Source organism: Eptatretus burgeri, chromosome 10, assembly GCF_056783735.1.
Source record: "Eptatretus burgeri isolate ZD-2024b chromosome 10, Ebu_testis_v1, whole genome shotgun sequence".
NCBI classification, from domain to species: domain Eukaryota; kingdom Metazoa; phylum Chordata; class Myxini; order Myxiniformes; family Myxinidae; genus Eptatretus; species Eptatretus burgeri.
The window spans coordinates 101885177-101957265 of NC_140970.1; the positions used below are offsets into that span (position 1 = coordinate 101885177).

The 72089-nt window shown below is 44.5% G+C and overlaps 2 protein-coding genes across 10 annotated transcripts; both read right to left on the reverse strand.

Moving 5' to 3' along the window:
- Positions 1-4418: 4418 nt before the first annotated feature.
- TRMU (tRNA mitochondrial 2-thiouridylase) lies at positions 4419-42026 on the reverse strand. 4 transcript variants are annotated; one of them, XR_015062732.1, is made up of 11 exons: positions 41802-42026; positions 39617-39782; positions 38977-39203; positions 30638-30825; positions 22867-22920; positions 20379-20445; positions 20107-20207; positions 19192-19336; positions 13152-13341; positions 5674-5756; positions 4419-5102 (listed from the first exon to the last, which is right to left on the reverse strand). XR_015062732.1 is itself a non-coding variant. In XM_085899699.1 (10 exons), the coding sequence occupies exons 1-10, from the start codon at positions 41875-41877 to the stop codon at positions 4995-4997; spliced, it is 1215 nt and encodes a 404-aa protein (XP_085755825.1). In that variant the 5' UTR covers positions 41878-42022; the 3' UTR covers positions 4419-4994. The 4 variants fall into 4 exon arrangements, 3 of the variants coding, with proteins under 3 accessions (XP_085755825.1, XP_085755828.1, XP_085755826.1); XM_085899699.1 differs by lacking the exon at positions 13152-13341 and having other exon boundaries at positions 41802-42022; XM_085899702.1 differs by lacking the exons at positions 13152-13341; positions 19192-19336 and having other exon boundaries at positions 41802-42025.
- Positions 42027-56635: 14609 nt separating this feature from the next.
- LOC147019315 (ras-related protein Rab-7a) lies at positions 56636-70967 on the reverse strand. 6 transcript variants are annotated; one of them, XM_085899703.1, is made up of 6 exons: positions 70751-70967; positions 68425-68479; positions 60930-61056; positions 59656-59874; positions 57686-57814; positions 56636-57495 (listed from the first exon to the last, which is right to left on the reverse strand). In XM_085899703.1, exons 2-6 carry the CDS (start codon positions 68475-68477, stop codon positions 57406-57408), a joined length of 618 nt encoding a protein of 205 aa, XP_085755829.1. In that variant the 5' UTR covers positions 68478-68479; positions 70751-70967; the 3' UTR covers positions 56636-57405. The 6 variants fall into 6 exon arrangements, with proteins under 6 accessions (XP_085755829.1, XP_085755830.1, XP_085755833.1 ...); XM_085899704.1 differs by having other exon boundaries at positions 70667-70942; XM_085899707.1 differs by lacking the exon at positions 70751-70967 and adding an exon at positions 70674-70696.
- Between the last annotated feature and the right edge of the window lie 1122 nt (positions 70968-72089).

Sequence of the window (72089 nt, forward strand, 5' to 3'; positions counted from 1 at the left end):
CGGCCAAACCATGTGACCTATCACTTCGAAATTAACAAACTTGCATCGCATACATGTCACGAATATAGTTCTGAAATCTCGCCTTCATTGGACCAGCGCTTCTGGAGAAGAAGATGTTTGAAGGTTTTAGGGTTTTTTCAAGATGGCCGCCAAACCATGTGACGTATCAACAACAAATTAACAAACTTGAAAGAGGACCTCAGGGGGAATGTGCGTGTAAAGTTTCGCCTCAATCTGCATAGCCGTTCTGGAGAAGAAGATTTTTAAAAAAAAACACTAAAAAACAAGATGGCGGCCGAATTACGTCATCGATGACGTCAAGAAAAACATTTTCGTCAGTGATTTTTGGCGTAGATGATGCTCAGAATTTTTCAGATTTTTCCCATATGGCGTTCTACTTGACGAATTTTCACCGGTATATCGCTTCACCTATGACGTCACGAAAAATCACACGTGTTCCCCATAGGGAGCTTAGTAAAATGTATCAAACGAAAATTTTTTCCATTGCACGGTTTCCGAGATACAGATGTCCAAAGTTTATCGCTTTTTCGAAGATGGGGAACGTACCACGTGACCAATGACGTCATAATTATAACGTGATTGTGCTATCAAAAAGATACATACTATGGTGAAAATTTCCTGTCGATCGGACTTAGTGTTCCAGAGAAAATGATTTTTAAAGCGAAAAAGGGTGCAAAATGCCGGCGGAAGAATAATAATAATAATGCGTAATAATAAACAGAAGAAAAACAATAGGGTACCCTGTACTCACAGGGTACCCTAATAACTAGAACTGCCACTTTATAACTGCTGGCAGTGATGACCGGGTACCCAGTCCGTCCGCCTTTGATACAACATGGGACTTTCTGCAGATGACAGTCGCAAAGTTTGGCATTGAAAGGATAAGCGGTGCCAGAGAAAACATTATTTAATAGTGATACAAACACAGGCCTGCTTCGAGACGGCACGGAACAGATGAGTTACGAACCGGGCAGCACAAAGCATTCAATTTCGTTATTACTGGCTTCCAGATTCAAATAATTAAATAATTCTGGCTCCCAAACCGCGTGACCGATCAGGTTGAAATTTTAAACTTTTATTTCGCATGTCACCTGAATTATAAATCTGAAGTTTCGCATATATAGAGGCAGCGGTTCCAGAGTAAACATTAATTAATATTTATCCTTCAATCCAAGATGGCGGCCAAACCATGTGACTTGTGATGTCATAATTTGCACCACGTGTGCAAACACGATGGTGGATGATAACTGCAAATTTTCGCTTCTCCAGGTTAAGCAGTTCCAGAGAAAACATTATTTAATATTTTTCTTAAAACCAACATGGCTGCCAAACCCTGGGCCCGATCGCGTTGAAATTTCAAACCCTCATTCCGCATGAGCGTTCCACCATAAACTTGATGTTTCACATTTATTGATGCAGTAGTTCCAGAGTAAACATTAATTAATATTTTTCCTTCAATCCAATATGGCTGCCAAACGTTGCATCGTACCTCAAAAGGGGGTGGGAACTTTTTATTCGTCATGGAGAGGCGGTCATAGTGGTGGAGTTTCGCCTGGATCTGTTCAGCCGTTTCAGAGAAAAAGACGTTTGAAGATATTGTTTTTCAATCCAAGATGGCTGACGAACCATGTGACCTATGACATCAGAAATGTATATTCTGCTTCCAACTGGGTATTGGAACACGTACGTGAAGTTTCGTGTTAATCGGTAAAGGTGCGTTTTTCAATCCAAGATGGCCGCCAAACCATGTGACGTGTGACATCATAATTTTTACCAAGCGTGCATACTGCCTGCTAGATGATAATTACAAATTTTCGATTCGTTTGGTTAAGCGGTTCCAGAGAAAACATTATTTAATATTTTTCTGAAATCCAAGATGGCGGCCAAACCATGTGACTTATCAATTCGAAATTAACAAACTTATATCGCCTTCCTGTCCCGAATATAGTTCTGAAATCTCCCCTTCATTGGGCCAACGCTTCTGGAGAAGAAGATGTTTGAAGGTTTTCGGGTTTTTCAAGATGGCCGCCAAACCATGTGACCGATCAAAAACAAATTAACAAACTTGAGAAAGGACCTCATGGGGAATATATCTGTGAAGTTTCGTCTTCATCTGTCTTGCCCTTCTGGAGAAGAAGATTTTTAAAATTTATTCATTTTCAATCCAAGATGGCTGCCGAACCTTGTGACCGAGGATATCATGAATTTAAATTCTGCTTTCCATCGTCGACCCGAACAAGTGTGTGAAGTTTTGTGTAAATCGGATAAAGTCTATTTTTCTATCCAAGATGGCCGCCAAACCATGTGACTTCTGAGGTAAAATTTTTTACCATGTATGCAGACTTGAGCGAGGAAGGCACTTGCAAATTTTCGCTTCGATGGCTTATGAAATACCAGAGAAAACTTTATTTAATATTTTTCTTAAATCCAACATGGCGGCCAAACCATGTGACCTATCACTTTGAAATTAACAAACTTGCATCGCATACATGTCACGAATATAGTTCTGAAATCTCGCCTTCATTGGACCAGCGCTTCTGGAGAAGAAGATGTTTGAAGGTTTTAGGGTTTTTTCAAGATGGCCGCCAAACCATGTGACGTATCAACAACAAATTAACAAACTTGAAAGAGGACCTCAGGGGGAATGTGCGTGTAAAGTTTCGCCTTAATCTGCATAGCCGTTCTGGAGAAGAAGATTTTAAAAAAAAACACTAAAAAACAAGATGGCGGCCGAATTACGTCATCGATGACGTCAAAAAAACATTTTCGTCAGTGATTTTTGGCGTAGATGATGCTCAGAATTTTTCAGATTTTTCCCATATGGCGTTCTACTTGACGAATTTTCACCGGTATATCGCTTCACCTATGACGTCACGAAAAATCACACGTGTTCCCCATAGGGAGCTTAGTAAAATGTATCAAACGAAAATTTTTTCCATTGCACGGTTTCCGAGATACAGATGTCCAAAGTTTATCGCTTTTTTCAAGATGGCGACCATACCACGTGACCAATGACGTCATAATTATAACGTGATTGTGCTATCAAAAAAGATACATACTATGGTGAAAATTTCCTGTCGATCGGACTTAGTGTTCCAGAGAAAATGATTTTTAAAGCGAAAAAGGGTGCAAAATGCCGGCGGAAGAATAATAATAATAATGCGTAATAATAAACAGAAGAAAAACAATAGGGTACCCTGTACTCACAGGGTACCCTAATAATGCGTAATAATAAACAGAAGAAAAACAATAGGGTACCCTGTACTCACAGGGTACCCTAATAAACAGAAGAAAAACAATAGGTTATCCAGTCCATTTGACTGGATACCCTAATAATGAAAATGTTTTTGTCCAAATCAAATTTTTATTCACCCTGCACTGCATGGGCACTTGGCAATTAACATTGTTGTGGAAATGATTCCTAGTGGGTTAAAAATGCTGAATATAGCATTGGTATTTCCTTAAAGTGAATGTCTAGCATAAGCGTAAAATAATTAATTATGGTGTTAGATATGTGTTCATTATGTAATAGTTAGATGACGTATACCCATCCCTATGTCTGTTTTTAAAATCATCAACCCTTTTTGACCCCATTTTTACCGTTTTCCTCTCTCCAATCTGTCATTTTCGCATTCGCTAGTCCACCAGGCGCAAGTCCAGGAGGCAAAGTAAACGAGCGTCATGATCACCACAATTTGCCTCCGAGAAAGGGAGGGTTGCTGCGCCCACCGAGGTCAAGGCAGAGTCGCTCTGCCCAACAGGACAATCGGCGCCAAATTGTGAGTGAGTGGGGAGGAGTGCCTGACATCAAGGCGTGAGGTGGGGGCCAAAGACGATAAAGGTGCACAAAATGGGGACGGAGGTGGGGGTGTTGAGGAGATGCTCGGGATGACTAATGAGGAAGGCTACTTGTAAACTGCTCGTACTGTGAAAGTCACGCTCCTCCAGGGCATCACAGCACGTTTATCAGAGGGCCCTTCCACAGCCACGGATGGGTCCGGTTCCCAGATGCCGTTCGCCTCCTCTCCACCAGCTCTGCCTGGTTTCGCATCGAGGCATCGACTCTCATCTGTCTTGTCCACCTCTATCTGTTGTTGATCTCACATGAAATAACTGAGACCTTAAGATACACTATTTAGGAATCTCGGTCATTCATTGGTACCATGGGTGTGTATTCGATAATGGGTTAAGGGGTTTTTCTTAATTTCTTTTTGTATTTTTCCCCGTGACCATGATCATTTCCTCATTAAATATCTCAAAATGATCATGATCTCAAAATACCTGGTTTCGTGGGTGAATTGTGGATGTGGTGGCTGCTTCATTTGGTGGTTTTTGGAGGACTTGTTATGGGAATAATTCGTTGTGGTCTCCACACAGTGAAGACAGAGTCGCGTGACTTCGGTTGCTCGGCATAATTCGATCGAGTCACATGACGCCTATCTGCATGACTGGACTGCTTTTGGGCTCCCAATCTGTACGGTGACGCGGCATTCAGATGCAGATCCGACGGGTTGAGGGGAGAGGGCGTCTTTCTTTAAACGGGCGACCATCGTGACACACCAGATTCAAACCAGGTAACTGCGACGAGTCTGATGGCTGCAACAATATAGTACCATTTTCAACTCTGTGCGGCCAATGGTTTGGGAGGAGATGCAAAGCTGATACATAAACATTGTATATTATTATATAAATAATATAATCATACAAAATGATTGAAAAATTCGTTTACTTTGGCAAAATGGATAACAATATTGTAATATATTACTTCATACAAAAAGTGATGGACGTGTTTTTTCACCTATGAACAACATTACCAGCATTTATCAGTTCAATCATATTGACAGCTGTTATGTAGAGTGCACCTGGTGATCGGAATAGAATCAAGAGATCTGGAGTACAGATGTGCAAGAGTTGACGACAGTCGCCAGTCGATGTTAACTGCACAAGTGTGTTGTTGAATGTGCAGCCTAATCCTATATTTGTTCCGTTTGTTGTGTTTGCCGTGATTCAAAAAGGGATGGACCAAGTTGTGATATTAGGCCACTACCCAAGCATTCTTCTCCTTTGTAAAAAACAGCGAACTGTAAAGAAGAAAAGGAAAAAGAAAGAGAGTAAACATGGTTCAGGTTAGTTGTTTCCATTGCAGGCCTTCCAATCCATTCACTCAGTCATATTAAGCCATGTGATATTATGTGATAAGAATTTATCTAAGATTAAGTAAATAAAGTTTTATATATATAAATGTCTGTGATTATGTAAATATATACTGATGTAAATAAAGTTCCATATTCAAATTTCTTGTGTTTTTTTTGTTTTGTTTTGTGGGAGGAAATAAATGTGTGCTAATTGCAATGGTAATTGACAATTGATAATTGTAATTGAAATTTTTTGCGAGCATAACTGTATTTAATTGTAATTGAAAATTTATAATTGTAATGTAATTGTAATTGAAAATTTTGTACTGGGGCGTAATTGTAATTTAATTGTAATTGATACCTCGTAATTGAAAATTGTAATTGACCCCAACCCTGCACAATGTACTATCCACAAAATGTTTGACAAAAAAGGAAATTTAGAAAAAAAACACTTTTTTTCCTGAAGTACTAAAAAAAGTAAGACAATAATCATGTGACCATCAATTTCATGTCTCACCTGTCCAGGTGTTATTGCACGAGCTGGTTTTGTGGCCCTCACCCAAACTGCATCATCAGCCAACAGTTTGAGGGTACAGGGAGCTATACGCATTGTTGAAGAAGGGACAAAAGGGAAGGAGTAAAAAGGGTCATGATGAGGGTCATTGTGAGGATGACAAAGTACTGTGTAACAAGTAATATATCCTCAACACCCATTCATAACAATTATGTGTACAATCATAGAGAAGTACAGGAAAGGTGACATATCTGTATATGGATGATTTAAAGCTCTTCCCACCAAACGACAAATTAATGGCAGAACAAGGAAACACATGTAAATATTGACCGAAGAACAATGATACAGGAGCTAGAAAACAAAGCATCACACAAATACCTTGGGGTAGAAGAGGGCCACCAAATATGCCACAAAGAAATGTGCAAAACAATTACCAAGGAACATACCTCTCCCCAAGAAACAAAATCAAAGACACAAACCAACTCGCAGTACCAGAGTTCTAACACAACTGCGGAATAGTAAACTGCCAACAATCGGAAATCAACAAGCTCGATACCAAAACAAGGAAACTCCTCAATATACACCAGTGTTTCACAAAAACCAATGCATCCCGAGCATGTACATGTCGAGATGAGAAGGAAAGAGGTAGTAGCATGGTGTTGCTCAACCAACCGCACAGAACGTCAACTGTAGGATGGGCCGAGTACGTAGAAAGCTCAACAGATTACAGAATCCAATTTGTACAAAAATACAAGGAAAACAAGCCAGAAAAGGTATTTGTAACGCATCATGCAAAAAAACTTACCAAAGAACAGGTTTGAATAGAACATGCTGCTCATAAACCAAAACAGCCACAAGATAACACCAACAAGAAGGATCGATCAGAGATTGTACACCCTCGACCAAACTTGTTTTCTGTAATTTTATACTACCTATTTTATAGATATACTCACATTCTAATCGTACATACTGTTACGGCTGTGGAAATTCGCAATACACCATAAAGGGTCCTTAGATCAGTGATGACGATAAGTATGTGTGTAGTTAGATTTCCCCACCGTTGTTTAGAGGGAATTTCCGTGTTCACCGGGCTGCGATCCTTTGAGATAGCCGTTTTTCTTTTCTCTATCATTATTTTGGACCAATCATACCCCAACAACCAAATCGCCACCACCAACAACGCCCCCAAACAACTACACCGAAACACCACCACAACTCCACCCCGCAAACATCGTTTCACCGCCATTCTCAAACGACGCCCGCCAACAACCAAACCCCCACCACCTCCGCCTTTCTACCACACGCCGGGCCATGGGTTGTGAATGCGTTCCTTTCACCTCAAAAATCGGATCAGGAATGCTTCACGCCCCCTTTTCATCCATCCAATGACTGAGCATCGGGTAGTATAGCCCCGCCTCCGAACCCGCTGTGATCCAGAAATTTACATATACGCCCCTCCCCCGGGCTATATAAGCGTGAGCTCGCGGAAGAAGAAAGGTGCGCAGTACATCGGCAGAGAACCAAGTGGGAGCAGTGGAGTGGCAGCGGTGGAGTGTCGGCGGAAGAAGTCACGTCTGCAGTGTCGGCAGGGCAGTCAAGTCGGGAGACGGAGCTCGAAGCCGACGGGAAAGGCAGACGGGGAGCACCAGAGAGAGCTTGCCGACCACGCCAGGGGCACGAAGCCAGGCGCAGCTACGCTGACATTGCGGCTTGCCCGCCATCGCGCCACGAGGGTGCGGGTAGGATCCTTCGGTCTCGTGGACCTGGCCGCTCATCCAGGTTCCACGCGCATTAGACCCACGGGCCCAGTCTGACTCCCTTGTCTATGAGGGGGTCTTTCCTTTGCTTTTGTGTGAATGCGTGTTGTGGCGCCATGTCTTGTGAAGTAGAAACTGTTTAAGTGCATGTAAATAAACCTTGCTTTATTCGGTTGTAACTATTGCTTTTAAATTGCATTCTTACTGCATGGCTGTGAATACGTGCTTGCCTTGTCTGAGTGTGGAATAAATGTGCTTGTCGAACTGTTCCCCGTTTCGTTGCGTCCTTTCCTTTGTTTGAAAGTTCCATCTTGCATCACGGAAGGAATTGGTAGAAGGTGTGTAAGCACCCGGTAAATAATCACGTCCGTCGGGGCCGGCGATAACACCGCTCGGTTATCACTGAAGCACGGAACAGACCGCTTAAGCGGTTCGTGTCCTAGGCCGGCCAGCGGCGAGGTACGATCGCCGGGTTATCTACCCGCGCAGGTACTTAGGTAGGTCGAGTTTGGCGAACAACCCTATCCTGCGTGGGTGGCCGATTGGCATGATTGTGGTGGGGTCGAAAGACCCGCCCATGACTAGCTCCTGATAGTTCCAAGGAGGGTCACCACTGAATTGTCTGTTTCGGTGGGCGACGCGGTCGCGATTCGAGTTACGTGGCTGATCGTACGCCGGGCGGACCGAAATTCGTAACAATACTTGGTAGACGTATTCGCATTCTAATTGTACACAATTTGTGGACGTACTCACATTCTAATTGTACATACTTTATAGATATACTCACATTGTAATTGTACATACTTTATAGATATATTCACATTGTAATTGTACATACTTTATTGATATACTCACATTCTACTTGTACATACTTTATAGATATATTCACATTGTAATTGCACATACTTTATAGATATATTCACATTGTAATTGTACATACTTTATAGATATATTCACATTGTAATTGTACATACTTTATAGATATATTCACATTCTAATTGTACACACTTTATAGATATACTCACATTGTAATTGTACACACGTTATAGATATACTCACATTCTAATTGTACATACTTTATAGATATATTCACATTCTAATTGTACATACTTTATAGATATACTCACATTCTACTTGTACATACTTTATAGATATATTCACATTGTAATTGTACATACTTTATAGATATACTCACATTGTAATTGTACATACTTTATAGATATATTCACATTGTAATTGTACATACTTTATAGATATACTCACATTCTACTTGTACATACTTTATAGATATATTCACATTGTAATTGTACATACTTTATAGATATATTCACATTGTAATTGTACATACTTTATAGATATATTCACATTCTAATTGTACATACTTTATAGATATATTCACATTCTAATTGTACACACTTTATAGATATACTCACATTGTAATTGTACATACGTTATAGATATACTCACATTCTAATTGTACATACTTTATAGATATATTCACATTCTAATTGTACACACTTTTTAGACGTACTCACATTCTAATTGTACATACTTTATAGATATATTCACATTCTAATTGTACACACTTTTTAGACGTACTCACATTCTAATTGTACATACTTTATAGACGTACTCACATTCTAATTGTACATACTTTATAGACGTACTCACATTCTAATTGTACATACTTTATAGACGTACTCACATTCTAATTGTACATATTTTATTGAGGTACTCGGTTGAAAAAAAAGAGAATCTATACAACTGGCTACCACAAGGTGGTGTTTGTGGCCCATGTTAGCACATTATGTGCAGACAAACAAACAAACAAGACAAACAAACCCAACTGAAACACCCTCTCCTTTAGTGAGGGTAATGATGGCAAAGAAGACAAAGAAGAAGTCCAAAACCAAATATAATTTGTATCAACAAATATACACCAACAATTGGGAGACAACAAAAGAGCAGGCAGATTAAAAAAGAGCTGGACAGATTGGAGCGGCTAAGAAGAGGTTAGCTAATTGGGATGGAGAACAAGTCATTATAAATACCCAAGACCAAGTACCCTACACCAATGGCTTTAAAAATATGGCGGGACTGAGTCAATCAGACAAGTGTAGGTTCTGCAAGGTAGAAACAAGGCATGAGCCACCTCCTTTTGGGATATAAAAATCTCATGTCAGAACAGCTGCATACACAAGGGCACAACAATGTACATCACGTGATCCACCGGCACATTTTCAAAAACATTAATATTCCAGTTTCAGTAAAATAAGTGAAGCACAAACCAAGAGTGATCGTTGAAAACAAGGACACGGTGCTCACGTACAACCTGACCAATGTATAAAACAAAGCTTTGAGACCGGACATAGTACTCAGGTACAAAAAGGAAAGGATAACATTGCTAATCCAGGTGTCAGTACCCAGCGAATTTGGTCTAAATAACGTGGAAATTAGAAAAGTGACCGAGTACCAGGATCTGAAAAATGAAGTCATAGCGATTGGAAGCTTAAGAGCACCGCCATGATGCCAGAAATAGTTTGACCAATGGGAGTAATAGAGAAGAACCTCAATGGCATCTTAAAACTATAGCGGGGAAAATTACGACCAACAAACTACAATTGGAGACTGTCCGGAGTTCAGTGACGATCCTGAAAAGAACCCTCGGAACACAGCTATGAGAACAAGAAGACTTCACAACTTGGTCCATGAAGTGTGATCCTTTGCTGAAATGAAGGAAGGCCCCCCCCCTCCAAAAAAAACCATTGGGTTTCCAGTAACAATGAATTGGATAGTTAGATAGGGATTTTTTTTTTTGGACGCGTTTAAATGGAAGCAGTACAGTATTTCAGATTCTACAACTTTCCAACCACTATGTGTATGTTGAGAGTTGAAAAGATATAGAATCATGAATTTTAACATGTCCATCGTGAAATACCAAATTAGGGTAAAACGGTATTGTATACACAAGTCAGAGGATTAAATGACACCAATTTAGTATCTCTGTAAGGTTTCCTTTAAACTGGTCTCAGTTTAAAGGAAAGTTTCCTTTAAACTGGTCTCAGTGAAGCTGGTCTCAGCAGTGATAAAGACAGCATATCATGAACATGGCTCAACAGGACATATGAAGGAATTGAAGAATACCAATCTCTCATTCATCATCCCTGAAAATATTGTACATTCAGATATTGGACCCTTTCCAGTTGACAAAAATGCTTTGGGGGCATCCATGAAGAATATACCCTTCAAAATAAGAAACGATAACCTGTTGTGGGGGCGGGTGTCGGCGGCGAGCGCGACCGCTAGGTGGAGCAGTAGAGTCGGCTCCACCGAACACCCGGAATTTAGATTGTGCTCCTCGGAGAACTCCGAAAGGCACGGGTCCCTTACAGGACCGTGAATCGCCAATAATTCGGCCGTGTGGAATAGGGTTAAATTGCCAACTTCAATATACCAAAGTGTCCACACGGCAAAGCTACCGGGGAATTCACACCCTCGGCAGGTCTCGAGCGGAACGAGCCGTTGTCATGCTCGAACCATGCGTAACCCGAGCGGATGGTTACCAAGACCCGTCGGTCCAAATGCACAATTTACCGTTTCCCAATTTCCCAACACGCACCATGCTAAGCCAATGAAAGAAACACAGAAACGAGCTGGAACAATTAACAGGGGATTTATTTATAATGGGGGGAAGGGAACACACAAAGAGCAGAGTTATCACGACTAAGCAAGGCAAATAATGTACAACAAAAAGCACTTAACAATTCTACTTAGGCAAGACAGGCCGGCACACAGACACACACACCCAAAAGAAATGGACCTCAATGGTCTTTATTCGGCCCTTCAGCTCGAGATGGAAGGAGAGCTGAGGGTCAAGGTCTGGTTGGTACCTCTCTGCCTCGTGCGGTCTTCACCGACCCGCGCTTGTGGAGTTCGGATTCCGTGGAAGGAAACGGGATTCTCAGCTTGCTCGCTCCCACACAACCCGCCTCGGTGGGACTCGAACCCACGCCTCCAGAATCCAAGGAGCGACTTGGCCAGCCGTGAACGCCGATCGGCAACCCGAGCACCATGAACACGAACACCAACCAGGACGAACGCCAACTCCGACCGGCACGATCATCGACCAGGAGCCAGGAACTCAACCAGCAGGAACCAACCAACTTCTCTCTCTGGCGAGCAGCTCGCGACCTTTCTTATCCCTCCTCCTCGTGGGGGTGGAGAGTCTGTTCTGAGGGGTAACTCGCCTCCTGATTGGACGGTTGCATCGCGCGATTCGCTGGCCGTCCCTCATCGGACAGGCCCATGGTAGGTGGGGCAACTCCCACCCTTCTGGGCAGAGTCCCGATCAGAGGCGTTCGTGGCTTCCCCTACCTCCTCACCTCCGGCCACGTGCGTAATGGCGATGGTGTTGAGTCGGAAACAGGGCGGGTGAGACGCCCACTCCTTGCCGATTGGCCAAAGAGGGACGCCATGCCAATCTTAGACTCCGCCCACGCGCACGCTTGTGAAGAATGCCATGAGCAGTGTTGTTGTGTGAAAGTGAAGATGTAAAAATTCTATCTATAAAATAACCCACAGCACACGTACACTTAATTCCCATTAGACACAGGGGATGGATTCTAACTAGAAACACATACTTACAGATATAACTGATCTATGGGGACTCTGGCTGTTGTGTGCAGTGAGCTTCCAGATTCACAACAAACACACCCCCACCCTCACTAATGCACTTTTAATAGGGGTTCCATAGCTAGACTGTGGTAAGTGTAATATGGTTCGTGTGTTTCGAGTAAGTTACAATGCCATGTAAAAGGGGCCTGTCAGAGTAGGTTGTTTTGTTACACATGATGCTGAGGAGGCAGCATAAGCAATATAAAGGCAGGATAGAGTAATATCGTATGTGTCAACACCTCTTCTTTGTGGGCCGGGCCAGTTGAGGACTTCCCGTCACGACAAGCGTGTCCTACGTGTGCATAATCAATCACGACCTCTCTGGCCAGTGTGTGCCAGCCGTGGTGGCACAGTGTGCTGTGGTGCCAGAAGTGGCAATAGATTAATTTTTTTGCGTGTGCAAAGAAGAGCTTTGAGGAGGAAGAAGGGCCTGGAGAGAGTTGGAGAGACATGTAATGTGACAAGAGACGACAGTGTCCCCCCATTCCCTCTTTGTGTCTTTTGATTCGCTTGGTTTGTTCTGAACTGCTTGTCTCGTGCACCTCTTTCCCCCATATTCAACACAAAATAAACCCTTTAAAAGGTAAGAAAACGTGTTCAAGCCTTCTGTGTCCCGTGCATGTGCCGTCAGTTTCTGCTGATTTGGATGATCCTTTTGGAATGGTAACCGTAAGTAAAAAAATAAATGAACGCAGTGCAGTAAGAGACCGATTGGCCATTTCCCAGGAGGAAAGGTCCCGGCGCTGAGGCACACCGTGTTAACAGAGCCTCAAACGTGACAATACCAACAACGGGGTTGAGAGACGAAACAGAGGGAGACCTGGAGAAACAAGGAAAGTGGGGAAGAATGAGAGTAAGGGGAGGACACAGGGGTTGAACAAGATGGACACAGTTGCAAACTCTCAATCACAAAATGAGAAACCTGGAAAGAGGAAGATTGCGAAAGGTTGAAGAGGGTAGAAAAGATCATGGTGGTGGATGAGGGATGACCTGAGGTGGTGGTGAACAGTGAGTGGATTGTGGGGGAGTCACCAGAAAGGGGTTACTCACAGACCACATGCACACTGCAGAAACCTGGGGAGACCACCGCCTGTCCGCGAGGGGAAAGTGAGAGACCCAGAGATTCAGTTTCATCGCAGGAGATTCCAATGACTTTGAAGACCTTGGTTTCCAAGGAGTGAGGCAGGGGTGCCGGCTCAGAGAGAGGAGTATGCACTCCATCAAGCAGTGGATGAAGGCCCTGTAGGTAGACAAAAAAAGAAGTTCAGGTGTGCAAAGGAAAGATTTTGCATGACGGAAGATACCCAGTCGCCGAATGGCTTAGGAGAACAACTTATAAATGTGATTTGCCCAAGAAAGATCATGGATGATCGTGAGACCCAGGAGTATGAGTGACTGAACTTCAAGAGGATTATTGAGGAAGTCGATGGCAGAGTTCACCAGATGGTCCTTTCGAAGAGAGATGGTGAGAGTGTAAGATTTGTTTGGATTGAAAGACATATTCCAAGTGTTTGACCAGCTTGTGATCCTATCAAGATCTGCAGAGATAGAGGAGGCTGTTGCATGCCTACTTGAAGGATTAGGGGTGTAACAGCAGAGAGTAGAGTCATCAGCAAAGAGATAAAGAAGATTTTTCCAGAGTCAGAAAGATCATTAATGAAGATTAGGAGTAAGACGGGGGCCACAACACTGCACTGGGGCACTCCAGCCTTGACAGGGAGAGTACAGGAGAGGATCACGTTTTGAGCCACACGTTGGCTACGAGAGTACAAGGAGTCAGTAAGCCATGTATGGAGTTGGCCTTGGATGCCATAGGCAGAGAGTTTGGAGAACACGACGGGGTGCCAGACTGCATCGAATGCTCAAGATATGTCTGGAGAGATTACCCTAATCTCACGTCTGACATTGAGGGCCTCCATCCATTGTTGGGAGACCAGAAGCAGTATGTCCAGGTTGGAGTGACCAGGTATGAATTCAAACTGATGGTTTGAAATCAGGCTGTTGGAGTTCGAATTTTGCATTTATTCATCCGAGTTACCATTATCTTATAAATTCATTGTTTCAAGTAAAAGTGCCAGACGGGATGACTTATAGAATCTCTGTCAAAAGATAAAGCACAAAATAAAATATAATTATTCCGGCAATAACTGCACAAGAGAGTGACAAACAATTTTTGCCGACTTTCCATTTCAAACAACAACAACAACAACAACACGCATTTTAAAGGCCATTTTCCCTGCTAGAGTGGGGGTTAGCCTTGTGTGCCCCATGATAGTCTTCTCCACTTTGTCCTATTTTCAGCATCTCCCCTTGTTGACCCCCCAACTCGGATTTCTTCTTCCACCACCTTTAGCCAAGTCTTTCTCGGTCTTCCCCGTCCTCTACTTCCTCCGACACTCATTTCCAACACTCCTCTCACCCAGTCACTTTCATCCTTCCTCAACACATGGCCCAACCATCTCAACCTGTTTCTCTTCACCACATCCATCACAGGCTCTATTTCCATCATCTTCCGCAATTCATCATTTGTCTTCCTCTCTCTCAACGATACTCCGCACATCCACCGAACCATTCGCATTTCCACCCTTTCCAGCCTTCGTTGCTGCTCTATGTTCAGTACCCACGTCTCGTTCCCATAAATAATAGCACTTCTCACACATTGTTTCATACACCTTTCCCTTCAACTTCAACGACACTCCCCTTCTCGTCAGCACGCCACTCAGTTCACGAAACTTCTTCCATGCACATCTCACTCGAGCAACCGTCGAAGAGTCTGATCCACCTTCTCCATTCAGCATGTCTCCCAGGTAGCAAAATGTTCTCACACCTTCCAGCTTCACGCCGTCTCCAAGATCCAACTCAACATTTCCTCCATATCTGCAACTCCTTCTATGCACACCTTACGCTTGAATGCAGCAACCACACTGGTTAATGACCCCCTCACACCACTACATTTTCTATGAACCCATTCAGTATACATTGTACACTGAATGGAGTTCACTCCGACACCCTTCCTGCACACAGCACACGACCACTTCCCAGTCCTTTCCACCTCACCACATGCTTTACCACTTACCATCACCTTCGTCTTTCCGATATTCACCTTCAAACCTTTTGCCCCCATACATCCCGTCCATTTATTCATCTTCTCCTTCAGTCCATCCAGACTCTCCACAATCATCACCAAATCATCTGCATTAAACAACTCCCACGGTAAACCCTCCTTTACCCTCCGAGCCAGCACCTCCATCACACCTACAAATAGTAGTGGATTTAGTACCGACCCCTGGTGCACTCCCACCTTCACCTCAATCTCACCACTGTTCCCGTCCTTCATCCTTACATCTGTGCGTGCTCTCTCGTACATGGCCATCACCACTCTGATCAACCATTCCTCCACTCCTAACTTCCTCAATGCCCATGTCATTACTTCACGTGGAATCCCATCAAATGCTTTCTCCAGATCAACAAACCCAAGAAACAGTTTCTTCCTCTTCTCCATGTACTTCTCCTGCAACTGCCTTACAATAAAAATCACATCCGTCGTTCCTCTTCCTGGAATAAATCCAAACTACATTTCGTCAATCTTTACCTTCTTCCTTATCCTCTTCTCCAACACCCTTTCCAATACCTTCATTCCATGCTCCAATAACTTAATCGCTCTATCGGAGCCACAGTCCAGAGGGTCATCTTTCCCCTTGTACAGAGGGACGAGGGTACTGAGTTCCCAATCCACTGGAATGTGGCCTTCTATCACCACCAGATTACAGATCTCTGTCATTCTCTTCACATCCCAACTTCCCGCTGCCTTCAACATATCTCCCACAACTCCCATCAGTCCTCCTGCTTTTCTACTCTTCATTGCTCTTATCGCTTCCTCAACTTCCTTCTCAGTTATCTTCTCTGCCGGTCCTAAAATTGGGTTGCTCTCTATGTTGCCGTCCCATTCATTCTCTACCTTCAACAGCCTTTCCATACGTCTCTTCCGTCTTCCTTTAATTCCATCTTGGTCCACAACGATTTGTCCCAGTTCATCCTTCAAGCAACTCACCCTGTCACATCAAACCTCTCTTTCATTATCTACTTTGCAATCCCAAATACCGCTCTCTGACCCTCCTCCGAATCCAAGCGTTCTCCGAGCATTTTCCTATGTGCCTCCTTCGCCTTTGTTACCTCTTTCTTTGCAGCCTTCTTGGCTACCTTATAACTTTCACACGGTGTCTCTTCTACCACCGTATCTTTCGCCTTCTGCCGTTCCTGGAACTTCTTCCTCTTTTCATCAATCCTCTTTCCAACTTCATCATCCCACTACCATGTTTCTCTCCATCCACATACCTCACCAACGACTCCCAACAGACTATCTTTCATTGACATCCAACCATTTTCAACCTCCACCACATCATCCTCAACCATACTCAACCTATCTCTTAATGCTTCCTTCACTGTCACCTCTTTCAACCTCCACACCTTCATCCTCGGTTGGTACTTCACCCGCCAAGCTCTCCTCACACCTTTCACCCTTATGTCGCAGACAACCAGGTGGTGCTGTGAAACGGCCTCCTCGGGAGGCTTTGTGTCCTCCCGAGATCACCTTTGTCTCCCGGAGGTTCTCCCTATCTCGCCGACGCACCATCAGGTGGTCAACAATCGTCGTCGACTCACCTGACGTGTATGTAACAAGTTTATTATCCGCTTTCTGAAATTGAGTTTTATAAATCAACAAACCAGCTCCATCAGCAAACTCCAAAATCCTTTCACCTTCTCCATTCCTCACACCATATCCGTAACCCCCATGGACTCCCTAAAGACCATCTGTACTCCTTCCCACATGTCCATTCAAGTCTCCTCCGACCACAACGACTTCCTCATCTTTCAATTAACTTCTCCATCGTGCACCAGAACTTGTCCTTCTCTTCATCGCTCCGACCGACCTGCGCGGAATATCCCGAGATGACGTTCACCAAGAGCTTTCCGATCACCATTCTCGCCATCATCAACCTTTCACTCACTCTCGTCACACTCACCACACTGTCTACAAACTCCTCAGAAAACAGGACGCAAACACCATACACACCTTCCGAGCACCCTTGCCACACAAACTTGTACTTCTGTCCCTGCCTACCCTTCATCATTCTCGCACCACTTCCCATCTCATCTCCTGCACACAACATACGTCCACTCTTCTTCTGACCAATACTTCCACCACTTCTCCTGATCTCCCTGTCATTGTCCCTACATTCCATGTCCCAAACCTCAGAAACTGATCTCCACGTGGGGCATTGGACAATTGGTCATCATGAATGGAGTCATTTCCTCCATTGCTTCCAAGTAAAAGTGCCAGACCAGATGACTCACAGAATCTCTGTCAAAGGATAAAGCACGAAATAAAATAAAATTCCGGCAATAACAGTACAAACAGAATGACAAACAATTCTTGCCGACTTTCCATTTCAAAGAGTTGCTGTAATATTGTTGTGGTCCGGGGTTCGGTGGTGATGAATGACCACGAGGTGGAGCAGTGGAGTCATCTCCCACTGAACACCCGGAATTTAGGTCGTGACTCTCGGATAAGTCCGAAGGTCACGGGTCTCTTAGCGGACCGTGGTTGCCAATACTTTGACGGCGTGGGGTATGGTTAATTGCCTAATTTCAATATGCCTAAGTACCCACGTCGTCTCACTATCGGGGAAAACCACACCCTTGGACGACTGTCTGGACCGAGTCGCAGGTACCGACTCGAATCCGGCATAACCGAGCGGAGTTACCAGAGCCGCGCCGGTCCCAATGAACAATCCACGGCATGAACGGCCCTGCCAATTCGCAACACGCACCATGCTAGGCCAATGGAGGAAAGCACAGAAAACGAGCTGGTACATTTAACAGGGGTTTATTTATAACAATAATCGGGGAGGGAGACACACAGCAGAGTTATCACGAATAAAAGGCAGGCAATGTACAATGAGCAAGGAAAAAGCACTTAACAATTCTACTTACACGACGGCGACACACACACACACACACACACACACACACACACACACACACACACACACACACACACACACACACACACACACACACACACACACACACACACACACACACGAAATGGACCTCGTGGGTCTATTTTCGGTAGAGCCGGGTCCCTCCCCGCCTCGTGCGGTTTCACCGACTCGAGCCCACGACCCACGAACGGGACCAAGCCACACTCACCACCAAGACCACAGACCGCAATCGCCACGATCCTGCAGAACGCACCCTTGTCTCTCCAACACTGGTCTAGCCAACCACAGAATGCGCCGCAATCGCCACGATCACCGTCTCCCGAACGCTGGTCCAGACAACCACACTCCTCCTCTTGAGGAGGAGGGGGGGTTCTTCTCCCCCACCACTCGCCTCCTGATTGGACGGTGGGTTGTCAGGCGACTTGTGGCGGCCTCCCGATTTGCTGGGGCGCGCGTGTGGTGCTCGCCCTCCGCTCATTCGCTGGAGGAAACGCTCTCTGCTCTTCCTTGGGGCGGAGCTTCGACTCGAGGCGATGAAGGCTCCGCCCACGTCCTCAGCCAAAAACACGTGCGTAATGGCGACCGGGTCGAGTGCAGGATGGCGCGCTGTTGTTGTAGTGGATGTAGTAGTAATTGTTGTTAAAAGATATAATCAACCTGACTATACAATAATTTGTAGTGCACACATGTAATTCGCATTAGACAAAGGGGGGATTCTAACTGTAAACACATACTTATCGAAATAACTAAGCTTAGGGACTCTGGCTGTCGGTGTGCACAAGGTTTCCAAATCCGTAACAACACATCATGTAACGTACAGCCAAGCTCTTTTCCAAGCAGTATGTTAAATGTCGCCATGACTCAAAATGAGGATCAACAAATCCCCCTCGTGGTGCTGCAGCCACTACACGATGGAGAGTTTTCGAATGAGACAAAAATCGCAAAGTCCCCTGGAAACTTTTTCTTACATTCAGCAAGAATAACTTTTACCTGCATGTTTTCATTTCCTTTCAAAAGCAAAATTAACTTCAATAAATACTGCTTGGAATGAGGAAATCCTCAAACGCATATCACTCGATTCTCACCAAGGGGCATTTGATGCCGAAATCGGAATTCGCATTCCATTTCCGTTGCAGACACCAGGTCTTCTGGCATCTTCCCAGATATCCAGTGAACCTGCCGTGTTCCAAATGACTCTCGAAGGAGAGCAGGATGCATGGTACCGGGTGCCTCAAGGTGAGAAGGATGAGGAACAGGGAAGTGAGAGGAATGAATGGAGACATAGAGAGGGAGCAAACACAGAGAAACTTGGACACCAACATCCATGGGTACTGTGCTCAAAGACGTCAACAGCAAAGTTGTCAACCGGATCTGGGTCTCAAAGATGTCAACCGGATCCGGATCCTCACCAAAATCGAATCAATTCAACCTTGTCGCAGACCCAACCTGTCCACCAAGTTTTGGCGTAACCCGTCGACAACTTTTTGAGATATCGGGCAACATATTGTTTTTGGCCCTCTCTCCCTCTATGGTGAAGAATCACTTGGAAAATGGAAGAAAAAAAAATTCTCGCATCCAGATCGTCACCAAAATCGAATCAATTCGTCCTTGTCACACACCCAAACCTGTCCATCAAGTTCCGTCCGAATCCATCGATAACTTTTTGAGATATCCTGCTCACAGACAAACAGACATACAAACTAACAGGAGAGAAAACGTAACCTCCGTCCACCTTCGGTGACTCCATAACTCGAGTTATGGTCTGCATAATTGTTTTCAATTAAGGTGCGCATCACATTAGACCTTGGATCTTTTGAACCCAAGATTTCATCAATTCGTCCTTGTATTATAGCCCATACTTGTGCCAACTTCAGCTCTTGCAGTTGTTCACGAGATATGTTGGAAACAAAAACCGATAATGGACGGACGCACGCACGAGCGGACGGTCAACCCCAAAACATAATGCTTTCAGCCTGTGGCTGCATAGGCATAAATATTACCACAAACACGTCTCCAGTGTGAGGATTCTTGTTCACCACAAACCAAGCTTGAGAACCAACTCCGATCTTAGCCCGTTGGCCAATGGTAAACAGAAAATGCCCTGCAGAACAGAACGACAAAAAGAGCAAGTTTCATTCGTGGAGAGAACAACAAGCGAGAGACTGATCACTCTGAGAATGATGGAGTTCGGCGCTCGTGGAGAGCCAGTGATATTTCCAGTGATCGACGTCGTTGCATTTGCTTTGCTGCCTGCTGGTGTGGTTGGACGTGCCATTATGCGTTCCGATCTTCCTCCCTTCCTCCACACAGACAAAGTTTCCTGGTCTCGGGTCCAAGTACTGTCGGAGAAAATCCAGGACAGGGTGGTGATGAGAATAATGAAGGATGACTAACGACTAAGGATGGGTTTCCACCTTACGTAAGCCGTTACTTATTGCATTTGTAAACACAAAAATCAATGTGCAAGCTTTATAACAAGGCTGAAGCGTGTATTTAAAAGTCATGACTGAATGAAAGGTAAAAAGTTCGGCATAATTCTGAATGGTAACTGTTTATTGTCAATTTGTATTTTTCCCCTTCCCCAAAATAAGAGGGAGGAAAAGGATGAAAGAAGTAAAAGAGGAAGGAAGACAATAGGGGGCTGGAAGCAAAACGGGGGCTGGAAGCAAAAGAAGGGGAGGAAGCAAAAGTAGGTGGAAGCAAAATGGGGGCTGGAACTAACATGGAAGCTGGAAGCAAAAGGAAGAGGCTGAGGAAGGAAAGGGGAGAGAGAGGAAGGAAAGGGGAGAGAGGGGAAGGAAAGGGGAGAGAGAGGGGAAGGAAAGGGGAGAGAGAGGGGAAGGAAAGGGGAGAGAGAGGGGAAGGAAAGGAAAGGGGAGAGAGACTGGAAGGAAAGGGGAGAGAGACTGGAAGGAAAGGGGAGAGAGAGGGGAAGGAAAGGGGAGAGAGAGGGGAAGGAAAGGGGAGAGAGAGGGGAAGGAAAGGGGAGAGAGAGGGGAAGGAAAGGGGAGAGAGAGGGGAAGGAAAGGGGAGAGAGAGGGGAAGGAAAGGGGAGAGAGAGGGGAAGGAAAGGGGAGAGAGGGGAAGGAAAGGGAGAGAGAGGGGAAGGAAAGGGGAGAGAGGGGAAGGAAAGGGGAGAGAGGGGAAGGAAAGGGGAGAGAGGGGAAGGAAAGGGGAGAGAGGGGGAGGAAAGGGGAGAGAGGGGGAGGAAAGGGGAGAGAGGGGGAGGAAAGGGGAGAGAGAGGGGAGGAAAGGGGAGAGAGAGGGGAAGGAAAGGGGAGAGACTGGAAGGAAAGGGGAGAGAGAGGGGAAGGAAAGGGGAGAGAGGGGAAGGAAAGAGAGGGGAGGAAAGGGGAGAGAGAGGGGAAGGAAAGGGGAGAGAGAGGGGAAGGAAAGGGGAGAGAGAGGGGAAGGAAAGGGGAGAGAGGGGAAGGAAAGGGGAGAGAGGGGAAGGAAAGGGGAGAGAGGGGAAGGAAAGGGGAGAGAGGGAAGGAAAGGGGAGAGAGGGGAGGAAAGGGGAGAGAGGGGGAGGAAAGGGGAGAGAGGGGGAGGAAAGGGGAGAGAGGGGGAAGGAAAGGGGAGAGAGAGGGAAGGAAAGGGGAGAGAGAGGGGAGGAAAGGGGAGAGAGAGGGAAGGAAAGGGGAGAGAGGGGGAAGGAAAGGGGAGAGAGAGGGGAAGGAAAGGGGAGAGAGGGGGAAGGAAAGGGGAGAGAGGGGGAAGGAAAGGGGAGAGAGAGGGGAAGGAAAGGGGAGAGAGAGGGGAAGGAAAGGGGAGAGAGAGGGAAGGAAAGGGGAGAGAGAGGGGAAGGAAAGGGGAGAGAGAGGGGAAGGAAAGGGGAGAGAGAGGGGAAGGAAAGGGGAGAGAGAGGGGAAGGAAAGGGAGAGAGAGGGGAAGGAAAGGGGAGAGAGAGGGGAAGGAAAGGGAGAGAGAGGGGAAGGAAAGGGGAGAGAGGGGAAGGAAAGGGGAGAGAGCGGGAAGGAAAGGGAGAGAGAGAGGGAAAGGAAAGGGGAGAGAGAGGGAAGGAAAGGGGAGAGAGAGGGGAAGGAAAGGGGAGAGAGGGGAAGGAAAGGGAGAGAGGGGAAGGAAAGGGGAGAGAGGGGGAAGGAAAGGGGAGAGAGAGGGAAGGAAAGGGGAGAGAGAGGGGAAGGAAAGGGGAGAGAGAGGGGAAGGAAAGGGGAGAGAGAGGGAAAGGAAAGGGGAGAGAGAGGGGAAGGAAAGGGGAGAGAGAGGGGAAGGAAAGGGGAGAGAGGGGAATGAAAAAGGGGAAAGGGCTGGGGAAGAGGAAGGGCAGGGGGAAGGCAGGACAGGGGAGAGGAAGGATCGGAGGAAGAAGGAAGGTAGGGAGAGGATGGAGAAAGGGGGAGGAAGGTCAAGGAAGACAAAAGAGGAGGGGGGGTGAGAAAAAGGAGGAAAATTTCAAGCATTTGTCCTTGATCAGAGAAAAGGTCCTTAATTACCCGTTTTCATACGACGAAGAACTAATGCTTGAAACATCAGCTGTACCTCGTTTCCCACAGCGGAAACACATGCCACCACTGTATTATCATCCGAAAGTGAATAACATTATCTTGTGAAACATTATCAATCTGCACGCTTCCTTGGATAAATGATGGTAAATAACTCCCCCTCCCGATCCCACAAATCCTACCCACACCAACAACACCATTGCTGTCCTTACCAACCATCTGTTTTGTTTTTTTTAATGTTTTTTTTGACAATAAATTTGAATTTGCACCTCTTAAAAGCAGAGTATGTCTGACCTCAAGCAGAAAGTCTCCAAATTTCCGTTTTCCAATGAAGCAGATCCCAGCACTCTGGAACGAAAAAGTAAAGTCAATCAAATTTGTTTTGTTATAATATATATTTTTCATCTGTTGTATGAAAATGCATGAGAAAAGAAAACAAAACAAAGAACAAAAAATTCTGATGAATAATCAAGGAGCTGCGGTGAATAGCAAAGGACCCGTCCTGATGGAGGAGTCAATTCCCTCACTGTGACGATTGATCACGACTTCAAATACAGGCCAACACCAGGTGGTGCGAGATGACGCACATCTACAGAGATAAATTGGAGTCTTCCCCCCAACCCTAAATCCCCGGGACTATGATGATTTTTAACCTCCGCCATCTTCGAAGATGGATGGAGGTTACTGTTTTCACCCCTTTCTATTTGTTTGTTTGTTTGTTTGTTTGTGAACAGTATTACGGAAAAAACTTCTCGACGGATTTCGACGAAACTTGGTGGGGGGGGGTTAGGTATGGTCCAAGGATCATGCCATTAAATTTTGGACTTGGTCCCCCCCCCACCAAAAAAAATTGTTAGAGAAAATTTTTTTTTTTTTTGCATTTCTACATGTTTTTAAGTGATTTCCAACCCCCCCCAAATTATTTTTACCCACCCCCCAAAAAAATAGAATTTTTTTTTCATTTCTACATGTTTTAAGTGATTTCCAACCCCCCCCCAAAAAAATTGTTGGAGAAAAAAATTTTTTTTTTGCATTTGTACATATTTTAAGTGTTTCCAACCCCCCCACCCCAAAAAATTGTTTGAGAAAAATTTTTTTTTTTTGCATTTTTACGTTTTAAGTGATTTCCAAAGTCCCCCCCCAAAAAAAAAATTGTTGGAGAAAATTTTTTTTTTTTTGCATTTCTACATATTTCAAGTGATTTCCAACCCCCCCAAAAAACAATTGTTTGAGAATTTTTTTTTTTGCATTTTACATGTTTTAAGTGATTTCCAACCCCCTCCAAAAAAATTGTTAGAGAAAAAAAAATTTTGCAACTTTTTTTTCAACAAAATTTCGATTTTTTTTTTTGCATTTTTACATGTTTTAAGTGATTTCCAACCCATGGCCCCCGAAGGAGAAGAGAACTATAACTTCCTTCCCCTGATTTCCAACCCGAAGGAGAAAAGAACTATAACTCTCAGCACTGTTGACATCATATAAGGTTCACTTGAGTGACCCAGCAGTATTGGCAGCGGAGGTTTTGCACTCTCCCGAGTGCTCCCCCTCTAGTTTTTTTATTGTTTTACCGTCGAAGACGTTATCGTGCACACTGCACCAAAATAGGTACTTGCTCTCTCTCTTCTCCGAAACTACACACACAATTTTGATGGAACTTGACCACAACCTTCACCACCCTTGATGTACCAAAGTTTGTCCAGGGCATTAAAAATTCAGGGTCTAACAGGGTCTTGTGGGGGAGTTTGAGTGACTGTTGCTCCGAATCCAGATGAGCTTCAGGACAGGCGGTCCGATTTATTTTTTTAACACCCGAGTGATATCCCTGAGCCTGCCACATTTTTCTCATCCCCACTACTCCCTAAAATTCCTCCAATGAAATCAATTCATCAGCTTGAAATTATTTAACATGGTGTTCATGTAGCGCAGGCATGATGGGCCATCTGGCCTCCTCCTCCTCCTTCAAATAACCTTGTTACCTCCACCACCGAAGGTCGACGGTCTCACCCCAATTTGTCTGTCTCTGTCTATGAGAAAGATATCTCAAAAAGTTATGGACTGATTAGCGCTGTGAGATAGCTCTTCCGGTTGCCGCAGACAGAACATATTATGTCGTGGCGGTGACGTCACGGCGTTCGTCTCAGGTCTGAGAATGACATCGATTCTCATTATTGCGCAGGCCTGCAACCAATAATGACTCCGGATTGTACTTCGTGAGGCGGGAGATGATGTTCCGCGTGGCAGGCGTAACTTATCACTCCCGGTGCCATGCAGCAAGGGCTGTATGGGATGTGCTACCGGAGTTTTACCACTCACAGTTTGGAGTCACGCAATATTTGGTTCGTCTGTCTGTCCCACCTGTGGTTTTTCAGACTTTTTCCCATGCCCTTCAACATATTCAACTGAAACTTGGAACATGTCTTAATTGTGATGAGTTTTTTTTTTTTTGGAGACCATGTCGAGGCTCGTGTAAGAGCTTACACACAGAACGTACAACAAGGGGAGCAGGAGATGATGGGTGGGAGAGGGAAGCACAAAATAGTGGGGAACAGAGACAATAGATCTGTGGAGGAGGATGGGGCAGGGAACATGGGGGTAAGGTTTAGTGTACCACGGGCGGGAGGAAGGGTAATACGACTGAAGACAAGATGGGATAAGTCTGTGCATGAGAGAGAGAGAGCAAATTTCTTTGAAAAAATTCTCAGGATGAGTTGATGTCAGTGAGAGTGGAAATGGGAGACCAGTGTAGAAGTTTGATGGCTGCTTGAAGACCCTGCCAGACGGCTTGAGTGAAATGCCAGACTCATTGGCGCTGAGGTGGTTCTCTAATAACGACCAGAGATATGTCCACTTTGACAAGCATGTGGTCAGATGACCCGATTGGGAGCAGAAGACGAACAGCAGAAATTTTCTGGGAAATTGGTCAAAATCAGATCCAGAATAGATGGAGCACCAGTGGCTGAGATCCGGGTCAGGAAGTTGACAGATTGAGTCAGTCCCAATGAGTCAAAGAAGTCCTTTGCTGAAGTGCCATGGCAGGTGAGAGAGGTACCCACACCCAGCCAACTGGCATGATGACAATTGAAGTCACCACATATGAGGAAGAGAGAGTTTGGGTGAGTGGATAGAAGTTGGTCCAGGTTTTCGGCGAGTGAGATGTAAATGGAGTCATCACTGTTTGGTGGATGGTACAACACACGTATGAATAAGAGGTGGGAGCAGAGTGGAAGCCGTAGCCAGAGGTATTCTTGGGGATGTGGAGGAGTGAGGGCAGTGCAGGGAGAGTGAGGAATGGAGTTTTTGATAAAGAGAGCAACTCAGCCGCCAGGACGAGGCTCAGGTCTATCACACTGGAGGAGGGAGTAACCAGGGAGAGAAACTAATGAGTCGGAAACGTCTCGAGGGAGGAAAGGTTCTGTTAAGCGGACTATATCTGGTTTGTCAGTGGCAACCTGTATGGAGAGATCAGTCAGGTTAGTTGGAGTGAAAGCTCCAGATGTTGGAGGTCCACACTGTTAAGGAAGAGGGAGGGAGGGAGGAGGTTTTGGGTGCAGGGGAGGGGAGGGTGAGGTAAGGAGAGTTATTGACAGTGTGTCGGAGATTGTAGAAGAAGAGCAAGGGGAGAGGGTCAGATGGGGAGGACAAGGGGCAAGGTGATGAAGGGATGAGTCGCAGTGGGGAGTAATAAGAAAGGGGGTAAAGGGAAGTGGGGGATTGGAGGAGGTGGAGGAATGAGATGGAAGACAGAGGGGGGAGGAGGAAGCTTTGTGGGTGTGAGGGGGAGGTAGCTTTGAGAAGGGGGAGTGAGGGGTGGAGATTTGTAAGGGAGGGGTGAGGGGGTAGAATTGAGGGAGAAAGGTGTGGTGGGAGCTTTTGAGAAAGGTGAGGGGTGTGGAGAAGGGAAGGATGAGACTGGGTTGAGGTATTGTGAAGATGGGAGTGGGTGGAAGAGGGATTAAAAATTGAGGGGTGGGAAGAGGGGGAGGCAGCTTTGAGAAGGGGGAGTGAGGAGGGAGATTTGAAGGAGAGAGGTGAGGGGGAAGATTTGTGGGAGAATTGAGAGAGAAGGGTGAGAGGGGAGAATTGAGGGAGAAGGGTGAGGGGGTGGAATTTGAGGGAGAAGGGTGAGGGGGGTGGAATTTGAGGGAGAAGGGTGAGGAGGGAGAATTGAGCGATAAAGATGTGCTTTTGAGAAAGGTGAGGGGGAAGCTTGTGGGGGGGGGTGGCAGTGACGTTTGATTTGAAGAGGGAGGAGGTGGCTGACTTGAGAGGGAGGGGTGAGGGGAAGCTTTGTGAGGGAGGGGAGATGATGAGAGGAGGCACGGTCATGGGTGAGGAGGGAGAAGGGAAGGATGAGACTGGGTAGAGGTATGGTAAAGATGGGAGTGGGTGGAGGGAGGAACGAGATTTGAGGGGGTGGGAAGAGGTGTGATGAGAGGAAAGAAAGAGTGTGTTTGAGATATGGAGGAGAGAGAGAGAGAGAGAGAGAGAGAGAGAGAGAGAGAGAGAGAGAGAGAGAGAGAGAGAGAGAGAGAGTGCGAGGAGAGAGAGAGAGTGCGAAGAGAGAGAGAGTGCGAGGGGGGAGAGAGAGAGAGAGAGAGTGCGAAGAGAGAGAGAGAGAGAGTGCGAAGAGAGAGAGAGAGAGAGAGAGAGAGAGAGAGAGTGCGAAGAGAGAGAGAGAGAGAGAGAGAGTGCGAAGAGAGAGAGAGAGAGAGAGAGAGAGTGCGAAGAGAGAGAGAGAGAGAGAGTGCGAAGAGAGAGAGAGTGCGAAGAGAGAGAGAGTGCGAAGAGAGAGAGTGCGAAGAGAGAGAGAGTGCGAAGAGAGAGAGAGTGCGAAGAGAGAGAGAGAGAGTGCGAAGAGAGAGAGAGTGCGAAGAGAGAGAGAGAGTGCGACGAGAGAGAGAGAGTGCGAAGAGAGAGAGAGAGTGCGAAGAGAGAGAGAGTGCGAAGAGAGAGAGAGTGCGAAGAGAGAGAGAGAGTGCGAAGAGAGAGAGAGTGCGAAGGAGAGAGAGTGAGAGTGAGAGTGAGAGTGAGAGTGAGAGTGAGAGTGAGAGTGAGAGTGAGAGTGAGAGTGAGAGTGAGAGTGAGAGTGAGAGTGAGAGTGAGAGTGAGAGTGAGAGTGAGAGAGAGAGAGAGAGAGAGAGAGAGAGAGAGTGAGAGTGTGAGAGAGAGAGAGAGAGAGAGAGAGAGAGAGATTTGTTAGGTTGGAATGGAGCCCACAGACGTCTAAAAACCATACAGTTTTGGATACCAGAGTGGGGGTCTATTAGTAAGGCAGAGGAGAGTGGAGAGATGCTAGAATGGAGGACAATATGGGAGGGGGAAGTAGAGGGTATAATAGGGAAGGAGATAGAAGGAGGTAGGATGAATTTGCACTGAAGTTTGAAAAAAAAGAACGATTAATAATGGAAGAGGATCAAGCATTGCAAAATGGGATTTTTTTATTTATCATTTGTTGGTCAGAGATCCGTTTTAATACATTGGAGGATGGATGGAGTACAAAAGAATTTAGAGAATGGAGGAAGGAAGGAAGGAAGCGTTGTCAGAGGTGGAATTGTGACACGGGATGAAATAAAGGTCGAATTGAAATGAGGTTTTTGAAGACGAAGAAAAAGAATAAGAATAAGACATAAGGAGGCAAAGAGAGGAAGTCAAAACATTTTAAGAGATGGTTATTTTTATTTTTTTGAAGATTCGGGAAGAGGGGCAGAGTAAAGGAGGAGTTTGAAGAAAAAAACTCACGTGAAGGTGAGTGGTGAATGCCTTCACGATCAAAGTGGGATTGGAAATGTGGAAATGGAGGAAGAAGAAGAAGAAGAAGAAGAAGAAGAAGAAGAAGAAGAAGAAGAAGGAAGAGGAGGAGTCTTCAGCGGCCCTGAAGAGAACCACCACCATCGCTCAAGAACCGGAACCAGAGGTTACAGAACAAGTTGGAGTTTCAGGGCGTTTGGTCAATTTTTCAGTGAGAAAATATCAGATATTATAGATGGATCAGTGTTCAGCTGCCCAGACTCCACCCCAATAAAATCATACACCGCCATTGCATAAAGCAGCACAGATCGGCAGCCTCAGGCCTGAGGCCTGGGTGTTAGTCAATGGCCCAGTGCAATTGGAAGGATCTCAGGTATATAACCACAATGTATTACGTATGCACATAAGCCGTTCGTATGTTTTGGCTTCACGTATGTACATTGTGTTGTTTTTAAAATGAAAAAAGCACAGCCGAGAAATGAATGAAACACGGTGGGTTGGACAGTTTCTTCTTCTTCATTTTGGTTCCGGTATTGGCTCGAGTGTGCGTTAAAACAAACACATTTTTATCTCCGGTTTGTAATCCTCGTTATCTTTTGTAGACTAAAAACCGATAAAGACAACAGTAAATTAAAATTGTTTTCCCCTTAATTTTGACGAATAGATCCAAACACGGTGGGTTTGACTTTCTTCTTCATTTTGGTTCCAGTATCGGCTCGAGCATACGTTAAACGCAAACAAATTTTAGCTCCCGAATATTCATTGAGACCGGTAGGGAACATGCATTGCAAAGCAATTCTCACTGCTGTTGTTCTTGTTATTATTATCATTATTATTACTGGTACAATATTACTGGTATGTGCAAAAAAAAACAAACAAAAAAAACTTTCAAACCACTTGCCAGAAACAACCACACAGGCCGTTCCTTCGCTCTCGCGTGCCCGTACGTGTGTGGTCATACGTGCGTGCCCGTACGTACATGGCCGTACATGCAAACCAAAAAAAAAAAAGAACTTTCAAACAACCACACAGGCTGTTCCTTCGCTCTCGTAAATGACGACTGGATTGGGGCATTGTGCTTATCTATAAATGGGCATAAGAAATCGAGAAATTATTAGAATACAATAAGTCATCACTATCCTGAAGTGGTGCGTGCCCGTATGGAATGTTCACATGCATTCCACGAATTATCGCTTTCATTGAAGTAACAACTGCTGTGATACTTACACACACAGAGTTAATTAAAATCCAAATTAAAATCAAGTTTACCTCCCTGTCTTTGTTTGCCATGACATTCGCTGCCATTGACCATTGCCACTCCTACGCCACGGGAACTAAAGCGTCCTTTCCCCATCGGCCACGCCTCCGCAGGAACGTGTCTTGTCATTGGTTGGTAAATAAATGGCCATAACTTGGGAACCACTTGTCCGATTAATATCAAACCTTGAAAAGGCACATACTCAGGTCCGCAGCAATATAGCTGGCAAGTTTCAATTAGATCGGACCAGTGGTTGAGGAGAAACAGCGGTCTCACACACACACACACACACACACACACACACACACACACACACACACACACACACACACACACACACACACACACACACACACACACACACACACACACACGTTGCTGGAATTATAGATAGATTACCCTGCACTCACGAAGCGAAAAGCAGGGTTAAGTGATCGGTAGCACACGTACATATGGTGTACTTCGTACGGCGTGTCTGCATTTTGTTAAGAGCGTACATTGAAACTGTTCAGTGGAGGAAATTGAAACTTTACCACATGTTACATAACCATGTGCTATAGCGGTCAACATAGGCCAAAGGTCAACATTGGCCAATTTTCTAAAATCATAAATTTTCATCCGATTAACTAGAAATTTGAAGAGGATTTGCATATCAAGTCACTGAATTCAATCACCAACTATTTTTCTGGTCAACATAGGCCAAAAGGTCAACATAGGCCGAATTTATAAAATTGTTAATTTTCATCCGATTGACTTGAAATTTGAACAGGATTTTCAAAAAAAGTGACCATCATGTGTCACGTGGTCTGGCAGCCATATCGGATCTAAGGGAAAATCTTTGAAAATCTCCGTAGAATAAACTTAACCGATCAATGCAAAATTTAACTAATTGATTAACTGCCCATGGGAAATATGGTTTTGATAAAGATGACGTCATCGGCCAAATGGTCTGACAGCCATGTTGAATCAAAGAAAGAAAAAAAAAGTTGGCTCGCAGCAAGTCCTCGAGACTGCGCAGGTTACGTATTCTATGAATACCATCCAGTTATTATTGTTTACCTCTTTGCGATGTAGGGTATGTTGGAGACCAGCAGAGGCAGCAAGCTTGCGCACTTCAGGCTTGAAGAGGCCACCAACAGGGAACATGGTGTACTGCAAAGCACACTGGGAAATCTGGCTCAAAAACAAGGTTTGGTCTTTTTGTGGGTCCACAGCTTTAAGTAGGCGTACCACTGCTGGGTTTTTGGCTGGGATAAAACAAAAACAAAAAACGATGGGGTTTATAATCAATTAACTGTTGTAACAAAACTATTGGTGCATTCATACACACTGTAAAACAACTGGGAACAGACATAAATGTATCCTTACTATAATTCATGGACCGATGTTTGTATCTGTTACTTGCGAAAATCGAAGATTTTTCAAGTATATTGGTCAGTCGACTTTGTTATTACTTGGCGAAAAAAAATTTTTGCCGAGTATGTTGGTCTGTAGCGTTTGTTGGGTCGCCGAAATAGGTGACCCTTATTGTCAGTAATTCTGTCTGTTTGTTTGGATGTTTGTTCGTTTGTCAACAGCATAATTGGTAGTAAACGTGGGCGGATTTTGACCAAACTCTGGTGGTAAGTACATCTTATGACCTCGTGTTTTGGAAATTGTGATGGTTGCTCGGGACGCTTTGGTTCCCCAGCAACAACCGAAAAACCTTCAAAAATCGGTACCGTTCACGCGAAAATCAATTCCGAAAGCCATTATCCCACGTAGGGTTATGAAATTTGGCACGAATGATCTACAGGTGATGCTCTATCAAATATATTCCGGTTTTTGTGATATATGGAATACTTTACCCGCAGTGCCCCCTACAATTAGGGTATGCGCGAAAATTGGCAAATTGAAGGCCCCCTAGCGACCAGGTGACTGCATCGATACGAATGAAACTTTGCAGGTTCATGGTACTCAATGAGTACTACAACTTTGCCCCAGGACATATTGACCGATTTCGCTTAGGTCAGGGGTCAAAGGTCAATTAGTGCAAAAATCGATAATATGTGAGAGCTGGAGGTGCCTTCGCGCCAAATGCTACTCCTCCTAGGGTTATGGTCGGATGGTCATGAAAATTCACACTAATCGTCTGGAATACATTGTGCACAAACGATCGAGCCGGATTTTCGATTTAGATCTTTGTTTACCCACAGCAGCACCCCCTCGAACTTTGGGGATTTCCGATTTCAAACCACATTTTCGGTACTTTGCAGAGTGAAACGGCACATCCTGTGGCTAGGAATTCTTTCATACGTTATTTCACAATATTGTGCATTAGTAAGTAGATCTTCGACTGCGATTGTGATTGGATGATCGTACAAACACCGTTTCTCAACACCTACGATTGTCGCAATACTAACAGTCCTGCTCGGCGACCCATCGCCGCCTACCGGCTTGTCTGTTTGTTTGTTTGTTTGTTTGTCACACAATTTTTGGTCACAGTTTTCAAGCAATCGTTCTGAATATAGGTAACCGGCCAAGGAGGGCAATGATTAATTTTGGTGAAGATCCAAATGCGGATCCAGATCCGACTATTAGAATTTTTAAAGTGATTCTTCACCATTGATTGACAGGGCCAAAATTATATTTAGCACAATCTCTCAGAAGATTACAGATGGATTCGGATGAAACTTGGTGGATATGTAACAAGGCCAAACCGATTCAATTTTGGTGAAGATCCGGATCCAGATTCGAGAATTATTTAATTTTTAAACTGATTCTTCACCATTGAGAGATGGAGCTTAAAACGATGTTGCATGATATCTAAAAAAAAGTTGTGGACGGATTCAGATTAAACTTGGTGGACACGTTGGGTGTGTGACAAGGACTAATCGATTCGATGTTGATGAAGATCTGAATCGGAATCCAGATACGACATTTTTTTTAAGTGGTTCTTCACCATTGAAAGACGGGGCCAAAAACTATGCCTGGCGTGATATCTCTAAAAGTTGAGGATGACTTGTGACAAAACTAGGTGGAAGAGTTGGTTAAGTGACAAGAAGAAGCTGATTTTATTTTGGTTAAGGTCTGGATTCAGATCCGACCACTAAGTGGGATACAAAAAGTAAACTATTCAGCAGAGAATTTGAAGGAGGTAGGTTTGGGGTGGGGGTCCTGTGTCAGAGTGGTGACCCATCCAGGATTGTGTCCAGTAGCCAAGGAGACCGCTTCGGCAGCACCAACTCTCTGCACAGAGTATGGTCCCAATGGATGGATGGATGGATGGATGGTTTGGAGTGGATTAACGGGGGTAGAAAAGATCAAGATTCTGGATGGGGGAAGATGTGAGATGGTGCTGTTTTGATGTTTTGTTTTGAAGACCAGGAGGGAGGAGTGGGATTGACGAGAGTGTGGGAGGTTGTTCCAGAGGTGGGAAAAGAAGAATAAAAGAGTGAAAGTGAGCAGTGATTCTTGATTTTGCCAGTTTCACCAGAAGGGGGTTGCCGGCAGACCTTGAGCACCTGCAGACAGAGCAGGGGGAGGGGGAGTGAGGTCAAAGAGCAGACGGTAAAAGACAGAAAGACCACCGACCTGCCTGCGGTGAGGGATTGGGAGACCCAAATAATCAGCCCCATCACGGGAGATACCAATGATCCTAAACACCTTGGTTTCCACAGCGTGAAGCCGAGAAAGGTGAGAGGCAGGAGCACCAGCCCAAAGGGGAGAGCAGTACTCCATCAGACTGCAGACGAAAGCTATGTATGTGGTCAGGAGCTCAGGTGGGCTGAGAAAGGACTTTGCATGACGGAGGATTCCCAGATGGTGACTGGCTTTGGAGACCAGGTTGGAAATGTGGCTTTCCCAGGAAAATCATGGCAGATCGTGAGAACCAAAAGCTTGAAAGAAAGGACTTCTTCCAGAGCATTCTTGAGAAAGTAGATTGGGGAGGGAGGGGGGTTCCAAACCGTCCTTTCGAAGAGACATAGTGAGAGTATGAGATTTGTCCGGATTGAAAGACATGTTCCACGTGTTGGACCAGTTTGTGATTTTATCCAGATCTGCAGAGAGTGAAGAGGCTGCTGCTTGCCGATCCGAGGGACGACAGATGGTACGGCAGAGGGTGGAGTCATCAGCAAAGAGATAAAGAGGATTTTGCATATAGTCAGAGAGATCATTGATGAAAACCAGAAAAAGAACAGGGCCTAGAACGCTACCTTGAGGAACTCCAGCCTGGACAGGAAGAGGGGATGAGGAAACTCCATTAAGAGCCGCACGTTGACTGTGACAGGTTCGGACGTCTGCGAGCCATGAGTGGAGATGGCCTTGGATACCATAGGAAAATAGTTTGGTGAGAAGGGCAAGGTGCCAGACCATATCGAAGGCACGCAATATGTCTCGGGAGATGGCTCTGATTTCATGTCTGACATTGAGGGCCTCCATCCATTGTTGGGTGAGTCGAAGCTGCATGTTCAACGTGGAGTGACCTGGTCTGAAACCAAATTGGTGAACTGAGATGAGGCTGTTGGAGAAAAGGAAGGTTTTCATATCAATTGCTGCGATGATGGATTCCCATGACCTCGCTGATGATTGGAAGTAAGCTAATAGGTCTGCAGTCAAGGGGATCACTTTTTGCTCCTTTGTAGCGCAGTGATGCTGGTGTATTTCTAAGCATATGGAAGATGACCAAGTGCAAATGACAGGGTGAAAAGGGCAGAGAGAGGACGTGCAAGAGCAGCAAAGCAGGTTTTGGGGACACATGAGCTGATGCCGTCCAGTCCAGTAGTAGAGTAAAAGTCGAGGGTTGAAAGAACCTTCTCCACCTTCTCAGGTGCAAAAGACACGGTCCAGGAGCAGTTGGGTACGACAAGGAAGGACAGCTACTGATAGTGAGCAGTTGGGGATGCAAGATTTGGAAGCAAACACAGAATTGAAGCATTCCACCTTCTCATGAGCAGAGTCAATTGTGGTGCCATTTGAAGAGAGCGGTGGGATGGAAGGGGAGCACACACTAGAGACAGACTTAGCAAGGTGCCACGAGGTTTTAGAGGGAGACACATTTGAATGTTCATTCTTGAGTTTGGACAGATGTTGTTTTCTGGCTCTCCTGAGAATGGACATATAGTTGTTGCGGACTTTTAAAAAATGTACTGAGATTGCCTTCAGTTGAATTTGCCTTCCAGGAAGGGAAGGCAAGTTGTTTCAGGGCAACTGCCTCACCACAGGATTTCAGTGTACCATGGGTGGGAAGAAGTGAAGGATAATTACCTCCGCCACCGAAGGTGAAGGAGGTTATGTTTTCAACCCTTTCTGCCCGTCTGTCTGTCTGCGTACAGGATATCTCAAAAAGTTGTTGACGGATCCGGATGAAATTTTGTTGACCTGTTGGGTGTGTGGACAAGGACGAACTGATTCGATTCTGGAGAAGATCCGAATCCGGATTTGGATACGGGAATTATTTAATTTTAAAATGATTATTCACCATTGAGAGATGGGGCCAAAAACGACAAAGTACTGGATAGCACGATATTTCAAAAATCTATTGTTGATATGTTCTCGTGGATCAGGAATTACGTGGCGGAGGTATGCGCTCCATAGAGTGCCCTTCCGGTTGAGGATGAGATGGGATGAATCGGCCTGGTAATTCTTCCACAGAAACCCCCTCTCTCTGTCTGTCTGTCTGTCTGTCTGTCTGTCTGTCTGTCTGTCTGTCTGTCTGTCTCTCTCTCTCTCTCATGCATTGAGTTAACATCAGGGGCAGTAGATCAAATGAGAGACCAGTCCTGAAGAGAGATGGCTGCTTGCAGTCCCTGCCAATTTGCTGGAGTGAAATGCCAGACTCGCCGGCATTGAGGCAGCTCTTTGAGAACAGCCATGTGGAGAGATGTTGACCTTCACAAGCACATGATTAGATGAACCAATTGGAGCCGAGGAAGAGCAGGACACATCTGCGGGAAAGTTAGTCATCGCAAGTCCAGAAGGGAGGATTTGCCATTTGGAGAAATCCGGGATGAAAGGTTTACAGATTGAGTCAATCCCATGGAGTCACAGAGATCCTTTGCTGAAGTGCCCTGGCTGGTGAGAGAGGTACACACACCCAGCTAAGTTGCATGGTGACAATTTACATCGCCACATACGAGGAGGAGAGAGAGTTGTGATGAGTGGTTAAAATTTGTCGATGGAGAGAGATAGATAGATAGATAGATAGATAGATAGATAGATAGAGAGAGATAGATAGAGAGATAGATAGAGAGATAGATAGATAGATAGATAGATAGATAGATAGATAGATAGATAGATAGAGAGAGAGATAGAGAGAGAGAGAGAGAGAGAGAGAGAGAGAGAGAGAGAGAGAGAGAGAGAGAGAGAGAGAGAGAGAGAGAGAGAGAGAGATTTAGATGGAGTTTTCACTGTCAGGAGAACCAGGACAGTACAACACACAGATGAACAAGAGGTGGGGTGGGAGCGGAGGGGAAATCACAGCTGGAGGTGCTGCTGGTGGTTGGGAGGTGTAAGGTGCGTATTGTATAGGGGCAGTGGGAAATTGAGTTCTTGATTTAAAGTACAACAACATCACCAGGGCATGGTTCAGGCCTATCAAATCTGAGGATCCAGTAACCGAGGAGAGGGTGTAGGGTGTGGAGTGTGGGGAAGGTTTGAGTGTGTGGGGTGAGTGGGAAGCATTTAAGGGGAGGGGTGAGGGGGCAGCAATGAGAGGGTGGGGTGAGAAGGGATGCAGAAACGGGGGACATGAAGCTTTGAGGGGGTGGTTGCTTTTCCTGATTCTATAATCCCAACTTTTACAAACGGAGATAAAGATGATGAGATGGGGGATTAGAACGCTTGTTAAACGCACGGAGAAACGTAGCACTGTGTGAGCCGGGGTGAGGGGAGGGGGTATTGGGGGAGGTTTGTGGACAAATAACAGAGGAGACAAATATCTCAGAAAAATATTTATTTTGAAGAAGAAGAGACATATTGTTGAAGATTCGGCGGCACTTAACAGCACCGCCGTCTCAGGGGTTATAATGACGGCTAGTTCGGCACAGGTCTCGGGTGACGCGCCTCAGATCATGATACCAAAGTACCCCTGTGCCTCACCAGTTGGGGATATAGACCCCGGCTACAGACTGGGTTTGTCAGAGACCGAGCGAAGTCTGCCACCGTCCGTAACCAGTTTGGTTTTAAATACAAATCGAGCGATTGTTCCTCAGCGCAGCACGAATAAATTCAAGGTGGCAAATCTCGAATGAATCGGCCAGATTTATTGGGGACACATTGGGGAACACGACACAAGCAAAGCATTCACGATAACGTTATAATTAATCTATAACCCGCTCTTATCTTGGGAGCTACGGATACGGGTTTCGAAGGGAGCCCTAGCAAAATAAACCTTAGGCCTGGACAACATTCATACAAGACACGGAGTACTTGGTGGTGCCTCATGGACGAGAGGAAAAGCGTCAAAGGCACGAATGCGGCTCGTGGCAAGCCGATGTCGGATTCGAACGATTCGGATTCAAGGTGTCGGATTCGAACGCCCAGCTCGAGCATGCAGCGTGGCAAGGTGGCGCTCGTACTCCTATCGGCATCGCTCGCGCATGCCACGTGGCAAGATGGCAGCGACGACGTCCTTTTGTCGGCACCGCTCACGCACCAGCCTCGGCGCGTCCAGCCCCTGTAAGGTCGACGGCACAGGAGAGAAAGATCTATGGTGTGTTCCAGCTGGTTTCTCACAAGGTCCAGTATGCGAATCCAGGCCTGGCCTGTACACCAGACCAGGCCAAATCTGGGTGTTGGACGGGATCAGGTGGATCGACGGGATCAAAAGATGTGGTCCAGCCGTGCAGGGAGCAAGGACAGTCAGAGGCCCCGTGGCTGGACTCAGGATGAACCTGTCGATGACCTGCATGCTGGATCCATGGCCGAGAAGGAACAGCCGACCAAGCCACTCCTCATAACGCAGATCGCAGACAGACCAAGCAGTTCCTTCCTTGCCTTTCGGGGCGGGCCTTTCCGACCACCCCGGGGACACGTGATTGGTCCATCGTTCGAGTTTGCAACAGCTCTCGTCCATGAGCCAATGGGTTGCCGACACATTTGTCAGGGCGCTGGGTGGGGGCTAGTTAGGAGGAGGGAAGGAAGAAGAAGGCACCTCTCGGTACACCACCACTGTACGAACACTGGACAGCCTGCTACACCTCCCGACACACATGTAACGTCCGATTACCAAATAACCTGGCTAAACATGCATTTAAGGGGGGATCTGGGCTAATCCTATATTTAATAACCCACTAAGGGCCCATTTCCGCAACAATATATTGTGCTGGAGAAGGAAAACCCGTTTAGCATTTGTGAATGAGATACAAGGGTTGAAAAGCATTGTTAAAAATTTTTTTGCTTGTTTTTAAAAAAAAAGAAGAAGCATTTATATTTAATGGAGATTGTTTGGAGAATAGAGGAGGGGGGGATGGAGAACCAGGAGCAGAAGGAAATTCAACAGAAATGAGAATCGTTATGGAGTGAAATTTAAAGTTTTTGTTGTTGTTGTTGTTGTTGTTGTTGTTGTTGTTGTTGTTGTTGTTTGTTCCGATTTTTTGGAAGCGAGGATAGGATAGCGTTGAGGATATAGAAGCACAATAGCCGGGAATACACCCAGGACAAAAGCAGAACACACTTTCTCTCCGAGGAAGGCCTTGAAAAAGGCCGCTCATGCCTTGACGGCACAAAACAACGAACGATTTACCATGAAATATCGCACGGGACAACGGTCACGCATTCTCCCAGACGTCATGAAAACGGCTATACGCACTGTGCAGTATTTCATTAAAACTATTTCAATAAAACACGATGTCCAAATTTACCTCCGCCACCGAAGGTGGATTGTACCCTCGTACGTTTCACCCCTGTCTGTCTGATTGCGAGCAGGATATCTCAAAACGTTGCGGATGGATTCAGACGAAAATTGCTGGACAGGTTGGGTGTGCGACAAGTACAAATGTATTCGTTTTTGCTGAAGATCTGTATCTGGATCCAGACACTAGACTTTCTTTTTTTCTTTAAGTGATTCTTCACCATCAAGAGATGGGGCCAAAAATGATACATAGCATGATATTCAAAAGGGTTGTGGACAAATCATGACAAAAATTGGTGGATTAGTTGGGTTTTGGCGATTTTGGTTAAAGTCCGGATGTAGATCCGACCTGTCAGTGGGATACAAAACGTGAAATGTTCAGCCTGGCGGATGTATGTGCTCTCCCGAGTGCCATTCTCGTCGTTGTTGCAACGACTGGATTTCATTGTGTCGACCCGATAACCACTCTGTGATGCTGCAGCCAATTACTGTATATGTTTTGCCTCAAGATGGTCGAAAAGACAATACAACATGCTCACAGCTCATTACCAACAACAGTGTATACCATTATGCTCAACATCATGAAATGGGTCATCGACTTTGGCGGCGTCATGGCGTTGATCAAGTATGCTCTCGTCAGTTGCAGAAGTGCGTGCGTAGTGTCCAGTGGCCAGAGCATCCGCATGAAGGGGTCCAAGTGCAAAAGACAGCAGACGTTCAAACTTGACGTGCTTGTTGCAGAGCACATCAGGGTTGGGTGTCAGACCTTGCTCATACTGTGAGAGCAGGGGGCTGGAAGAAAAAGGTAGTACACATGTTAGGAAAGGAGATGATAAATAAGAGGTTTGGATGTGTCCAGGACATTGGAGAACCGATACAGCAAAGAAAAAGATTGAGCATATAACAAGGCAGAGCCTTGCTGGGGGGGGGGGGGGGTATACAGATTACAGTAGATCTGAGAATGAATGATCTATATTGAAGTAGATCTGCGTGCAACTCCTGCATGCACACCGAAACATACACAAGAAACCACATACACAATCATACCATTGGGAGCTAAATGATTGAAACTTGCCCGACGTAACACTAATCAGTGTCATAAAGACGGACACCAATATGTTGGGGGAAATCGGGGAGTAGAGCATCGTGTAACGTGCAACGTCAGTGTGGAAAGTGAAAGAGCAATTTGTTCAGAGAGGATTTACCTGAATACATTGTGCCAGTAGTCTTTAACAAAGTCAACCTGTCTTAGTGGCAGGTTGAGCACCTGGCACGTTTTGATTGCAGCTTCGCTGTCTGACTCCACTGGACAGCCAATGCCTTCCTCGGCATTATCCCAACTCCTTACGAACAACCCCGTCACTCGATACCCTACACCGACAAAAAGATGACATCACGCAACATTCATCAACAAAGTTTTCGAATCATGATCATAGTTGTAATCGACAAGGTTATACACAATGATGACCACTTTAAAAAATATATATATTTATAATAATAATAAGGGAACAAGGAAATATTTTTGAAGGAAGTTTTATGGACAAATAATATGACGCATGAATCAAACAACTTCGATTCCATGCCCAAAAGCATGGCGTGCGTCGATGTCGCATCATGGCAACCAGGACGGCCGAAAGGAACGCGCACTCGCCTCCGAGATGTCTCGCTGGCCTGGACTCGAATCCTGACCCGGCTATAAACTGTCATCCCGGTGTTTCGCCGACGGAGCGATTCATCAATGTGTGCGCCGTCCCTCGGATGGACGTTAAACTTGGAGTTCCATCTGCCAGAATTAGTTGGTGGGCGTGAAAAATCCCACCTTGTTATTCGTGAAGAGTAGGAGAGCTATCGCCGGCACCCTGACCAAATTACAAATTCCTGCTCTAACTTCTGCTGGGAAGGCAATGGCGAACCACCCAGCGTCACCCTCACCAAGAAACTGCTTCGGCAGCACCGACGCTCTGTAACAGAGTCTGGCACATCAGAATCAGAATCATTTCACACAAAATACTTTCTTTACAACATGAAATTGGGAATGGCATTAAATGATGGGGCTGTCAGGTTGTGGCATGAAGTGGACTTTCAGCGCAAGCCATCTCCAGCACATGACAACGTTCACAACCTGCTCGTGGGAGACGAGGTTGAGGATTTGGGCCACACGTCTTATCATGAACCTTGAATTTCCTAAAGAGGGCAACTCCAGCTCAAGGAAGCGGACATGATCTCATCAAGACTCGTCATCAAACCAAGCAGTAGCTGTGTGGTGAAACATGAGCTCCTGAATTGAAGTTGTAGAAATCATACAGTTGGTTAAATGTCAGGAAAAGATTTTTTTTTAATTATTATATAGATATATATATATATATATATATATATATATATATATATATATATGAATGAATGTGTGAATGAATGAATGAATGATAAATAAATAATTAAAAAATTATGCATATGTATCTATGAATGAATGAATGTGAATGAATGAATGTGTGAATGAATGAATGAATGATAAATAAATAATTAAAAAATTATGTGTATGTATCTATGAATGAATGAATGTGAATGAATGAATATGTGAATGAATGAATGATAAATAAATAATTAAAAAAATATGTATATGTATCTGAATGAATGAATGTGAATGAATGAATGAATGAATGATAAATAAATAATTAAAAAATTATGTATATGTATCTATGAATGAATGAATGTGAATGAATGTGTGAATGAATGAATGAATGATAAATAATTAAAAAATTATGTATATGTATCTATGAATGAATGAATGTGAATGAATGTGTGAATGAATGAATGAATGATAAATAATTAAAAAATTATGTATATGTATCTATGAATGAATGAATGTGAATGAATGATAAATAAATAAAAAATTATGTATATGCATCTATGAATGAATGAATGTGAATGAATGAATGTGTGAATGATAAATAAATTATATATATGTGTGTGTGTGTGTGTGTGTGTGTGTGTGTGTGTGTGTGTGTGTGTGTGTGTGTGTGTGTGTGTGTGTGTGTGTGTGTGTGTGTGTGTGTGTGTGTGTGTGTGTGTGTGTGTGTGTGTGTGTGTGTGTAATTGTGGTGGTTAGTGGTGTATCCACAACAGCAGTGTTTAAGATGACTCATTTTTAAATAATCGATTAAAGATACAGCGCAGTGTGTTTGAAACGTTTCCTCCATAACGAGTCGGGTTTTTTTTTTTTTATAATAAATAATTTTTATTTTCTTGGTTCGTGCGCGACACGCGAGGGATTCCATGATCAGGTTATCTTCGACAGACTGGAGGAGCCACGAGCTCGATCATGAACTTTTGACCTCAAATCAGAAGTTAAAAATGAAGCGAATTCGCAAAAAATAAACCATCTCAAACTACCTCTTTGCTTGAGTAAAAGCGCAGCAACAGAGCTGTCGACACCACCGGACACAGCGCACACCACGTGGCGCGCCATGAGAACTTTAACCCGATCCCAGAATGCAATGCGTCGTGAAGGAGTTCCGGACGCGTGCACTGCGCTTCATGGTTTCGTCTGTCGTCGACAAATCGCATCAATATCGCCGATTATCCTCAAGATAGGGTGGGAAAAGGACGGGAAGTGACGTATTTGCCGTGTCCTGTCTGGTAAAATCAGAAAACTGAAAAACCTGCATCGCCCAACGGGAGAAAGCTTCCTCATGAGAATCGGCACATTTTTATTCTCTTTAAAACGTTTTCACTTCTTTACTTAGCACGGCTGCGAATGTTGTCGAAGTTATTTTTCAAAAATGCTTTTATCAAGACAGGAACTCTGACGCCGCGTTGCATTCTGGGATACGTACTACGAACCACTTCCGTTGAACTGTATTTGACTGGAAAGATTATGGGCGGCCGCAATTTGTCGCCACCAGGCGCCATCTTGGTCGGCCCACTCGTGGCAACTCTGACGCCGCGTTGCATTCTGGGATACGTACTACGAACCACTTCCGTTGAACTGTATTTGACTGGAATGATTATGGGCGGCGCCAATTTGTCGCAACCAAGCGCCATCTTGGTCGGCCCACTCGTGGCAGACACATTTCCACTCACGTGATCAATTCGAGAGAGATCTTGAATCATGAATGTTAATTTTGAGTCGAAAGTCCAAGTCGAAGTGAACACCTCGTCCACAGCCTGATGGAATACTGCTCTCCCTTCTGGGCTGGTGCTCCTGCCTCTCACCTTTCTCGGCCTCACGCTGTAGAAACCAAGGCATTTAGAGTCATCGGCATCTCCCGCCGTGAGGCTGAGTATTTGGGCCTATCACTCTCTCACCGCAGGCAGGTCGGTGGTCTTTCTGTCTTCTCCCGCCTCGTCTCCGGTCTCGCCCCACCACATTTCCGCAGGGTGCTCAAGGACCGCCGGATGTTACTTGAGCTTCAAAGCTAAGTTGGCCATCGATCGAGACTTGCTGGGTGCAGTCATGGAGGAAGTTTTTTTTATCCACTCGAATGTGCAGCCTCGAAGTCTTCAATGGAAGAAGTCTTCAAAATAACTCCACCTTCGACAGAAGTCTTCGGCGGGACACCTCGTCGAAGGCTTTCGTGAAGTTCAGCAAGATGAGGTCCATTTGTGTCTTTTCTTCTAGTCCTCCAGCAAGGTCATATATGGTGTGGATCAATTGCGTATTGCAAGATGTACGTTTCCTAAAGCCACGCTGTGCATCTCTTGGTATCTGACGGTCGATGAGATGACGTACGACGGCACAACGCACGACGCGCTCGCGCAGCTTGCAAGGGACTGATGTAAGTGAGATATGCCGATAATTTGAAGCAGATGATCGGCAGCCCTTCTTGAAGACATGGACGATGGTTGCTTTCTTCCAAGAAGATGGTGCGCTGCTCTGATTCAGGGATGTCTGGAAGAGTAAGGTGACTGCAGGTGAGACTCCTTCAGCAATTTCGCTGAGATACCATCAGGCCCAGCTGCTTTGTGCGGTTTAAGGTTTTTTTGAGAAGCTTGGTTACTCCTTCACAGCCAACATTGATGTCATCCGTGGCTGGATGGACGCTGGGACCCAGACCGGGTAGTGATGAATCACTGTCATCAGTACACACCGGAGAGAACTGCCTGTTCAATAATGTCATCTCGATGCTTGGGATCGCAGTGAAGAATATGTCCCTCCTTCAGGGGCACAACTCCCATTTGATCACAGCACATAGATTTCACCAACGCTGCCAACTTCGTGTTGCCATGTGGGTCACGACTGATGTCGTCAGACGGGTATTTATTATCGGACTGGCGACAGATCTTCTGCGTTTCCTTCTTGATGTCATGGTAACGACGCCAATCTCTAACTCTGTTGGGTGCAGGCTTTCTTCCGGAAGGGTGATTCGTTGCCATAAAGTCCAAGATGTTCTCTCTCCGAGTGGGAAAGTTCACAATCTGCTCAAGGACCCAGCTGGACAAAGTTTGCAGGTCCGAGTCGATGATGTTCCACCTATATCGGTGAGATAATCTGCTCCGTCTTGCAGTTTTGACGGGCCTGATGACCAACTCCCTGAAGTCCTGCGTCAAGGTTCCTTGAGGGAACTCATTTTATCAAGTCGGTCATGAATTGGGTGGCTGTGTGAATTTTCCCGACGATATGAATAAGGTTTGCAGGGATCCCAATGAGGCTCAAGAGAGAGGGGTCGAGGACCCATTCGAGTGTGATTTTTCTACCATAGACGAGGGAGACCGTGGGACGCGTGCGATTGATGGTGCTGCGTAGAGATCTCCAGGTAGCCGCTGACGTAGCAGTGAGAAGTAGACCAGAAAGCATGGCCAAAAAAAAAAGCATGGCTCTTACATTAGCGAATCAACATCACCATTCCAAGATTGACCAGATGGTCCTGTTAAATGGACCAATGAGAAGTGTCATCGCTCCAAGCGTTAGGGCGTGCAGGAACAACAATGGTGGTCTCCATGGCATCAATCGCGGACATTGTCAGTCCAAAAAAACGGTGCAGATTGCACCTTTCTGCTGTAGCTTCAAAGTTTTTGCCATTTTCCACAAAGAGCTGGAAGAATTTCCTATCTTGTGCTGCGAGGTGGAAACCAATAGATGAACCCCCCCCCCCCCCGAGACTGATATTGTCAGGAAAATATCTGCAGAACAAACTAAGAGTGACAACTGACCTACGGTGAGAGAGAGTGGTTTAAGAGTTGAACCCATCTCTGCATCAACCAGGTTAATTAGGCATTTCTGGAGCCTATCAAGTAAAGATGAGTGGTAGGCTGGTGCTCCAACCCAAATGTAGCAACAGTACTTCATGAGGGGACGTATAGTTGTCTTTTACAGGTACAAGACAGCACCAGGAGGTGAATACCTCTTCGCTCAACAAAGACGACCAACTCGCTTGGAAGCACTCTCAGCAATACCAGAAATGTACTTCTCCCAACGGAGGTTAGACGAGATGTCCAGACCAAGAAGCCAAAGTTCAGATGATTCCGTTGAGGTTGAATACCCCATGTGCACAGAAGGGAAAGACCTGTTTCTAGAGTGAGACGTGGACAACAATTTAGTTTTCTTTGCATTGAAGGTTACCAGCCAGTCATGCCCCCATCCATCCATTCCATTCAATGGGACCGTACTCCGTGCAGAGCGTTGGTGCTGCCCAAGCGGTCACCTTGGCTATTGGGCACAACCCTGGAGGGGTCGCCACTCCGACACAGGATACCAGCAAGCTGGCACTCATTTTGCCGACCTCGGAAGGATGGCAGGCAGACTCAACTCCACCTGGTATGAATTCAACAGCCGAGTGGGATTTGAACTCAGGATCCTGGGATCCCAAGCCCACCACCCTAACAATTAAGCCAACGCCAGGCATAGTCATGCTCCCACTTCAACACATTCTCAAAATCATTGTCCAGGGAAACTCCAACCTCATTTCCAGTCGTGTTGAGTGAATCGGCAGATGCGCAGTAAAGTGAGCAGTCATCAGCATACATGGCTAGCTGAGACAGAACATGGGATTTGGATACCAGACCCGACAAGAAATTAGGTGTCTGTGGTTGTGTAACGACCCGTCGCTCCGCGGAGTTATCTGCGGACCCTCCGGCTTCAGGATTGCCATTGGAGAAGTGGATTTGAGAGCTCCCATCGTAATGTCCCCTGAAGCGAATCTGCAACATTTTTGCCCATTCCCATGATACGTAGATACCAGAAGGAAGGGAAGTGGCGTGTTTTGCCACATCCTTTATGGTGAAATCAGAGAAGCGAGACCTGCTACTCTGAAACGGGAGAAAGCTTCCTCGTGAGAATGTTTTAACTAATAACATTCGCAACTATGCTCGGTGAACATCAAAGTTATAACGAAGGCTTTAACAAGACCATAGCTCGAAGGCCGCGTCGCATCCTGGAACTTGGTAATCCATTCATCCAACGTCCATTTCAATTACGTCCAGCGAACTCAAACGGAGATGAAATTAAATTCAATATCAAACCTTTATTTTCTTCATATGAGAAATGAAATCCACCAATCACCCAAATTTAGTGTTGAAAAGCCATCGGGATGGACGACACTACCGAGCGTGAACATTCATTGCGAACACGTTTCTCCGTATGTGGGTGAAGTGTGGGAATGAACGATTGGTGTCTGTCGTAGAATCCTCGACGCGATTCTCTTGGAGACAAAAGTTTCTCCAACCCAAAAACTCCCTACTACCTTTGTGGTGGTGGTATGAGTCATTGTCAATGCTCGTCCAATTGTCCCAGTGTCTACAGATCCAGACGTGCCAGAAATCTTGACACCAGCGGCACGAGTTACCATGAAGACAATGCCTCTTCGTGTACCAGCAGGTGATTTCAGTCATCCTCCAGACATCTCCGGCCATCAGTGGTGACGCGCACAGCAATTGGCGAATACCTTCTGGTTACGATGGTGCAAAGAATATTGTTATGTTTGTGGGTGTAGATGGAGGAATTTCATCGGGAAGATAGGAGTGGATAGAGTCGATTGGTCCGTGGACGTGTAGGAGACATCTTGATGTAAATTAAGTAGGGAAACTGTGAGCTTAAGTGTTATGTGTCACCACATGGGGGGGTGGTGCTGTGGTAAATTTGGAAGGGTTTAAGGATAATTTCTCCCAGAATGCGATTGGTCCCTGTGACCTTCTCCTATGTTTTTGCATTTCAGGACCGGTGATTAAAATGGATCACGTCCTCGAAACAACTCGAAAAGCAATCGGTAGAGCGCACACCTCCACCACGCAATGCCTAATCCACGAGAACATATTGGGCCCAATACATTTTTGAAATATCATGCCATATATCAGTTTTGGCCCTATCTTTCAATGGTGAAGAATCTCTTTAAAACTTAAATAATTCTCGCATCCAGATTCGGATTCAGATCTTCATCAAAATCGAATCAATTCGTCCTTGCCACACACCCAATCTGTCCACAACTTTTTGAGATACCGTGTTGTATATCTCTTTAGCACCAACGTCCATTTCAATTGTGTTATATAACTGTTTAGCAATTTCGTCCACCTCAATGGTGAAGAATCATTTACAAAATTATCAGATCCGGATCTGGATTTGGATCTTTACCAAAATCTAATCAGTTCGTTCTTGTCACACGCCGAACCTGCCCACCAAATTTCCTCTGGATCCGTCAACACCTTTTTGAGATAGCCTGTACACAAACAAACAAACAAATTAAAAATCACTCTTAGAGTGACATCTTGGCAAAACAGCACAAAGTAGAATGGCACTCGGTAGTGCGCACACCTCTGCCAGGTGGAGCAGTTCATGTTTTGTATCCCACTGTTGGGCTGGATCTGAACCAAAACCCAATCCGCTTGTTCTTGTCACCTATTCAACTCATCCTCCTTGTTTTGTCATAACTCGTCCACAACTTTTTGAGATATCGTGACATATTTAGTTTTTGGCCCGATCTATCATTTTGAGAAATTAGAGCTGTGTTTACCTTTTGACCTTGAAATTAATTTGTCGTTGAATTCAGCGACCTGACATGAAAATGCTCTTCAAATTTCAAGTCAATCGGATGAAAATTTAAGATTTTAGAAAATTTGGCACAAATTGGCCTTTTGGCTGATGTTTACCTCCAAATTAATAGGTGGTTGAATTCATTGAGCTGATATGCAAATGCTCTTCAAATTTCAAGTCAATTAGATTAAAATTGAGGATTTGAGAAAATTTGGCCCAAATTGGCCTTTTGGCCGATGTAGACTTTTTGGAAAGACCAAATTTTACGAAACTTCAATGCACGTCCGTCTCAGGATCGGTGACATTAATCTCTGAAAATTTCAGAACGATCGATTGAGTGGTTTCGGCTGGAGGCGAGCGGACAAACACGCAAAGAAAACAAATGAAAAATATCACTCGCAGTGACAACTTGCCAAAACAGCACAAAGTAGAATGGCACTCGGTCGAGCGCACACCTCTGCCAGGTGAAACAGTTCACGTTTTGTATCCCACTGATTGGCTGGATCCAAACCAAAATCCAATCCGCTTGTTCTTGTCACCGATTCAACTCATCCACCTTGTTTTGTCATAACTCGTCCACAACTTTTTGAGATATCGTGACATATTTAGTTTTTGGCCCGATCTATAGTTTTGAGAAATTAGACCTGTGTTGACCTTTTGACCTTGAAATAAATTTGTAGTTCAATTCAGCGACCTGACATGAAAATGCTCTTCAAATTTCAAGTCAATCGGATGAAAATTGAGGATTTTAGAAACTTTGGCACAAATTGGCCTTTTGGCCGATGTTTACCTCCAAATTAAGAGGTGGTTGAATTCCGTGGCCTGATATGCAAATGCTCTTAGTTTTTTCAAGTTAATTAGATTAAAATTGAGGAATTTAGAAAATTTGGCTCAAATTGGCCTATTGGCCGATGTTTACCTCCAAATTAATAGGTGGTTGAATTCCATGGCCTGATATGCAAATGCTCTTCGTTTTTTCAAGTTAATTAGATTAAGATTGAGGAATTTAGAAAATTTGGCTCAAATTGGCCTATTGGCCGATGTTTACCTCCAAATTAAGAAGTGGTTGAATTCCGTGGCCTGATATGCAAATGCTCTTCGTTTTTTCAAGTTAATTAGATTAAAATTGAGGAATTTAGTAACTTTGGCACAAATTGGCCTTTTGGCCGATGTTTACCTCCAAATTAATAGGTGGTTGAATTCCGTGGCCTGATATGCAAATGCTCTTCAAATTTCAAGTTAATTAGATTAAAATTGAAGAATTTAGAAAATTTGGCTCAAATTGGCCTATTGGCCGATGTTTACCTCCAAATTAAGAAGTGGTTGAATTCCGTGGCCTGATATGCAAATGCTCTTCGTTTTTTCAAGTTAATTAGATTAAAATTGAGGAATTTAGAAACTTTGGCACAAATTGGCCTTTTGGCCGATGTTTACCTCCAAATTAATAGGTGGTTGAATTCCGTGGCCTGATATGCAAATGCTCTTCAAATTTCAACTTAATTAGATTAAAATTGAGGAATTTAGAAAATTTGGCTCAAATTGGCCTATTGGCCGATGTTTACCTCCAAATTAATAGGTGGTTGAATTCCGTGGCCTGATATGCAAATGCTCTTCAAATTTCAAGTTAATTAGATTAAAATTGAAGAATTTAGAAAATTTGGCTCAAATTGGCCTATTGGCCGATGTTTACCTCCAAATTAATAGGTGGTTGAATTCCGTGGCCTGATATGCAAATGCTCTTCGTTTTTTTCAAGTTAATTAGATTAAAATTGAGGAATTTAGAAACTTTGGCTCAAATTGTCCTATTGGCCTATGTAGACTTTTTTGGTCGAACAAATTTTACGAAATTTCAATGCGCGACCGTCGCAGCGTCGGCGGCATTAATCTTTGAAGATTTCACAACGATCGGTTGAGTGGTTTTGGCTAGAGGCGAGCGGACAGACAAACAAACACACAAACAAACAAACAAACAAATGGAGGCAATCAACATACTTGTCCAAAAAAATTTTTACAATTATAATTTTTCGCCAGTGACGTCACAATTTGGAGCTATATTCATCCGAACAGCGGCTCCACATAGACAAACAGTGCATGTCAAACTCGGACACCAATACTAATTCCATCGTCACGAGCAACACTGAAAGTTCTCAGAATGTTCAATAAACTATTGAAAAACAAAATTAGTGATGGAAGCGCTTTCGGGGGAATTGTGGAGTCCAATCGGTTCGAGCCTTGTGCCACCGATTCTGAGAAAGATGGCGGACGTGTTCCTGAAAATGAAAACGCCGGTAAAATGATCACTTCAGCTCGGTGGGGTTTGATTTTCCGTTCAATCACAAGTTCATAAGGGAAGGATTCTGAATCAAATGATAAATCAGTTTATATATCACAAGAGCAGAAATATCCATTATCATCGCCCGACAGCACGGGCACAAACCGGTTGTGTTGCGGCAAACAAAACCCGGCTGCTCGTTTGCCTTTCTCAATATTACAAGTCGTCTATTTAAAGTCATCCCTCATGAGTTCTCCAAGGTGTGGGAGCTGCACTGTTGGAGAGGGATGTTGTGCATGAAGTATTCAGTTAGGGATCGCATCGCACAGTAATATTCATGGACCTGCAGGTTGTGAGCTGGAGGTCAAGAGACGTCTGGGTCAGGTCTGGAGAGTCATGGATTCACTGGACCATGGGGTGTGGAGCTCCGGTACCTGCAGGAGGACAGAAGTCTGAGTCTTCAGGTCCTTGGTGCTTCCAGTCTTGCTATACGGATGTGAGACTTGGACTCTGACCAGAGATCTGTGACAGTGACTTCATTCCTTTGGGACCAGGTCTCTTCGGAGAATCCTTGGCGATCGCTGGTCGGACTTTGTGTCCAACGAGCGGTTGCTGAGAGAGACTCAAATGAGATTTGTTACCTGCATGGTCTGTGAGCGTCAGCTGCGGCTGTATGGACATGTGGCTCGTTTTCCTGACGCTGATCCTGCTCACCAGATTCTCTCAGCGAGGGAGTCTCATGAGTGGAGGAGGCCAGTGGGCTGACCACGTGCCTCATGGTTGCAGCAGGTTGACAATCATCTCAAGGAGATGGGGATGGGCCTGGCATCTGCCTGGGGGATGGTCAGACGGAGGCCCCTGGAGTACTGGCGGAAAGTGGACGCAGCGACGCGCTGCTCTGGTGCATGCTCCCATACCTGACCCTGACCTGATAGGAAATCTTGTGGGAACCTCGGTACATTTTATACCTTGGTGACATGGCTATTAACAGGACAATAGGTTTCTATAATGTGATTGTTGTGGGTATTGTAACCCCTGTAGGAAGCTGGTGTCCAGGTGTTTCAGGTGTTACCCTTTAGTCAGAGCAAGAGAATCTCTCTCTCTCCCTCTATTATGTCTCCCACCATCCTCAAGTGACCTATGATGAAGTAAATCTTATGCAGTCACACAAGTACCTGTGACAGAGTCCTGCAAGACTTCAGCACTTTACCTGGAACAATATGAGCACCACACAGACACACCTGTTCAACTTCACATAAAGTATGGAGTGAGGCAGTGCTTGGACTCCAAAGATCTCGGCAAAGAGTAGGCATACCACCAAAGGGTTGAGGACAGGTGAAATGAATCACATTATTGGTAAAAAAAAAAAAAAGGTGGTCACATTGCTCACAAATAAACATCCAGAGTTGGCCTCAACACGTTCCCATCTGAAGCCTAAACTCAAGAACCCAGGTTCAAATCCCATCCGTACTTGTCCATTGTCTTCGCTCTGAATGCGAATAATTAGAAATCTACCATGAGTGTAAATCACTGCAGAACAAAGGACAAAATAAATAAATAAATAAATAAATAATAAAACCTCCTATCTGACAAAGAAAACTTTGCTATCTTCCATGTAAATATGGCACGTCGTGAGTCACAATGAGGACAATACACCCAACTGTGGGTAGAAGTGCGAGTCATGCTTCACATCACCGAGTACACATTTCTTGCTGAACGGAGTGATCATCCAGATAAACTTGGCAAACATTATTTAGGCTGCCATAGCTTTCCTTGACCATCATCCACCTGGCAGGGGATCATAGTCCATGGATTTTCAATCTTGGGTCCTGGGGAATTCATGCCTGCCTCTTGTGAAAATCCCAGAAGAGAGTAAATAAAATGCTTTGTAGCTCTCTTGATTCAGTGAAGTGGTGAGTTCGTCTCAGTAAGGTAGCTGGCACTTTATCAAAACTTTTTTTTACCAACACGAACACTTGACTACTCTTCGTTCGACTGAATTCAGCAACAAAATGTACAGTAAACATCTGCGCAATGGGTTGGGTGGCCAACGAGCGGTGTCGTGGTGGAGCCACACTAATTGGCCTGCAGGATGGTTCCTGAACAAAATTGTTCAATTCTGTGGTCTGAGTATGGTATGCTATGTATCCCAGTGCTTGGATTTGTGAAATTGTATAACTAGTTTACCAGCAGATAGTATTTGGATAGGAGAAGGAGGTGATGTTTTCACCCCTCTCTGTCTGTCTGTATATTGATGACTTCCATCATCTGTTTGTGTGTTTGTGTGTGTTTGTTTGTGTGTGTGTGTGTGTGTTTGTGTGTTTGTTTGTAGGCATGATAACTCGAGAACGGAAGAAGCTACCAATGTCAAATTACACCACGCGATTCAGGGGGGTGATGGCGAGCGCTGATTAGATTTTGGTCAAAATCGGTCAAAGGTCAAGGTCACAGTGAGGTCAAACATCCAAAACATGATAACTCGAGAAAAGTTACCACAGGTATTGTTGATGGAGCGTGAGTTTGGAAGATCGAGGTAACTTCGGCGGAATTTGTGTGTCAATTCGTCGAGTTACGGCTGTTTTAAAAATGTCAGTGTTAGCGCCCATGGCGCAGAACGCCTTGCCTAGTTGTAGGCCGCGTTGTGTTTTTGATGAAGATGGTGTTTAAAAGTCATTTTTCATCTCAATAAAGCTTATCATCGCATGCCTGACTCCCGACGCCGTCCGATGGTGTAAAGATTGTTTGTGGATGGCCGAATATTACGGTTTTATGACTTTGATAAAATAATATTAAATAATTCCGGAAATTCCTGTGGAGAAATGGAGTATTTTTGCTTTGGTCGACGTTATGAGTTCGTTTTAACTTCGATTTTAATTTTGTCTTCGGTTTTTGCGATCGCTTAGGACGCTTAACACTCGGTTGTCGAAATTCTGGTAAAAATCGGATGTTTTGGAGACGTTTTAAGATTGTATAAAAATATTTCACCCGCCGCGTCACGGCTCATTACGTGGCGCAGCGCACTCGAGCAGACGCGTCGTTGATTCACGTAAAGGTTTTGCGTGTGCACGCTGACGTCATCACGCTCGCCCCGGCGTCCTTTCGAGTTGGGGGGACGTCGAGTGTGACCTTTACGTTACGTTAATCCACGGTAACTCGAGAACGGAAGAAGCTACCAATGTCAAATTACACCACGTGATTCAGGAGGGTGATGGCTAGCGCTGTTTAGATTTTGGTCAAAATTGGTCAAAGGTCAAGGTCACGGTGAGGTCAAACATTAGATTTTTGATGGTTTGGTACAGAATCATCGTAGAAACTTCTGGTTTGCGTCGCTACCTTCTCCAGAGACAGCTTTTATTAAACAAGGTCAGAGGTCAAGTTGACGATTTCGTAAGTAACAGTCCATGACTGTTTGTTTGTTTGTTTGTTTGTTTGCCTATAAGCAGGATATCTCAAAAAGTTGCAGACGGATCCGGATGAAATTTTGTGAACAGGTTGGGTGTGTGACAAGGACGAAGGGATTCGATTTTGGTGAATATCCGGATCCGACTAGCAGAATTATTTCAGTGATTCTTCACCATCGAGAGATGGGGCCAAAATGATATACAGCACGATATCTCAAAAAGTTGTGGACGGATTCGGACGAAACTTGGTGGACACGTTGGGTGTATGACCGCAACGAATTTATTCAATTTACAAGGATTTACAAGGATTTACAAGGATTTACAAGGAATTACAAGGAATTAAGGGACATGAGGAGACCATTCAGCCCATCATGCCTGCACCACACCAATACCAGATTTAATAAATCTGTCAACACCCCTTCCCTTCATGTGCGCAGCCTTTTTGGCAACGACACTGGTACTCATTTCGCCCACCTTGGAAGGATGACAGGCTGAGTCAACCCACTGGTGTTAATTCAGCTCGCAACGGGACTTGAACTCAGGACCCGAGGATCCCAAGCCACCACCCTTACCACTAACACTAACCCTAACCCTAACAGCTCGCCCTAACCACCAATCCTAACCCTAACACAAACCCTAACCCTAACCACTAACCCCTAACCCTAACCACTAATCCTAACCCTAACCCTAACACGAACCCTAACACTAACCCGAACCCTAACATTAACCCAAACCACTAAGCCCAACCCGAACCCTAACCACTAACCCTAACCCGAACCCTAACCATAACCCTAACCCGAACCCTAACCACCAACCCTAAGCCAACATATAGCACGATATCTCAAAAACGTATTGGCCACATATGGTCTCGTGGATCAGGTATTACTTGACGGAGGTATGCGCTCCACCGAGTGCCCTTCTTGTTCATGAGTGTGTTTAGTCAGGTTACCCACCACCCCTCATCACAAGGAAAATGTTGTGTGTTCAGCAGGTTCTATTCCCTTTGTAATTTCCCACCATCCATCCATCTCAATCCCTCACCCTTCAACCCCCCCCCCAGCCCCTTCTTTACTTAATCCACTTCGAACCCTCCTATTTGAATCCCTTTTCCCATCCTTCTTCCCACTTGTATCTTCCCAGAGCACAAACCATACACTCAATGCAACGTGTGTGACCACAACGAATTGATTCAATTTATAAGGAATTAAGGGACATGAGGAGGCCATCCGGCCCATCATGCCTGCACCACACCAATACCAGGTTTAATAAATCCCTCGATACCCCTTCCCTTCGTGTGAAGCCTTTTTGGCTACTACACTGGAACTCATTGCGCCCACCTCGGAAGGTGTAACGTGTCTCACCGCACTCGCATTACGACAAAAAAACATCATAATCAAAGCCAGTTCTGTGCTGCCAGTAAGGCAAAGTTACATGGCGAACACACACTACCAATGAGGGGAAACTGCATGGCCACGTGGGTGGGACTACCCGGTCAACGACGGTTTACATGCCTCAATGGGGACGCGACACAAACGGGAAACTACCATCCTTTGCCTCCCTGAAGCCACATCTTGCTCAGGGCTAACGTAAGCCAGTGCCCACCGAGATCCAGGGCTGGCTGATGTGCCAAAGACAGGTATGAGCCAAAACTGCATGCCTTCGTGCCTGTAAGTTGCGCCGACCATTGGGTTGAGTGCAAATAGCAGCACGCACTCCTTGGGGTAGAGCAGTCCAGACTCACACACACCTCTCCTGATACTTGTATTCCCTTCCCAACACACATCCACCTGCTTGCATGGGGTGAGCGAGGTGAACTTTTCTTGGTGAGGAAGGCATGCCTGTCTTGTCTTAGTTAAGAATGTTGAAGGGGATCATCTGTGCAAGGGGGTTAAGACTGGTGTGTGTGTGCATGCCATGTATATATACATGCTTTTGGTTATCAAAAATAGAGAAGAAAGACTTTCCAAACCTGCTCGATTGTCTTTTTCCATGGGTTAGATATAGTGTATGTAAGAGACAGAAGGTCTACCCAAATAATTCTTCACATCCAGTTTCGTTCAGCTGTAAAATAAGTTGATGGGGACATGGGAGGAAGTGAAGAGTGTGGTTCCCCAGCTGTGATAATCAGGCAACACCATAATGGGGCACAAGGATCCTGTTAGAATGTTGGATGGTTGTCTCAACTGGCATCCGTGATCATGGAGTTATCCGTAACTTGGCAGCTTCAGTGCACGATCGAGTTGCAGGTCCAGGCCACCCTGACCCTGAAGGACTAAATGGATCACCCAACTTCAACCCATGTTTAAGCTTGTGGCTGTATTAATCTTGTTCCTTCAGCCTACTGTTTCACCCTTCAGCCTACGTTTTTATTCACCCCTGCCCCCCCCCACCCCATTTTTCAATGCTGTGTTCTCACTCCACCAGCATCAACTCTGTCTATACTAATAAAAGGGTGTGTGTTAGTGTGTCTCCTCCATAACTCCAAAACCATACAACCGAGCAGCCTGAAACTTTGCAAGTATACGAAGAAAACTCCAAGGAAGTACAAGAGTGAAAATTGGGTGTTTGGGTTAATTAAAACACCCCTTAAGATAATTAACGGCATGATTTAATTATATCCTTCATCAGGCAATCCTCAGCCACCTCGTTGAGTCGTCAGGTGTTTCCTGGGTCACCTCCCTGGGGTCTGAAGCTCCTACGTTTTTTTTGGCCTGCTCAAAAATGCCTCGACTTGGAACAGGCCACAACAATTTCTCAGCGATAAAGTTTTTGTTCACTTTCCTCACTCATATTGAATGCCTGTTCATCATAGCTACAATCGTGTTCAATGCTTACGTAAGTACTATAGTTTTCAAATTAGGAGCTTGGAGCGATTTCATCCATATATGATTTTCCACGATCTTCTCTCACGGATTACGTAAAGCAGATCATGGAAACATTACTTCGGTTATGAGGATTGATTGCCAGACTAAAATGTTGAAATGTTAAATCTGATAATTTAAAGAAAGTGTTATAACGAAGCCAATATACCGATTTACTTTAAGCAAGCAAGGCCACATTTCCTTTTCCAAACACACACAAAGATAGTGAAATTTCTAAAGCATTAAAGTCATCTTTTTCCACTGTTTAGAGAATTAGAGTGAACAAAAAAAAAAATTTAGGAACGTGCCAAAATTAACCAGCTTTAGAGCTATACGATTTAATCCATTCACTGCTCGACCTCACGCCCTGTCCCCGCAGGGACTGCCTATCCATAGCGTCTGCCAGATCTGTGTCGATATTGTCAGACATTTCGCAAGGTGCGAATCTACAGGGGATCAAAGCAAATCTGGTTAAAAAAAAAAAAAAAAAAAAAAGTTGCAACCACGACACGATTCCATCCCCCACAGAAGGAGAATGTGAGACGATGTGCTCTACTAATGTCCCTTTAAAAAAAGATAGTCTTTGCCCTGCTTGCAAGTAATGAAAAGCTCAAAGAGCAACAATCTCAAATGGTATGAACATAAATAAGCAAAGGTTGAAACTTTGCTGAATGCAGTGATCCTCCAGACAGACAAAATAATAAAACCACAAAAGGAAGCACACGAGCATCATTTAATGCACGTTTTTATTCAAGAAAAAAAAAAAAAAGTTTCAACTGCAAGCAAAAATCCAGCCCTTCAACTTTCCTCAAACTGGATAACACCATAGACACTATCAGAGAAGAGATTATATACAAAAAAAAAACACAAACAAACAACAAACCCAAAAAGGAAACTTAGATTTGAGAAAAGGCTCACAAAACAACCTGTATACACATGGTAGTTGCTCAGATTCGTCATGGGAAGCTAGCATGTCCACTGGATCGCAGAGGATGAGGAAGAGGAAAGTGTATGGTGCCGAAAGTAGGAGAAAAAAAAACCCAAAGTGAGTGAAGGAGTAAATTTCATAAAGGGTCAAGAGCAGCATTCAATGAATCATGATAAATTAAACTGAATTGTGTACAATTTGAAAGCATCAAGGTTCCCAAACCAAATGGAGAGAAAACATTTAGTCGGGAAATATTTTAAAGACAAGATAGCAATTACCCAGAGAACCATCAGGAACACATACCTGATTCACAAAATGAAAAATATATAACGTCTGTTTATCAACTACATCAGACTGAAAAAGATTAGGACAAAAAAAAAACAAAAAAAAAAAAACAAAAGTGTCCAAGACCTGACCAGTAGTGTTAAAATTGGCTTCATTCCAAGTGTGAGGTGGAGGGTAGCATTGGCAAAGATATTTTATAAAAACAGCAAAGAAAAAGCAACGGTGGATTGCAAAGTCAGAAGAGGAAGAAGAAAAAAAAAATTTGTTCATAGAAAATGCAAACGCTCAACAGCAGCTGCTTTGCGTTTTGGGTTTGTCACTGCTCGACAACTTGATCTGATCAGGAAACTCGTTGTAGAGGTCCACTTCAATTTCCTGCAGAAGCACAAGTTTCATTAATCGGTTTAAAATCATACATGAAAGCAAATGGCTTGTTTTGTTTTGCATCACACCAGAAATTTGAAAATGCCATTGCTCATGAGGGAGAGCAAGTACAAGAGTGAAGTCACAAAGGACAGGAGGAAAGGACAAAGCCACAAAGGACAATGCGATCGGACAATGGTACCTGCTTGAGAGCGTTGCGTGCGATAGTCTGGAACGCTTGCTCCACATTTATCGCTTCCTTCGCACTCGTCTCAAAGTAAGGAATATTATTCTTATTCTGACACCATGATTGTGCACGCTTTGTTGGGACCTGAAGAAAGGAGGGGGAGACAAGAAAATAAATACATAAAACGACACTTTTCACCGCAAAGATGTCGACCGATATACCTTCACCCACATTGCTCCATCATTATAATACTTGCACCAAGTTCGATTTAAATCCCTTCAGCTGTATTCAAGAATCACATTTTTACCCGACATGACCTCCGACCTCAAAATCGAATCGGTTAATCTTTGCATCATTCGATAGACTCGTACCGAGTCGGACTTTGATCCCTTCAACTCTCAAGTTACCACGGTAACGAAAAACTATCACGGACGGACACACAATCCAAAAACAAGTTGCACAACTTGTGGAACATCTACTTAATTGAATTGGATGTTGGTGGCAGCAAAATTGAGAAAAAAAAATAAAAATAAAATAAACCGACTAGCCAATCAGACACACACATTTCGGACAATATTGGGTTGAATTTTTATTACAACCCATTTGTTTGGACACTAGCCAAACCTCCTGTCAAAACCCAATCTGACCATTGCGACAAGTCCATCGCAGCAATTCCTGTCGGTTACCATGGCCTACCTTTCATCATGATGATCGAAAGTCTAATGCTCATTAAAAATTTGCTCATCCACAATTTTGCTGCCCATCTAATCATGGGATAGTTTCAAAGAGTGAACCCCATCAGTTGATTTGAGCCAAAGGGTGCACGATCAGAGCAAGCATTTCAACACAATTGTTCTGGAAATGTTTTGATCCACAAATTTCCACAAACCTGCAATCAAGATTGTGTCCTTGGTCTTTAGCCAAAAATCAAATGTGTGAGGACCAATGGTGAAGTTGTCAAAGCAACATCAAAACTGAAGGATACCCCCGACCTATCCAGATGCACCCTCACAGAATGGTAAACTAGAACGGCACTCGGTGGAGCGCATACCTCTGGCGGGCTGAACAATTTACATTTCGTTTCCCACCAGTAGGTCGATAGGCTTCCAGACCTTAACCAAAATCGAATCAGCTTGTTCTTGTCACCTTGCCAACCCATCCACAAAGTTTCGTCAAAATCTAATCACAACTTTAAGATTCACGGGGGGGGGGGGGGGATATGTTCCTGGAAAAAAAAAATGTATAAAAAATGTTAATGTTGAATCCACGAATGTCAAGGCATTATTTCAATGGAAAAGAGAGGGAAAGGTTCCTTGTGAAGGGAAGAATTTTTTTTTAATCCCATGCAAAAAAAAATTAAATTAATTAAAACATCCACTAATACACCAGCAAAAAAAGCAAAGCACAAGGCCACGAATGTTGAAGCAGATCGCATTTTCTTCCCACGAATACACGGTCCGACTTTTATTTTTTAAGCCCCATCAACGGTGAAAAATCCCTTTAAAAACTATTTATCCAGATCATCAATTATCTAATCAATTCATCCTGTCACACACCCAAATTTGTCCACACAGTTTCATCCAAATCAGTCCACGTTTTGATATATCCTGCTGGCAAGCAAGCAACTGCAGTCCACCTCCGGTGGCAGACCTAACCAATTATATATTGGCAATATGGATTGCTCCCTGCCCTCTTATTGACAAGATAAATCACAAAGTACTAATATTATACATCTTGGACAATTTTTTATATATATATATATATATATATATATATATATATTTAAACAGTCACCAACAGCATGTACTCTGGTTAACTGGTTGGGAGGGGGGGCAGGGGGAGAATAAAAATAAATAAATAAAATTCACCTGCCAACCAAGCCCAAAAGGCAATGGTCCAAACAATCCTGACAAGATTCCTCATTTTTCAAACTGTAGAAGTCATACCAATAATACTCGGTGATCACCAAGGTTAGTCAGCAATACCTGTCTGTTGTCAAGATCAATTTTATTGCCAAGGACGACAAAAGGAAAGTTCTCTGGATCACGTGGGGACGCTTGGATAAGAAATTCGTCTCGCCAGCTGTCGAGAGTTTTAAACGTGCTGGCCTGCGTTACATCAAACACGAGCACACAGCAGTCCGCGCCACGGTAAAACGCCACACCCAGCGACTGGAAACGCTCTTGTCCTGCTGTGTCCCAGATCTGCAGATTCAACACAAAGTAAAAGTAGAGGTTTAAAAAAAAAAAAAAAAAAAAAAAAAAAAAAAAAGTCCAATCGGTACACACATTCCTGTAAACAGCTACCCCCATCTCAGCAGTATTAACATCAACGATGATGCATGTAAACATCTCATATGCTTCAAAATTTAAACTTTATCTTCAATATTCTTGAACAATCTACTTCATATTCAAAATAAAGTAACACATGAAAGACCCCCCCCCCAAAAAAAAAACAAAAAAAACACGTGTATCGTTCACCCTTCAAAAATCAAGCACATTGACTACATTTGGCATGAACCTGCAAGGAAAAGGTTTCCAATCACAGAGCAATTTGTGTTGAAGGTCAATTTGAGAGTTCTTCCTTGGGAAGTCAATGAGTTGCGATCAATGGAACCCTTTCCTCCCAGTGGAAGCCGGGGTGCTCAAAGGCAGCGACTCGGGCCCAGCTTTGTTCCTCGTGTGCACAAACAGTACTGACCTGGAAAAATTCACCCGTATTGTACTATACGGTACCTTATGCACACGCAGGCAGACAGCAGATAAATGGAACAAATCTTTCATTCCGAGATCAAATTAACCCACTTATCTATCTTGCCAGCCATTGGGAGGGGTTCAGTTTCAAATCTATTGTCCTTGTAATCAGCCACAAGCGATCCTCAGCTGACCACAGAGCAAAGCTGGCCTCCCAAGACAGGGTATGCCATCCTTCCTCAAAAACATCAGAACAACTGGGACCAAATTTGGTGTCCACCATTTGGGTCAAGCACCATTTCTTCCATGGCTTCAACCTGCCAGTACACCATGTCGGGTCATCCTCCGACCAATCCTTACCTCAAAAATCGACCTAACCCTCTTACTTACAGGTGAGTTTCCTTTCCCATTTCATGCCCACCCCCTCCCCTTGTTAGAACACAGCTTTGTTGCCCGGTTTCAGCCACAGACAACGATGTATTTAAATAAATAAAATCAAAGGTTACAGCCTTTTATGGGAGGGTACGCGAGTACGCGAGTGCTTGGGATCCGACGATTTTCTGTACCTGCATCGTGACCAGCCTGTCATCCACCATCACTTCCTTTGTGAGAAAGTCTGCACCAATCGTTGCCTTGTACTGGTTACTGAATTTTTTATTCACATATTGGTTCATGAGGGATGTCTTCCCAACACTTGGGGGGGGGGGTGTAGGAATAAGATAAAAAAAAAAAATCATTCACTTATCAATCCAGAACAAAATGGTTACACAAATCTACCAATTTGTTGTAAAAAAAATAAATAAATAAATAAATAAATGATATTCGACTTGCTTAACATCATGGTTTTCAACATCCAGACTTGGCTTCGAAAACGAGTTCAAAAGGAGGAAAAAAATAAAAATAAAAATAAAAAGTGCAACGCTTGGCTGTTGGAACAGAAGGTAACAGCTGCTCAAACGATCCTCGAATATGGGCGGCATGCGCAGTCACAGCTCAATTCAGAACAAAATAAAAACCTTCCATCTCAACGTCTTCAGCTCACGCGAGCATGCAGACAAATGCGAGCAAGGGGGGGGGGGGGCAGGTTTCCTCGAGGGAAAGTCAAGTCACGGTTGAAACTTCAATTGTGATGGGTACAAAGGGAGTGGTGGGGGAGGGAATCCTTCCAGTGCACCAAAGCTTTGTGACTTGACGCATGCACCTTGTGAAGAGTGAACCAAGCACATCAATAAAAAACACCAATCTGGTTGCCAAAAAAGTAAACTCAGGTATGGATTGGGAGAACCAAAAAAAAAAATAAAGAAGTTGATTCGGTGGCAAATACAAAGAGGGACACCCGAGCAACAAACTAGGATCTACTTTCCAAACATTTTACTTGTATCGACAAGTGTATAATCCACTGCTGTCTTGTCAAATTAGGGGGGGTTCCATTTTATATACGCTCTTTGCAGTTTCGGAAAGGCTCCGAGGAATTGTTCAACGCAAGGGACACATACACTTCAAAATAAATAAATATAAAACACTACCAGTGAGGGAAGCTGAATGAACGACCCTCCGAGGAGCAGTTATGGAGAAGTGAAGGACCACATGCATGTCCAACGAGAAAGCAGCACACAAGGGTCAAAAGGTCAAAAGGTCAAAGGGTGTCATGATGGTAGACAGAAAAGGTCGACAGGCAGCACAAGTTCTTCCTGTTGTCCCATGACCAGTCTGAGCAGAGTTATCGGCTTGCAGTCTTCTCTTGTACACGCGTTGCAAAACACCTACACCTCTCCAGACATGCTGCACCACACCACCCTAGTCCTCTCCACGTTGGGGCGAGCAAGAGGCCAAAAATTACACCCCTCCCCCCCATTCTTCTTCCTCAGAGTCATCATCCTCCACTTCCCAAGTCTCATTTTAACAGTTGGATGAGGCACTCCAGTGTTGTGTTCTCGGTGTTAAGGCCGAATGTTTAAATGGTTCTTCTGTGCTCGGGGGAAGCTTTCAGTACTTGTTGCATAGATGTAGCCGATAAAATAGAGCTTTTCCAAAAACCAGCTTGAATGTCAGTTTCCTCCATTGGTTAGACATGGTATTCCACAAGTAGACAGGAGGTTGCACCCCATCAATTCGCTGTGCTGGACCAGCAGACGTCCCAACTACATAATTAGATAAAAGGTGGGAAGTCAAAAGCCACAGTTCACCATCTGGGATAAATTAAATTACCAGTAACTTGGGAAGGTAACACTAGATTTGGGCACAGGGTCCTGAGCATATTTAGTCACATCAGAAGACATCCCTAGTCACCTACCAACCTGTCAGGCCGCAGAGTTATCCGTGGGTCATGGGCTTCAGGGAAGCAGGTCCGAGTCACCACTCTCCCCCATGAGCCCCGCAACAATAAACACAGACAAGTTGCTAACAGGTCGTGCAGTAACTGCTATGATCGGACTCTGTGTGCCTTGCCACCTCAAATCAAGGGGCTCGATTTTTATTCATTTACCACCGGCTGAGTCACCCTTCCCTCACCCTCGGATTCTCTGCTGGAGTGGTTGGGAACGCTTTTGAGCAACGATCCCACACACGAAATGAAAAAGCAGGGTCAATGAACCGGTTCAATTATGTCTGCGTCCACAAATATCAATTTATGAGGGGAACAACTTTGAAAATTGTTACATTTTCAACACCAATCAGAAAACAAACCGGTAGTTTTGCAGTACTTCGATGTGTTCAACAAGGTGGTGTACAAGACTGCATCAACGGCTGTAAACTCCTGGAATATATACATATTGTTGCGGATCCGGGGGTGGGGGGGGGGGCAGCACCCGACTCTCGACAGTCGAATGTTGCAGATTTGGCGCCACCCTCACCACCGCCATCTCCGGGGTTTATAACGCCGGCTGGCTCTGCACAGGCCTCGGGTCACGAGTCTTCAATCGCGATACCAATGTACCCCTGAACCTTACCAGTTGGGGAGATAGACCCCAGTTAGACTGGTTTTGTCAGATGCCGAGCGTTTTCTGCCAGTCTGTAACCATTTCTGTTTTATATACCAATCAAACGGATCATTCGACGCGACACAAATTGATCCAAAGCGGCAACTTCATACGGATCAGCCAGATTTATTGGGGAACATCGGTGAACACAACACAAGCAAAATATTCACGACAACGTATCACTCTCTAACCCATTCTTAAATTAGGGAACTACAGATTATGGGTTTCGAGGGGGTCCCTACCGAGATAAGCCTTAAACGACATGCAGACGAGACATAGACAGCATGCGGACAAGACAGAGTACTTGGTGATGTTTCATGGACGAGAGCATCGTGTCAAAAGCACGAATGTTGCTCGTAACAAGCCGATGTCCTTGGATTCTAACCCCAAGCTCGAGCACGCCGCGTGGAAAAAAAATGGCGCTCATCCTCCTTTGTCGCACCGCACGCGGCCTCCGCACGCTCTGACCCCGTGCAAGATCGACGGCACAAGACAGTCAGATCGGCGGTGGGTTCCAGCTTGTTTCGCACAAGGTCCAGCATACAAGTCCAGGCCTGGCCTGGCCTGTTCACCAGACAAGGCCAAATCGAGGTGCCGGGCTGGGTCCATGGAATTCCAAGACATCGTCGAGCCGTGAGGTGAGTAGGGAAAGTCAGAGGCTCTGTAGTTTCTCTTGCCTTACCGGCGCATGCTCGCCTCGAAGCCAGACTTCTCATCCAGCAGATCACCCCTCGACACCCGTCGTTTCTCTTGCCTTCCCGGCGCACGCTCACCTCAAAGCCTCCCCTGCATGCCTCAAAACCAACTGCTCAACTCCGTCCTCTGTTCTTTTCCACCTTTTCTTTATGGGGCACTGCCCTTTACGAAGCCGACAAACTCCTCTTAGTTTCACTTCCTTTTTGGCCACTCCCCCTCTCAGCGCTGGGCGGGGACTATTATCCAGAGAGAGGAAAGAAGCTCTCGATCCACCACTGCACAAACAAACAGCCTGTGACACCTCCTGACACACATGTAATGCCCATTTTACCAAACAGCCTGGCTAAACATGCATTTAATGGGGGATCTGGGCGAATCCTATATTTATTAGGATACTAAGGGCCATTTCCGTAACAATATATACATGGTTTAAATTAAATACAAACTCGAATAAAGTCATTGTTGGTCAAATGAATGATATTTTTTAATCAATGTATGGGGTAAGGTGTTCTATGAACTCGTTATCCCATGCATGTGAAACAACAACAACAAAAAAAAAAAGCAGCACAGTTAAGCAATTAGTTCATGTCGATCTGTCTTTGTAAGAAATGTCGAGGCTCGTATGAGAGCCAACACACAAAGTACAACAAGGGGAGCAGATGATGGGTGGGAGAGGGAAGGACAAAACAGTGTGGAACAGACATTAAGGAGATTTGTGGAAGGGAGAGGGATGGGGTGGGGAACACAGGGTATACAAGATGGACACCATAGAGACTTTCAGGAGGAAAGCAGGGAATATGAAAGAGGTGGGTTTGGGGTGGATTAACAGGGGGGGGAAAGATTGTGGATTTGGATGGGGGAAGATGAGAGATGGTGGTGAACAGCTGTTTTGAAGACCTGGAGGGAAGAATGGGATTGAAGAGTGTGTGGGAGTTTATTTAGTTTATGACCGAGGAACAACTCATTTGAATTTAATGTTATATTTTGAAGAATTGAAACACAGTTGAGACAAGTTTGCCGTTCTACAGTACTTTGTCTCTGAATTAGTCCTAACTGTACATGCACAGAGCAGCAAGATATTTAAAAAAAAAAAAATAAATAAAAAAACACTAACTGTTTTACTGGCAAACAAAATGGAAAAATTCTTCCAAACAGGAAACTTGCCATTTGTAAGGACATCACAATGACAAACAGTCACAAATAACTAATGTAACATTAGATAGGATGTCTTAGACAGAGGGGAAAACCCAGAATTTAATTAACAAGCCTTTAAACTTTTACGAGAGTCTGGTGTTCGCTTGCGATCCTGGGGTCCCGATGGCTGCTGAATTAACACCAGTTGGGGTTGACTCAACCAGTCATCCCTCCCAGGTTGATGAAGTGAGCACCAGTGTGTACTGGTGATAGGGGCACAGCATCAGTGGCATAGCCACACCCCTAAGCAATGACAACCAGCAGCCAAAAAGGCAGTACATGATGGGAACCTAAATTTATATAGCATTATATGCTTGAAAATAAATTGCCTTCATAATACTTCCAAGAACCATACCAGATGTTATCTAGAATGAGAGTGCAGGGCATTTGATAGGGTTCAGTCTGGGGGGAGGGGGGGGGTGAATATCAGCGGCTGCCGATTAATAAAGCCTCCATCTCAACTGTAACTCCGTCTCAGTGTATAACAGTGCTGTACTAGTGTGACGAAAGCAGTCACGCTAAACTTGACTTTTTTTTTTTTAAGATCCTGAAAATAATTTTATTTAAACTGAAGTGTATATTTGAAGTGCACACAGGATGCAGTGTTCTATGAACTCCATTTCATCATGTTGTTCAATACGGTGCCTCGAAAGCACAAGCATGTGGCGATAATGAGCCAAGAAAGAAAGAAAAAAGAAAAGTCCATGGACACTGCAGAAGAGGTGAGAATTTGTTCAAATTATCCAAATTAATGGGTGCTGGTGTTTGATGTTACACGAGCCAAAGCAAGAGAACCAAAGGCAAAATTGTGCGAAGAGGGAAGTGCATGCAAGAAGAGGACGATGCATGAAGCTCAAAGCAAGGCTATGGAGACCATCTTACTCCTGTGGACCTCAAATAACCAGTAGCATGGCAAACTTGTGGGTGAGAGGAAAAGCAGCGACTAACTTCAGGTGTCCAAGCACTTTTGCCTCCACCGATGAACCCATCTCACCAGGTCACTCACCCCAGCTTCATCACACGACCTCTAAAGTCGATTTAAATCAAGACTTTTTTTGGGGGGGGGGGTGGGGAGAGGGGTTGGGAACATGCCATTTTAAACCTTCCAAATGGCTTGAGGAACAGTTCCATGACTAATATTTTTGAGAGTCCCACAATACATCACAAACCTCGATGATTAGACAAACCCATACTACAATAGTGTTTACGATGCCAAAAAAAAAAAAAGATTGAAGACTTCGTGGCAGCAATGTGTGCACAGATTGACCAAATCTTCAGGAGAGAGAGAACGTTAGTTTCCACAACTCTGAATGTGCTGTAAACATTCTCATGGATGTATCGCATGGTCTGTCCTGGGAGATAGATTTAAGGTTTTCCTTGTTAACCACCCGTAACAGCCGTGGTACCCCTGAAAACATGGCCTGGTCCTCAACTGTATGCCCTGGTACAAACACGAACAAAAGGAAATTTTAATTGCTTCTTTGTTCTTTACAGAAGATGAAATGAAAGGAGGTACCAAGCGGTACAGAAGGGAAAAGTTAGCCGAACGAGAAAGTTTCATCCACAGGTCGAAACCAGAATCAACATGCCATGAACACACCGATGGCACAGTTATAAAATACCGCTCACTACAAATGTAACTATAACGCACTCTGTTGAGCTCATACCTCCATAGCACCACGTAATGCCTGATCCACGAGAACATAGCGTGTCCAATACATGTTTGAAATATCATTGCTGGACATTACTAAATCGCGTTTGGCCCCCACCTCTCAATGGTGAAGAATCACTTTAAAGATTAAATAATTCTCGTATCCAGATCCGAATCTTGACCAATTGAATTTGTCCTCGTCACACACCCAACCACCTGTTCACAAAGTTTCATTTGAATCCGTCCACAACTTTTTCCAGATATCATGATATATATATATATATAAAAATAAATAAAAAATCGTTTTAACCCTCATCTCACAATGGTGAAGAATCTCAAAAAAAAAAAAAAAAAAAAAAAAAAAAAATCCATGGTCAGATCAGGACCTTCACCAAAATCTAATCAGTTCGTCCGTGTCACACACCCAACCTGTCCACAATTTCATCCGGATCGGTCGACAACTTTTTGATATCCTGCACACAAACAAAGACAGACAGAAAGGGATGAAAACAACTTCACCTTTAGTGGCAGAGAACAACGGAAAAATTAATTAATTAAAAAGTTAAAGGGTTGCAATTTTGCTTTGGTCCCCATAACAGAAAGAGCATGTTACAAATCACCACCCAACTCAACATCAGCAATTTTAAAGGACGTACAGTAGGGAAAGGTTTATTTCTCAGAAGTTTAAGGAATTCTCGTTGAAACAAATTGGACCCAAGTAATGAGAAACCTGCCCCCCCCTGCAGAAGACACCCCATCCCCAAACCCCCTCCCAGTACTACCCAATATCAGGTCTTGAATGGGAAGGTGGGGGGGGGGTCTAAATGCAAAATTCAACCCCACCAGAACAATCGAGAGAACAGTGAATAGGTTACACAAGTTTGTACAACTTTAAACAAGTGAGTGTGTCACACACCACACGATTATAATCATCCAACGATATTCAGCTCGAGACACTCCAGAGCTGAAATGTCAACACCATGGGACCAAGACCGATGAGTAACACTCACATCCCCTCAAAACACATGACCTCCTCCCTCCCCCACACACAACCTCCCTGCGTTTGGTACAAAGGAGGAACCGTACTAGATATTTCTCCATAAAAATAAACCGAGAAGTCGCTTAAATATTACAAGTTATTAAACTAGAAGGGCATTCAGTGGAGCGCGTACCTCCACTACATGTAAAAAGGTGGTTTTGTATCCCAATGACAGGCTGGACCTGGAACAGAACCAAAACCAGAATCGAAACGGCTTGTTCTCGTCACCGAATCAACTCGTCCACCTTTTGATAGATTGTACAGTAGTTTATGGTCCCATCTCTCAATAGTGAAGATTCACTTAAATTTGAGTATCTGGACCTTCACCAAAATCTCATCATTTGGTCCCTCACACCGAACTTGATACATCCTGTTCACCGACACACATGAAAACAACCTCTATCCACCTTAAGTGGTGGAGGCAATTATGAAGTACTCCAACATGGCATTAAACAAAACAACTAATCACAAAACTCCACAGAACTGAGATGAAGCCAACGTACCCCGAATCACCGAGGATGATCACTTTAAGAAGAACCTTCTTCCTGGAACTCATGGCTGGATGAGGGAGGAAAAATGAACAATTAATCATCATACAGGCCCCCACGTCACAGAGTCATCATTATAACTACACCACACACCAGCTCACCTAAAATCATTATAACTACACTACACATCAGCTCACCTAAAATCATTATAACTACACTACACACCAGCTCACCTAAAGCCATCATTACGATACTACACACCGGCTCACCGAAAGCAATCATTATAACTACATTACACATCGGCTCACCTAAAGCCATCATTATAACTACACTACACATCGGATCACCTAAAATCATTATAACTACACTACACACCAGCTCACCTAAAGCCATCATTACAATACTACACACCGGCTCACCGAAAGCAATCATTATAACTACATTACACATCGGCTCACCTAAAGCCATCATTATAACTACACTACACATCGGATCACCTAAAATCATTATAACGATACTGCACACCAGCTCACCGAAAGCAATCATTATAACTACATTACACATCGGCTCACCTAAAATTATTATAACTACACTACACACCAGCTCACCGAAAGCCATCATTACGATATGACACACCGGCTCACCGAAAGCAATCATTATAACTACATTACACATCGGCTCACCTAAAGCCATCATTATAACTACACTACACATCGGATCACCTAAAACCATCATTATAACTACACTACACACCAGCTCACCTAAAGCCATCATTACGATACTACACACCGGCTCACCGAAAGCAATCATTATAACTACATTACACATCGGCTCACCTAAAGCCATCATTATAACTACACTACACATCGGATCACCTAAAACCATCATTATAACTACACTACACACCAGCTCACCGAAAGCAATCATTATAACTACATTACACATCGGCTCACCTAAAATCATTATAACTACACCACACATCAGCTCACCTAAAGCCATCATTACGATACTACACACCGGCTCACCGAAAGCAATCATTATAACTACATTACACATCGGCTCACCTAAAATTACTACAACTACATGACACACCGGCTCACCTAAAGCCATCATTATAACTACACATCGGCTCACCTAAAACCATCATTATAACTACATGACACACCAGCTCACCAAAAGCCATCATTACAACTACACTACACACCGGCTCACCGAAAGCAATCATTATAACTACACTACACACCGGCTCACCTAAAATTATAACTACACACCGGCTCACCTAAAATCATTACAACTACACTACACACCGAAAGCCATCATAACACTACACACCGACTCACCTAGTAATCATGATAACTACACAGGCTCACCAAGCAATCTTTATAACTACACTACACACCGAAAGCCATCATAACACTACACACCCACTCACCTAGTAATCATGATAACTACACAGGCTCACCAAGCAATCATTATAACTACACTACACACCGGCTCACCTAAAATCATTACAACTACACTACACACCGAAAGCCATCATAACACTACACACAGACTCACCTAGTAATCATGATAACTACACAGGCTCACCAAGCAATCATTATAATTACACACCGGCTCACCTAAAATCATTATAACTACACAACACACCAGCTCACCGAAAGCAATCACAACACTACACACCGACTCACCTAGTAATCATTAAAACTACACAGACTCACCAAGCAATCATTATAACTACACACCAGCTCATCTAGTAATCATTATAACTACACATCGGCACACCTAGTAATCATTACAACTACACACCAGCTCACCTAGTAATCATAACTAAATTACACACCGACTCACCTAGTGATTATAACTACACAACACACCAGCTCACCGAAAGCAATCACAACACTACACACCGACTCACCTAATAATCATTAAAACTACACACAGACTCACCAAGCAATCATTATAACTACACACCAGCTCATCTAGTAATCATTATAACTACACACCAGCTCACCTAGTAATCATAACTAAATTACACACCGACTCACCTAGTAATCATGATAACTACACTACACTACACACAGACTCACCTCCCAACAAGGCACTGGCTCAACACAAAACTACTTTGTACCTGTTTAACCAACACAGTTTATCACAATTCAGTAGTAGTAGTAGTAGTAGTAGTAGTAGTAGTAGTAGTAGTAGTAGTAGTAGTAGTAGTAGCCCCTCCCCCCACCCCTGAAAACATCAAACGCACGTCCCACCACCGGACGTCGAGCCAAGGCCGAACACAGCAGGTAACCACACCAAGCCACGTCACGTCCCGTCACGACCGCCTCACCTGACTTGACTTCACCAACAACCGGGTAAGAAGGAACAGGGAGAGAGGGGGGAGGGTGAAACGAGTTAACCCAGCGAGACGAAGACGCCGATTATCACAACTGGTGCCCACAAGATGGCGACTGCGGGTCACGAGCTTCAACGTCACAGCCCCGGCCGCGTCCGCCGAACCGTTTCCTCCTCCCTCAACGAGCGTTTATATACCGCACGATCGATCATCAATCAGGGAACACACCTTGTCCGAAAAATCTGTTTGAGCGTTTCTGTGAAGGCGTCACGAACCAATGAAGTAAATAATCAGAGTTAATGCATGATGACGAAATTCCATGATGACGTCATCGTCTGCTCGTCGTTTTTTTTATCCTCGACCATAAAAAAACAACAACAACAACCTATAAATAGTGTTCCGTCGTCGAAGGTTTTGTCGTGCCGAATTGGAGTGTACACTTTCACTCACAAAATAATAATAATAATAATAATAATAATAATAATAATAATAATAATAATAATAACAATGATTATTATTCCCACATCAGAAATGAGTCATCGGTCCCCCCCCCCACGTGACGGTCGGAGCACGTGGACGCCGTGATCACGTGACTCGCAGTTGCTCGTGCTTATTTCGTCACAGGATTAGTAACATGTTCATGTTGGTATAAAAAACTGTCAGTCCACTCAGACGTCACGTCACGTGACGTGTCATGTGCTTCGACAAGGCCGCTTACCGTGTCGATCTCCTGTCCAAGCCTCTTGTCTGTCCTCTCAAGCCTCCGACATTCAGGGTCGCCTCGTCGACGTCACTGCTTCATAATCATGGCCCCGAGACCCCAAAGTCAGTTTAATCCACCTCGAGCTCTCCCGCTTTCAAATTTGTCCTATCTACTTAGTACGTATGCAAATATCCTGGAATTTTGACCCAGCCCGTCAAGCTAACACCTTGCAGCCGTGGCCTCTGCCAATGATGCTACCCCGCAGCTTTGGACTGAATCTAAATGAAGAAGGAGAAGAAGAAAAAGAAGAGAGTTGGCGTCCAGTATTTTATTGTGAATTGGTGTGGAATTTTGGCTTTGTGGTATTATGCATCCACAAGGTCTACCTACCTACCTACCTACCTACCTACCTGGCTACCTACCCACCTACCCACCGACGTCTTCCCATACGAAGCTCCCAGGGCTTGTCGTTTTCCTGCCTTTCGGACATTGCACGTGATTTTGTCCTCACAAGTACAACGGTGATCAGGAATGGATATACAATAACGATGACAAGATCGTACTGTTGTGGGGCCGGGTATCGGTGGTGAGCACGACCGCGAGAGGGAGCAGTAGAGTCTGCTCCACCGA

Bases quoted from the DNA above. Each gene is read 5' to 3' on its own strand.
- TRMU (XM_085899699.1), bottom strand. From the start codon at position 41,877: ATGGCGCGCCACGTGGTGTGCGCTGTGTCCGGTGGTGTCGACAGCTCT. The intron at 39,783-41,801 runs GTAGTTTGAGAT...TTGTCGGTGTAG, and splicing joins GCTTTTACTCAAGCAAAGAG to GGTATCGAGTGACGGGGTTG. The intron at 20,446-22,866 runs GTCAGACATACT...TTTCTCCGACAG, and splicing joins TTGGAGACTTTCTGCTTGAG to TACTTGGACCCGAGACCAGG.
- LOC147019315 (XM_085899703.1), bottom strand. From the start codon at position 68,477: ATGAGTTCCAGGAAGAAGGTTCTTCTTAAAGTGATCATCCTCGGTGAT. The intron at 59,875-60,929 runs GTACAGAAAATC...TTGAATCTGCAG, and splicing joins ACAGGCTGGTCACGATGCAG to ATCTGGGACACAGCAGGACA. The intron at 57,815-59,655 runs GTATTGCTGACT...TCCTTTCTTCAG, and splicing joins TTGATCTTGACAACAGACAG to GTCCCAACAAAGCGTGCACA.